Source organism: Gossypium hirsutum, chromosome A09, assembly GCF_007990345.1.
Source record: "Gossypium hirsutum isolate 1008001.06 chromosome A09, Gossypium_hirsutum_v2.1, whole genome shotgun sequence".
NCBI classification, from domain to species: Eukaryota; Viridiplantae; Streptophyta; class Magnoliopsida; order Malvales; family Malvaceae; genus Gossypium; species Gossypium hirsutum.
The window spans coordinates 3,663,483-3,735,571 of NC_053432.1; the positions used below are offsets into that span (position 1 = coordinate 3,663,483).

A 72,089-nucleotide genomic window follows, 5' to 3' on the forward strand; every position below is an offset into this window, starting at 1 on the left:
CCGATTATGTCATTTTAGTCGTTTTTACGTAAAATCACTTAGCAAAAGTTGTTTAACACAATCTCAAGCTTCATATTCTACCATAAAACATCAAAATTCATGCATATCATTCATGGGTAAATTTTTAAATATAAACCCTAGCTCAAAATATTGGTAGGAATAGGTAAACCGAGCTACGAGGATTTCAAAAATGTAAAGAACATTAAAAACGGGCATAGACTTACAATCAATGCTTAAAAGTGTTGAAACCCTAGCTATGGTGGAGAGAAAAATTCAGCAGCAACTTATGGAGAAGATGATCATTTTTGTGTTATTTTTCTCATTTTATTTCATTTAATATCCAAATGACCAAAATGCCCTTCCTTACTAAACTTTCAAAAATTCCATCCATGTCCAATTTTTGTCCATAAACTTAGAAATTGGTAAAATTGCTGTTTAAGACCTCCTAATTGATATTTCAAAGCAATTTCATACTAGAAACTTCTAGAATGCAAGTTTTGTAACTTATTCAATTTAGTCCCTAACTTAAAATTAAGCACTTTATGCATAGAATTTCTTCACGAAATTTTCACACAATCATGCAATCATATCATAGACCTCTAAATAATCATAAAATAATATTTCTATCTCGGATTTGTGGTCTCAAAACCACTATTCTGATTAGGCCCTAATTCGGGATATCACATTCAGACCCTAAAATCATCATTTAAGATGGACTAATTAGCAACAAAATATGAAATCAAATCACTAATTTGGCCACGAACGAATAAACATTTGACCTTAACACCAAGAAAAAACCCCTCGGGCACTTGATTATTTACCCAAACAATAACAGGAGTCTTAAAAAAACCTCCTATCTTGCCTAAAAAACAACGTGCGACACGTGAGCTTCTCCTAATAGTATACCAAAACCATCAATTAGATTAAAGCTCACAAACATACACACACTTCCACATGAACAAGAACAACAACACCTCCTAACAGTAAATAGAAACTACTTACGAAGAAAAAAATACCATACTAGGCAGAAACATATTAATCACAAGCGTTCAGAAACGAAAAAGATGAGGGAACAATGATACAACAAAGGCAAGGAAAGTAACAAAAGGAAAATAAAATAAGAGAAAAGAAAAACGTTAGAAAAGAAAAAAAGAAGAAGAAGAAGAAGAAAGAATAGGGAGTATGAGAGTTAAAGTTCTTAATTATCCCACATCCCTACTAACTCCCACTAAAATTGTTAATTATCTTTATCAGATTTCCCTAGAGTTAAGCAAAAATAATTTCAACTTTACACACACAAGATTCAAATACACGACCTTTAGGTAAACTAAAGCCTTACAGCTAAACCAATAAGCTCATTTTTGTTATTAAATCAACAAAAATAATTTATAAATCAGATGTTCAAATATAAGGGTTTAGGGAAAAATAACAAAAATTCAATGAAAAGAATTCGAACTCAAAACCTCTCATATACAAACACAACACACTGAATTGGATTAACTTTCTTAACATAATTTTCACAAATCTAACTCAAAAGCCAAACATAACCACTTGTGATTTCACCAACTCAATTTTTTCTAACCCGATTTTTGGGATGCGACCATGATTTTTTAAATCATAAAATTTTTTCGACATTTAAAAAATTATAAAGATTTAGTGATTATAAATTATATTAAAAAATTCTAAAAAAATATATTAAAAGATCATTATTGATGCGATGATCGAACAAGAGTTGTGGTATGATGATGATTGACAGTTCTTTGGTTGCAAGATGGAAAGTCGTTGGTGACAATTGGAAGATATTTTTGGGTTTAATTGGTATAAAAAAGGAAGGATGATGATGAAAGGGAGACTCCCTTTTTGAGATGGGGTGTTGGCCTATAAATTTAGATCCTAGAATGCCACATACATTCGACTATAGATGATTAAAGGTGGTAAAGTCAATTGATTTGATATGGTAGGTCTAAACAAGGTAACTAGGCTGACGATTAAACAGGTTGTGAATTATTTTAAATGAGGCTTAGGACTTGTTTAGTAGTGCTTAAAAAAAACACTTTTGGCTCAAAAAGTACTTTTGGAAGAAAAATTGTGCTAATAAAGTTATTTTTTGCTGAAATTTTTTGCTTTTTAGAAGCACTTCTAAAGTGGAGAAGCTAAAATTTTTAGCTTTTCCTCTTTCAAAAGTACTTTTGGTGCTTAATTACTTTTTCACCCCTCCAATAACATAATACTTTTCCTTCTCTTTTTCTCTTGGTGCTTAATTACAAATGTGTTAAAATCATTAATTCAAAATAAAAAATATTTTTTTAAATAATACAAATATGTTAATATCTAATTACAAATATTTAATGGTTATATTTAAATATTTAAAATATAGTTTACATATTCTAATTAAATTTTATAAATAATTAATATTTAAAATTTATATTTCATATATTAAAATATTAACAACAAGTTATAATAATTTCTTTTATATTTTTACTAAAATATAATAATATTAACTAATTTGAACATTATTTAAATGCATATTTGTTACTTGATAATAACATGTCTAAAATGGACATTTTATTTCTCAAAAGCACTTTCTCATAGCAATACTTGTTAAGTCATATAGTTAGCAGTTGTTAGTTAGTTAATTAAGTCAGTAAGCAGTTTTAGATTTGTTGTACGAGGCTTATATAACTCGTTCCAAAGAATAAGAATGGCATTCATGTACTAATCAATGAGAAGTTAATCAGTTCTATCTTCTTTTCAGTTGTTTCTACTAAGTATGTGTTCATTGTTCTTACCTAGTTTCTTTCATGGTATCATTCGCTGGATGATCTTGGGATCTATGGCCACTACTAATTTCACTGATTCCGCTGCGGTTGAGCCGAATCTTGCGTCGTTCTCTGGTGATTGTGTGATCACTTCCTTTCCTTGTCATGAGGTGGTTAAGCTCATTGAGAAGACCTACATGCAATGGCAGCAGCAAGTCAAGTTGATACTTGACGGTTATGATCTTCTTGGTTTGTTAAATAGTACCTTACCTCCACCAGTTAGATTTGTCAATTCTACAGATGGTTCGCTAGTTCCAAATCCATCGACTCAAGTTTTCAAACAACAGGACCGGTTCTTGACCTCGTGACTTCTTTCCACGATCAGTGCCTCACTGCTTCTGTCGTTCACTGATGCTAAGTCCGCGTGTGATGTTTGGACCACGGTGATGAATCTCTTTGCGGTTGATATGGGGGCCAAACAATCGCATCTTCGTCATGAGCTTCATTCCCTCAACAAAAGGTAACATGTCTGTTCACTCTTATGTTACTCGGATTAAAAACCTTTGTGCTTTGTTAGAGACTTCAGGCTCACGGATCTCAGAAGAGAAGAAGGTTGAAATTATGCTAGCCGGACTAACGCTGGAGTTTGAGCTAGTCGTTTCCTCGGCCTCTTTATCGACTGGTCTTCTTCCGTTTCAACGCCTCATCAACGCCCTTGTGGAGTGTGAAAGTCGGCAATCTCGTGCGGTCCAGGAGCTCTCTTTTCATGCAAATCTTGTTAAGCCTACGTCGTCTCCGGTCATGGAAAGTGCCGTTCGTGGTGGTCATTCGTCATCTCGTAGTCATGGGTGGTCGTTTCGGCCTAGGATTCAATGCCAAATCTATAGTCGATTTGGGCATCTCGCACAACGGTGCTACTACAGTTATCACAGGGATTCTGACCCTCCATAGTTGCTTCCGATGGTGCACCATGATGATCAGGATACTTCGCGTGTTTTCCATGCTCCAACGCCTCTGTTCTCTGGGGATGACCGAGTACCGTCGTTCGGAAGGAGCACTGACGAATGGGTTTATCCTCACATGAAAATGCCTAGGGTTAGTTACTATCCTAGTTCTGGTCAAAATCAATTTTTTGTTGGTCAAAATTCACATTGCCTTGGTCAAAATTTGATGTATGAATTGGCTGATTATGGCTATGGTCAGCCTGCACGTGGGCCACCTAGGTTGTTGAATAATGTGCCTAGGCTTATTACTAATGCTCCATCTACTGTTCGGAATGAGTTTGGGCAAGTGAGGCGTGATTTTGGGCAGCCACTTGCAGTGCCTTATAGACATAGGCCGCCTACTCCCCAACCCACTACTAATAATGTTCAAGTTGATCCTTCATGGGGCTTAGGGCCGAATGCTAGGCTGCTCAGTGGTGTCTCGGTTTCGTAGCACACGAAACCACGTGCTCGAGTGTACTCAAGTTCTGATCTGTGTATTGGGCTACCTCGTGTTGGTGATCTCCATGCCTTCGATTTTTCTAACACTTCTGCTTCTGGATCTCATGTTAACACGACACAAGTTGGTTCCAATGATGATGTAAATGGTTCCTATATGCCTATGCTTGTTGGTTCTGTGTCCTGGTATCCTGACTCGGGTGCCAGTCATCATGTCTGCCGGGATGCAACGGCATTACGTGACACCACGCCATACTCAGGTATGTTTTCTTTATTAATGGGTGATGGAACTCCTACTCAGATATTGTTGATCGGTAATGGTGTTTTACCCACTCCATCTAAATTACTACATTTGTCCAGTGTTTTATGTGTGCCCAGTATACGGAAGAATCTTTTGTCGGTATCTCAGTTTGCTAATGATAATGATGTGTTTTTTGAGTTTCATCCTATGTATTGTGTTGTTAAGGACATCAAGACCCGAGAAATCCTACTGAAGGGCCATATTCGTGATGGGTTATATCATTTTCCTGTGCCTGTTGAAGCTCCGTTTGCTGCATATACGAAGGTTACTGATAATACTGTAGATTGTTCTATGTTTGATTTGTGGCATAACCGTCTTGGTCACCCGTTTGCTTCTATTGTTCACATTGTTTTAGACAAATGTAATATCAAGTTTAATAAAGGTTGTAATGGACATATCTGTATTGCATGTCAAAAAGGTAGATCTCATAAATTGCCATTTCCTGTGTCTACTACTGCATATCAACCTTTTGAATTGGTTGTATTTGATCTTTGGGGACCCGGTGCTGTTGCTTGTGATAATAAATGCTATTACATGACGTTTATTGATGTCTGCACTTAATTTACATGGATCTATCTTCTAACTCAAAAATCTCAAGCGTTAGAGTGTTTTGTTCGATTCCAGCAAATAGTCAAGACGCAGTTTAGCAAGCCCATCAAGCAGTTTCAAAGTGACTGGGGTGGAGAATACCGGGCCTTCATGTCTGTTCTGGCCTCTCAAGAGATTGTTCATCGTTTAACTTACCCGTATACTTCTGAACAAAATAGAGTTACTGAATGAAAACATCGACAAGTTGTGGAAATGGGCCTCACACTGTTGGCCCAAGTGAATCTATCCATGGAATAATTGGGTTACGCGTTTTGCTGTGCAGTACATCTTATCAATCGCCTTCCTACTGCAGTTCTACATGGGCAGTCTCCCTTTCAGGCTTTGTATGGATGTGTTCCTTCGTATGATCATTTACGAGTTTTTGGTTGTTGTTGTTATCCTTACTTACGTCCGTATGCACCACATAAGCTGGAGTTTCGGTTACAACCTTCTATTGTTTTGGGTTACAGTTCTCAACACAAGGGGTATCAATGTCGTCTTCCAAATGGTAAAATTGTTATTTCCAGACATACTGTTTTTGATGAGAGTAAATTTTTTTTCCAACTAACGTCAACTGTTCAGATCGGGAGTTTGGTGTTTCCGTCTCCACCACTTTACCTCTTGTTTAGAAAGTATCTGATCCTCTTGTAGACCCCTCATCACAGTTCCCAAGTATTTCCAATCTATCTCCCGTTGGAAGTGGGTTGTCTCCATCTGACTTACCTCCGACTGGCTTGAGTTCTAATCTAGAGTCTTATCCTCAAAATATTGATCCTGACTGTTTTACCTGGTCTGCAGAATGTGTTCCTTCGTTGTCTCCTGATTCCTCTATCGTGTTGGCCCCTGTCAATACTCATTCGATGGTAACTCGAGCTAAAGCAGGCATTTTCAAACCCAAAGCCATGGTTGCTGAAGCTATAGAACCATCCACAATCGTGGAGGTGTTTCTACTGATGAGTGGCGCGCTGCTGCTCAGGCAGAGTATGATGCTTTTATTCGTAACTTTACCTGGGAGCTTGTTCTTTTACCTTCAAATTGCAAAATTATTGCATGCAAGTGGTTGTTCAAGCTTAAGAGAAATCCTGATGGTACTATTGCCCGACATAAGGCCAGATTGGTTGCTAAGGGTTGTTCTCAAGTACCTGGGTGCGACTTCAAAGAAACCTTCAACCCAATTGTCAAACCTACAACTATTCGCGTTATTCTATCAATTTTCGTGTCTAGAGGGTGGTCTCTTCGACAAGTAGATGTAAACAATGCTTTCTTAAATGGTGAGTTAGAGACAGAGGTGTTTATGCAGCAACCCCCAGGATATGTTCAATATGATTCGACTGGTCAACCACTTGTGTGTCGTCTAAAGAAGGTGTTGTACGTTATTCGTCAGGCACCTCGCGCTTGGTTTGAAAAGCTGAAGCAGTTTCTTGTGTCAATTGGGTTCGTGGTTTCCAAATCTGATGCGTCCTTATTTATTCGTATTCAGTCTGACTTCACGCTTTATGTCCTGGTGTATGTAGATGATATCATTATCACAGGCAACATGTCTATTACTATTGATTGGTTTGTTAAATTGCTCAATGATGAATTCTCTTTCAAGGATATGGGTGATCTTCACTATTTCCTTGGGATTGAAATCATTCGGTCTTCCTCCGGGTGTCTCCATTTATGTCAGGCAAAGTATGTACGGGATATATTTGATCGAGCATCGATCGAGCATCCAATGGTGAGCTCGTCTACGATCACTAAAGATAATGGTGAATGTTTAGCGGATCCTACTGAATACAGAAGTCTGGCTGGTGCTCTTCATTACGACGTTCTTATTCGCCCTGATATTTCTTACGCAGTGAATCGGATATGTCAATTTATGCATAACCCTACCAATGTTCATATGGCTGCACTAAAGCGCATTTTGTAATACTCTTGATTTCGGAGTTATTGTCTAACCATTTGCTCGGTTGTCTCTGAGCGCTTATGCCGACGCCAACTAGGGGCTCGATTTTGATGATCGCCGGTCCACTTCAGGGTTCTGTGTTTATTTTGGCTCTACTCCCGTGGCATGGGGATCTAAGAAACAACCGATCGTTGCTTACTTTACGGCGGAGGCCGAGTATAGGAGTCTTGCTGCTGCTACTACTAAAGTTGTTTGGTTGCTTTCGTTACTTCAAGAGCTGCACGTCACGTCTGCTGATACTCCTACTGTTTGGTGTGACAGTTCAGGTGCTGTAGCTGTTGCAGCTAATCCCGTTCTACACTCTAAGTTCAAACATGTTGAGTTGGATCTGTTCTTTGTCCGTGAGAAAGTTGCAGGTAAGTCTATTATAGTGGGAGAGGTTCCAACTTATGATCAAGTAGCCGATATACTTACCAAACCACTTTCGGTGGTATCTTTTGCTCAGTTTCGGACTCTTCTTCGGGTTTTACCCGCGGGAAAGCTGGGTGAATGTTAAGTTATATAGTTAGCAGTTGTTAGTTAGTTACGTAAGTCAGTAAGCAGTTTCAGATTTGTTGTACGAGGCAAAGAATGAGAATGACATTTATGTACTCATTAATGAGAAGTTAATCAGTTCTATCTTCTTTTCAGATGTTTCTATTAAGTTTGTGTTCAACATTCTTACCTAGTTTCCTTCAATACTAAACACTTAAATTTTAAACTAAACTTTTTTAAAAATAATTCTCAAAAGTAATTTTATACAACATTCCTTAAAAGCACTTTTCAAAAATATTATTAAACTAGCCGTTAATAGTTGATGCTATAAAGGAGGTTGGTTTGTGCCACTTAGCTACGAGGAGTCCTCGGACTTTCCACGAGGAGAGATTCTTAAAAGTTCTCAAAAAGTATTCTCGAGGTGCAAAAGTATAGCAGTTTCCTCGAGTGATTTAATTAAAAGGCTATCCATGAAAAATTCCCCAGAAGTATCCTCAAGGTGTAAGGTATTACAATCATAGGACTCATAAAATAATTTTAACAAGAATGACTAGTGGATCATACTTGTCTGCTTTCTTCTACTTGTTTCATTTCAATCCACTATGATTTAAATATTATTTTTTATTATTATATACATTTTTTAATTTTCTAATTTATATCCCACATATTAACAAGTCGTATATCATAACTGAATTGGGTCACATGAATGTTAACCAATACCAATATAAATCAAATAGCAGCTTGATCTAAACAAATTTAATTACGAATTATGTATTTTTATACAAATTGAAAAAAGCAAACTTAATAAATTAATGAATCAACTTATTTTTTTTACTTATTTACAATTTAGTTGGTCAAAAACAAATAATATTTCTTTAGTTACAATTCAGAAAAAAAAAATTTGTGTCAATTGCAATCTGAGTTTTGATTGGAAGGCGTATCATCATCAACTCGACCCGAATCAGGTTGACGGAAAGCCCGACCCGAACCCATCATACCCATCATGCTAGCCAAGCTAGCAAATGCAAAAACCGATTGTAAAAATTCCAAACCATTGATCTCTCCACCCTCCATTCTTCGCCGGCCACCATCACTCTCACCACCTTCTATTTCAGCTGTCTCAGGCGGCATCATGAAGCGACAAACCGGGCATAGCCCATGGATCAACAACCACTTCTCAATACAACCCGAATGAAACACATGCTTACATGGCATCTCCCTTGCCTCTTCTTCAACTTCAAACTCTTCCAAACAAATACAACAATCTTTGCCACTCTCTTCCACTTTTGTCCTTGGCATTGCTTCTATGGAAGCTTTAGAAGCCGGCGCCGGACCAGGCTTATTATCTGCGACGGCTCCAAAGCCGCCGATCTGGAAAACTACGTAGACTACAGGACGAGGTTGTTGGGTCTGGGTAGGAGCTTCCGCCATATTAACTAGGAAAAACGAAGTTTTCTTGTTCTCTTTTCCCCTCTTTTTTGACCAGGAAAACCCAGAGAAACTTAAAGAATCTAAAGAAGAAGAATAGGAAGAGAGAAAATTTTGAATTGAATGAAAATGAGGGGGAAAGAGAATATTTTTATATAGGGAATCGAGAAGGCAGATCTGGAACATTCGGGAACAATGTAAATTCCAGGATGTTTGATGATTTCGTATGAAATTAAGTAAAACAGATTCTAGAAGTTTCTATTTTATTAATATATTTGATCTGAAATTTCTTTTGACAGAATGTATTTTATATCTTAATTGGTAAAACGGAAAAGGTTTATAAAGTTTACCTATACTCTTTTAAAATTCAAAATTTATACATTAACATTTAATTTTATATTTTTTTATTTAAAAACTTTGGTACTTTCATCTAATTTTGTCATTAAAATTAACTGTGTCAAATGTAAAATAATTTTTTTAGTTTTTAATATTTACAGTTTTTTTGTCAATTTGATCCTTACCATTTAGAAGTAGATCAAAAGTTTTTAATTTTTTTTGTTTTAACTAGAAAAACATAAAAAAATTAAAAATATATTTGAAAACATTTAAGAAAAAACTCTTTAAAATTCAAAATAAAAAAATTTAAAAATATAAAAAAATACTAAAATTAAATGTTATCTAAATTAGATTAGACTAACCAGTGGGATCAAGACCAAGAACCGGTTGGAGTATCAGTCTGGCAAGAGGTAACAAAACCAGTTGACTCATAAACCACTACAGACTAGTTGAACTAAGCTAAAAAATCAGTTGAACTGATTTTGAATTAGTCTGTCCAATCGGTTCCCAGAACAATTAGTTCAAAACAAATAAATTATGAAAAATAAAATATTAAAAATTACAAAATCAATTCAGTTGCTAATTCAACTTGATTTTTAGCTCGATTTAATCATTTTGTACTAATTCGCAAATCAACAGTGTTTTACCTCTTATCGAACCGATACCCTAGTTGATTCTTGATCTAATTGGTTCGATTAGGTTTAAATAACATTGAATTTTAAAATTTTTATAATTTTAAAATATTTTTAAAAAATATTTTTATTTTTCAATTTTTTATTTTATTTAAAAAATTATAAATTATTTTGTTTAAAATGTTAAAAAATAAATTTTAATTTTTCAATTTTATGTACTTTTAAAGGGTTTGGACGAAATTGATAAAAAATTGCAAATGTTGAGGGCTAAAAAAATTTAAAAGCTTTAAAAACCAATTGACTCGCAATTCGATATTAACTAGTTGAATTAGGCTAAAAATTAGTTGAACTAGCACCTGAACTGATTTTTTAAATTTTTATTTTTTAATAATTTATTTTCTTTTGAATTGATTGGACTTGTGGTTTTGAGAACCAATTGGTTAGACTAGTTCGAAATTGGTTCAACCAATATTTAACTCGGTTCAATTAGTGTGTACAAGTTCACAGGTCAATCGATTTTTTAACTATCACCAAACCGATACCTCAATCGGTTCCTGATCGGATTGTCCGGTCCGGTTTAGGTAACATTTAATTTTTGAAATTTTTGTTTATATTTTTGAAGTGATTTTAATTTTTTATAATTTTGAATTTTAAGGAGTTATTTTTATAATTTTTATTTAAAAAAAATGTACTTTTAAAAGGTTAGTACTTACAAAAAAATAGAAATATTGAGGGTTTAAAAAGTTATTTTACCTTTGGCACAGTCAACTTTAACAATAAAATTAAATTGAGGGATCAAGATTTTTAAATAAAAAAAATATTGGAACTCAATGTCTCAAATTTATAAGGACTAATTTTTAAAATTTAAAAATTGAAGGACCTTTGAAATATTTAAACGAATAAGAAAAATATATTTTAGCATCTAATACCTGTGTAAATATATAGATTGCCTTTCCTTTAATGGAAATTTTCTTATTTCAGATTTTCTAATTTATTCAAAAATAGTATGGGTTAGTAATAAAAACATCTTTATCGTTGTCTTATTTTAAAATACTACTATATTAATAATTTACAAAAAAAATAAGAATATCATCATATTAATATTTTTATTTTATAAATATATACTTTTTTAATAATTTCCTAATTAAATTAACATATTAATTTAACAATAAATTTTTTTAATAATTTTATAATACTTGCCTAATTAAATTTTTTAATAAATTTTATTTTTAAATTTTTATAAATATTAATTTTTTTAATAATAACATCATCATATTAATATAATCATTCAATTTAACAATAAAAAAGATCAATAATCTAATTATAACATGATTTACAAACAAAACTAAGTCTCAAACGAACTTATGAAAGCTCTCAAACCAACCCGGAATCAAATAGGGACTTAATTGAAAACTTAACAAAAAGTATAGAAATTTCAACAAATAAAGGTCATACGGCTATGTGTCTAGGCCGTATGATAGACTGTAACTGTGTGTGCTTGAGTCACACGACTATTTCGCCAAGTTGTGTAACTAATTGAAACTGAGTAGAAGGGAGTCACACAGCCGCGTGGACCAAGATGCAAAATTTCTAACTTAAAGTCACACGGCCGTGTTCTTGGACTGTGTAACAAATTGAGATCGTGTGCTAAATTAAAGACCAAATGAACAATATCACATAGGTGTGTGGCCAACCCGTGTAACTTTTTGGAATCGTGTGATGCAAAAATCAATTTCTTTAAGAGGTCACATGGCCAGGTCACCAGCCCGTGTGGAGACACACAACCGTGTACCAGACTGTGTGAAATAAAAAGTACCTTTTTATGCAAGATACCTATTTCAAACCAAACAAAACGCATACCAATGCTCATACTCATAATATACCTATTCAAACATGTCAAGATACACTATAAACATGTCTTAATCGTTTAACCAATATGTCACAATTGGCACCAAAATACTATAAAATTAAAATCAACCATTTATTTACAAACATACCTTGCTATCCATACATCCACATTCATCATTTCATCATCATTTTTAAAAGCCAAAGCTCATGAAGTAAACTACACCATATTGACCAAAACATATATGCTATTCCATGCAACATACCAACCAAAAATGACTTTTATACTTTCGTTCATCGTACCTATGTCTGCATTCAAATAGTACCAATACATAAGTTTATAAAGTTGGAGGGTGGGTCAAATTAGTCAATTTTGTATACAAAACCTATATTAGGGGACAAAAGAAGACATTAGATGTAAAATGGCACAATGACATCTAAACAAAATCTAATCTATATTGATGAATGAGTAAAGAAATGAAAGTCATTATCATTAGACCTATAGCTTATTTGAATTTTTTTTTTGCATGGTGTAATAATTATAGTTTTTGAGAAATTAAATATGAAACTAATTGCCTTTTAGTATTATGATTTAAACTGGCCTGTAGACATCCACTTGGTTTCACCTCTTGCATGAATATCACAACATCACTTTAATAAAATATCTCAAGGAACCATTAGTTAAGAAAAGGAAGAAAAATCCTAAATCTAACACAAGGGAACGACCTAGTAAATTGGCATCATTTTAGTAAAATAATTTAAATGCATCGCGACTTCGTAAGAACAGGGGAAGTCCAGAGAACTCATGAAATCTGGTCAGATCTACACCTCAAATATTGTTACGCCTCAAGTAATTTCTTCTTGTACGTAATGACTAGTGCTATCAATACGACGCCTAGCACCAAAACTCCAAAACATCTAACCACCAATTTGGATATGAAATTATGATAACACGTAAAATTATGTCAATGTTCCAAAAACATAGACAACTTGTAACCTTAAACATATCAGGTATGAGCTACGGCTAACACATTCAATTACCAAAAGCTTTATTTGTGATTAGCAAAAGCTTCTAGTAAACTCCTCAAGGTAAGATTCAGACGTACACAAGTGTTTGGTTTTTAAAAGATAATATTACTATTATATATTATATATGAACTTCAAAACAACACAAATGTAACAATCACAAGGAAAAAGAAAGAAACTAATTAAAAAGGAAAAAGCAGATTCATCCAAAAGTTCTATACCCATAGGCATCATATTGCTATTTCAGAACTGATGAAAGTAGAATCTTGAGTAACTACATGATGAAGATGATATGGACGTTTTAATTGCAATAGGAGTTTTTAGTTTTATTTATTTATTATATCAGGTTTTACTAATAGTTTTAGTTTTACCTATTTTATCTATTATATTAGGTTTTTATTTCCTTCATAAACTCTAAGTTAGGAATTCTATTTTATGTTAATTAGGACTCTTTCCTTTGTCATTAACAGTCTATAAAAGGCTGCCAATATGAAATAAAGAGGTAAGCAATTATTCTATCAAAAGAAACGTTATTTTGAGAGGGGGGTCAGTCAAGGACGAATCTGCCTTTTGAGTAACCATAGGTCGAAGCAAGAATTCTTTCTTGTCTAGACCTGTGACTAGATCCTACGCCAAGGCGCATAACAGAAGATTTCATCTTAGCCTTTCTTGACTAGAACGAATAGCATATTTATCTTCAATGTGTCGCGTGAGGATTGAAATTCCAGAATGCAATGCACTAGAGGCAGCATAATAGGAAGTCACGATGAGTTGAGCAAACTTTGGAAGTGCATAACCTATTGTTATATGTTAATAACCCGAGACTCGAGTCCTAGAAAGGATCCGAACCTCCAACCTACAACACAACCATGAATAGAAAACAAGGCATTCCAGTTCATAAGGTAAGGATATAGACCCAGCTCGTGAGAATCTTAAGCGAGCCTACAGGGCAAGGTCGCAGGACCAACCCGCGGATCTAGCTTGCAAGGAAAAGTTATAGACCCAGCTCTCAAGAACCTAAGTACGATCACTATCTCACTTCGCATAGGCTTAAAGGACTCACTGAAAGGGCCACGTACTCCGCAGGCCATCTAAACACGTGTCTAATAAGTATAAAGCCAGCCCAGAGCTCCAATCCCAAAACCAAGAAGGGCCGCGTGCTCTATAGAGACGTGCCCAACAAACTTGGAGTTAGCAGAGAATGTTAATATTGAAGGCAATAGAATCAAGACAAAGTAGTGGGGCTGTGTTATGAGTTGTAATACCATGACATTCCTATCAATAAGATACGAGAAAAATATTACTCAACAGATAAATAGGGTGGAACTTTCAAGCTTTTAAAGACCTTAAAGGTCAATATAAGATAAGGCCAGAAAGGTTTGAGGAGATGGAGTTAAGACACAAGTAACAACTGCAACAAACCACCTGCTAAATGCTTTGATAGACGATATTAGCCAACAACTTATTTAGCTTCTTTTTACTAAATAAGTAATCCAATGACCTATGGAATTCATAGACACAACTAAATTACTTGCTAAACATTGCACACTCTACTTAAGGCCATAATGTACAAGGGAAGTTGCAGCTTAAAAGGGGATGTGAATAGTAGAGTAATTCAAAAAAGAGAATGTAATTTACATGCTACCAGAGCACCAGTACACTTAAAATGGTTTCTAGTTATTTTTAGATAAAGGATTTAATTATCTTTTTATTAATAATAATTATGATAAAGACTTATTGTAATATTTTCTAAACTATATTAATGGGTTTATCTGTAGTATATCTTTGATAAGTCAAGAAACTTTTGATAAATTAAAAATATTTTCTAACCCATATTATAACATACGGTTGGCTTTGGTCAATCAATGAAATCTCCAATATCTACTTCACTTGCTCGTCGTCAAATAGCATTCTAAGTGTTTCTTTTTTCCAGGTAAATATTTCCATCTCTATTATATCCATAACCCTTGAGTAGTTAATATTGATATTTTGGTTGTGTATTTTTCCATCACTAGGCATTGACAACCAAGCATCATTCCAGATATTTATTGACGCACCTTTCCTTACTTTTTGTCCCAAAACCCGTTTTAGTAGAGTATGGGCATTCCAGATAATTCGCCAAGTGTACGAAGGGTAAGAGCCCAACTTTGCCCTTAATAATTCACCTCTTAGGTAATATTTAGCTTCCATAACATGTGCAAGTAAATTGTTGAGATTCGTAAACAACTTCCACGCTTGTTTAGTTAACAAGGCCATATTAAACTTGGATAAGTCCTTAAACCACATACCCTATTGCAATTTTGCTATACACATAGCTTACCAATTGTAGCAATGTATGTCCTTATTTGTAGTTCTATTACGCCACCAAATCTATTTAAACTATTTTCTAACTCACAAAAAAAAGAAACTGGTAACATAAAGCATTGCATTCTGTAAATCAGAATAGTTTGTAGCATAGATTTTATCAACACTTTCTTTCCTCCTACTGACAAAAATCTCACACTCTAATTTTCTAGTTTCCTCATCATTCTCTCTTTAATTTCAACAAACGCATGTCTCTTTCGTCGTCCCACCCTTGTTAGAAAATTAAGGTATTTCTCAGGGTTGTTTACTATTCTCACCCCAAAAATTCTCCCCACCTATTCTCCACTATCAACTCTTACATTGCTACTAATTTAAATTAGTGATTTGTTAAAATTTATAAATTTTTTAGATACTTTTTCATAAATCGGACACCATTGCTTTTATAGCATTTGCCCTCTACTCTGTTGTCTCGCCAAACAAGATATTGTCTTCGGCAAAAAATAGGTGTGTTACTGCTAGCCCACTCCTTCCCACCTTTGCACCCTTTATTAGATCATTGGTTTTTACCTTTTTAATCAATTTGGAGAACCCCTCAACACAAATGATGAACAAATAATGGCTTAGAGGATCATCTTGTCTCAATCCCCTAGTAGGCCTAAATTCTCCTCCTTGAACCCTATTTAGCACCACCCATTAAGTCACTGTAATTACTCATTTCATAACTAAATTAACCCAATATTTACAAAAACCCATCCTTCACAATATTTGCTCAATAAAACTCCATTCTACCCTATCATACGCCTTACTCATGTAGAGTTTTAAAGCAAAAGATCCTACCGAGCCTTCCTTCTTATTTTTAAATGAATAGAATATCTCATAGGCTATTAGGATGTTGTCAGTGATTTATCTCCCTAGCAATGAAAGCACATTGATTATCATCAATACATAGATTTAGCACCCTTCTAAACCGATTTACCAACACCTTGAAGACTATTTTGTAGATAACATTGTAAAGGCTAATCGGCCTAAATTGACTCATATTGTTTGGCGAATTTATTTTGGGAATCAACACAATATTTGTGCTATTAATCTCTTTTATATCTCTCCTCACCTTTAGCACATTCAAACAATATCTAATTACATTGTCCCCTATAACGTGCCAATATTTTTGGTAGAAAAATGCTTGAAAACCATCCATTCTTGATGCTTTTAATAGAGCCATTGATTTCACTACTTCAATGACCTCCACTTTTTGGAACTCAACCATTAGCACCTTTATCCTATTCACTTACTATATTTTACGCAAACAATTCTGGAAAAAATTGAGATGCAATTTCAATTAGCTCATTACCCTCTTTCACCCACTTTCCACTCCCATCTTTTAACCCACGGATCATGTTACTCTTTCTATGACCATTCGCAACCTTATGGAAAAATGAAGTGTTTCGATCCCCCAATTTAAGCCAGTTTACCCTTGCCTTTTGTTCTTAGAAAATCTCCTCTTTATCTGCTTCTACATTTAGTGCTAGCTTAATATCTATTTTTTTATAAGATTTCATCAGTGGGATCCTCCTCATTTAAATCTCTCAATTTAGCTTGTAGCCCTTTCTTCCTTTCTTCTTTGACTGCCTTGGTCATGTTGGCCCATCTACTTAGTTTGGAACCAAAAGAAATAAACCTTTCTAGAACATTCCCCCACTCGATTCCCATTCTTCTACTACTTGTTCCTCAAAATTATCCTCCATTGCCCAATCTGTATTAAATCAAAAACAAAAAAGCCTGGCTAAAGCTCTTTGTAACACCCATTACCCATATTCGATGCCGGAATAGGGTACGAGGCATTACCGGACTTAAACTCAAACAAACATTCAAAATCGATACATGAATTTCTACTAAAATTTAAAACTTTTTATAAGTATTCATATAGTCCCCGAAACAAGCCTACGAAGCCCAAAACATGCATTAGGAATAGTTCAGGACTTAAACAAGAACTTTAGAAATTTTTAAGGCACTTAGAAAGTTTTTCTTCATAACAGGGGTTACATGCTCATGTGGGTAGGCTGCGTGGTCACATACGCCCGTGTCCCTAACCTGTGTAACTTTCTATTTATGATGTCGTCAAAAAATTAAAGTCACACGGCCAAGTCACACGCCCGTGTGCTTAGGCCGTGTGGGCGATTTAATTTTCATAATTTTTCATAAAATAGGTGTAGACTTCACACGCCTTGGGCACACGCCCATATCCTTGGGCCGTGTCTTTTACACGGCTGAGACACACAGCCGTGTCTCTGCTCGTGTGGACAAAAATAAGGCTATTGACCAAGCCATTTTGTCACCCTTACTTGCACCACCATCTTACACAACAATAAGCAACGCCAATCCAAGCATATACATACAACTAATTCAACCACGACCAAGTCATCCACACATCAATTACATGCTATTTTCTATCATATGCAACATCTCACACTTATCATCTCAAACCATACAAAAGCCACATCCATGAAAGACATCTTCATATTTATATATACTTAACAAATATTAGCTAATTTCAATGGCCATTTACAAAATGAATTATCAACCATTATAAGCTATCACCTTTCCTTATTGCATCAACACCTAGTCTATTCAGTGATGTGTCGCTATAAATCACAAACTCTTTTCCTGATTTAGGTTGCACTAAAATTGGTGCCTCGATCAATAATGCCTTCAACTTTTCAAAACTTTGCTGACATTTTTCAGACCATTCAAACTTGACATCTTTTTTCAACAATCTCGTCATAGGAGTAGCAATCATCGAAAATCCTTTGACAAACTATTGGTAATATCTGGCTAAGCCCAGAAAGCTTCTAATTTCAGACGCATTTCTCGGCGGTTTCCAATCAACAATTGCTAAAATTTTACTTGGATCAACCCGAATACCATCACCTGAGACAATATGGCCCAAAAATCCAACTTCTCTGAGCCAAAACTCACTTTTACTGAACTTAACATACAACTGTTTGTCTCTCAAAGTTTGTAAAACAGTTCTCAAATGCTCGGCCTGCTCGGTCTCATCACGAGAATAAATCAGTATGCCATCAATAAAAACAACTACAAACTTATCCAAATATGGTCAAAAAATTTGGTTCATCAAGTTCATGAAAATAGCAGGGGCATTAGTTAATCCAAATGGCATAACAAGGAATTCATAGTGCCCGTACCTTGTTCTAAAAGTAATTTTTGGCACATCTGACTCTTTAACTCTCAACTGGTAATACTCAAATCTCAAATCAATCTTGGAAAACACTGTTGCTCCTTTCAACTGATCAAAAAAGTCATCTATCCTCGGTAACAAATACTTGTTCTTTATGGTTACCTTATTTAGCTATCGGTAATCTATACAAAGTCTCATAGATCCGTCTTTCTTCTAAACAATACCGGAGCACCTCAAGGAGAATAACTCGATCTCACGAAACCCTTATCTATCAATTCTTGCAACTGAGCTTTTAATTCTTTAAATTCAATCGGAGCTATTCTATACGGGGCAATAGATATCGGTGAAGTACCAGGGACTAACTCAATGCCAAAATCAACTTCTTTAACTAGAGGTAACCCAGACAACTCTTCTGGGAACACATCCAGATATTCATAAACTATCGGCACTGATTCAATTTTCAATTCAGACTCTTTCGTGTTTAACACATAAGCTAGGTAAACTTCACATCCTTTTCTTATACATTTCTGAGCTGACATTAAAAAAATAACCACAGGCAATCTATTTGACTCATCTGATTCAACCCGAAGAATTTTACTATTTTCACATTTCAATTCAATAACTTTCTGTCTACAATTTACTATAGTATCATGCAACGTCAGCCAATTCATACCAAAAATAACATCAAACTCATCAAATGGCAGCAACATCAAGTCAGCGGGAAAACAGTAACCTCTAATCATCAAAGGACATTTCTTACATACTTTGTCAACTAAAACATGCTTGCCTAAAGGGTTTGACACCTTAATCACAAATTTGATAAACTCGACAGACAATTTCTTATTATTTAACAAATTCATACAAACTTACGAATGAGCAGATCCAGGGTCAATTAGTGCAATAACGTCAATATCATAAAGAGAAAAAGTACTAGTAATAACATCGAGAGACGTCGCTTCTTCGCGAGCACGAATGGCATAGGCTCTCGTCGACGCTCAAGTTTCGGAGCTCATGGCGGTTTTTTTAGTCACACCTTTACTATTGGTCCATTTCCAGTGTTCCTCGGAGCCTTCCTCTAGAAACAGTATTACTAGGCTTTGCATCTTGAAATTTCTCTTTCTCTACCATATCCGGGCAATCTCTGATAAAGTGCTCTTGTGAACTACACTTGAAACAAGCCCAGTCATTCATTTTACATTCGTCGAGATGTCTTCTTCTACACTGTTGACATTTGGGCCTATTAGACTTTACATTGCCTACACTTGACATAGAAGTAGCTTGAGATTTAAAACTCGAATGTTGTTCCCATGATCTTTGTGTGAATATCCCGCTAAAAAATCGAATGGGAATACATTTCTTTCGACTTCTTAGACTGAGATTGGGATGACTTACTCATCGGTCTCTTCCTCGAATATCTAGCTTCAAGATTAGATTTCCTCTTCTCTTTATTCAATTCTTCTTACAAGCCTGTTCAACCAATACTACAAACTCTTTTAGATCTAAGATCCCAACTAATACACGAATGTCTTCATTCAATCCATCTTCAAATCTCTTGTACACGATGGCTTCAGTGGAAACACACTCCTATTTCAGCTCAAGAAATTCTTTACGTTTTTGATCGATGAATTGTTGGCTAATATATTTCTTACGAAACTCCTCCTGAAAGAAGTCCCATGTGACCCCTTCTCTCGGAACTACAGATACAAGTGTATTCTAGCAATGGTATGCAGAATCTTTCAAAAGTAAGATAACACACCTTAAACACTCATTCGGTGTGCAGGACAACTCATCAAATACCCTAATAGAGTTTTCGAGCCAAAACTCAGCTCTCTTAGGATCATCATCCATATTAGCTCGGAAATCTTCAACCCCATGCTTTTAGATCTTACCAACCGGAGGCTTATTTAATCTCATGAAATCCATACCTTGTAGGGCTACGAGAAACGGTCGAGGAATAGGTGGGGGTGGAGGAGGTTGAGCATTCAGATTTGTTTGAACAAATTTCATATACAACTCATTCATCATATGGAGAAAGGCTTCCCTGCCTCCTTCTCCTTGACTAATCGTAGGGGGTCTACTATCAGACGGCACTGCCCCTTGAGCCGGATCATTACTTTCGACTTCATTAGCCTCAGCTCGATTAGGATCCATTTCTATATGAAAACACAATTTAAAGTTGTCAAGAGTCATCACACTATCGCCGTTTATTTATGGCATGTATAGCTAGACTCTTACACATGCTACGTTAGTCTAAGAATCGACTAAACCATAGCTCTAGTACCATTAAATGCAACACCCCTTACCCGTATTCAACGTCGAAATAGGGTACGAGGCATTACCAGACTTAAACTAAAATAAACATTCAAAATTGAGACATGAATTTCCACTCAAATTTAAAATGTTTCATAAGCATGCATATAATCCCTAAAACGAGCCTACTATGCCCAAAACATGCATTAGGAACGGTTCAGGACTAACCCGAGAATTTTAAAAATTTTTAAAACATTTAGAAAGTTTTTCTTCAAAATAAGGGTTACACGCCCGTGTGGGTAGGCCGTGTGGTCACACACGCCCGTGTCCCTAACCCGTGTAACTCTCTGTTTATGACATCATCAACAAATTGAAGTCACATGGCCAAGTCACACACCTGTGTGCTTAGACTGTATAGGTGATTTAATTTTCATAACTTTTTATAAATTAGGTGCAGACTTCACACGTCTTAGGCACATGCCTATGCCTCTGGGCTGTGTCCTTCACACGGCTGAAACGATGAGACACACGGCCGTGTCTCTGCCCATGTGGACAAAAATAAGGCTATTTACTAAGCCATTTTGTCGCCCTTACTTGCACCATCCTACACAACAACAAGTAATACCAATCTAAGCATATACATACAATCAAGTCATCCACACATCAATTACATGATATTTTCTATAACATGCAACATTTCGCACTTATCATCTCAAACCATAAAAAATCTACATCCATGAAAGACATCTTCATATTCATATATACTTAACCAATATTAGCCAATTTCAATGGCCATTTACAAAATGAATTATCAACCATTATAAGCCAACACATTTGGCCAAATCGAATATGACACATAACAAAATGACCAAGTCCTTATACATGCCATAACACAAAATATTAAAGTCATTGGTACCCAAAATGTTAAGTTGATACTGAGAATGGGTCTCTGACAGTCTTCGATCCCCGAGCTGGCTTGGTGGCACTATAAGACAAGGGAAAAAGAAAGGGGGTAAGCTTTAAAGCTTAGTAAGTTCCTATGCAAATAATAAGCATCATAAGCATATTTTAACATATTTTAACATGAAGTAAATTAACATAGGTATCATTGTAAATCTCATAACCAAACTTGGCACAGACGATATTAAAACCTTAACATCGTAACTTACTCAATCGAACCTTACTGTGGGTTCATCACATATCGAGCTCATTAAGCATGAGATTTGTGTACATACCTGTACCTCTTTATTCATTCCTTAAACTCAATAGTTCTTTCCTCCACCTCCTGTACAACCTCCTTACCCTTGATAAAACCCTTCTTATTAACTAACATATTGAAGAACCTCGTCCTTGTTTAAACATTAACCAAACTAGTCTTACCTTGATATCCCCCATTTTTTCTCCATTTACCCTATTAGGTTTTACAGTTTGGTTTCCTTCAATTTTTTTCCCTCTCGCTCTTTATCCGAACCCTCCCCTATTCTAATCATTTCTCTCAGTTCTTTCGAATGTTATTAACTAGTGTGATGCTGCCCTTGGGGAACTATCTCATCCAAACTCCACCTCTTGTTCACCCAATGTTAATCAAATTGGGCAGAATCCTTCCCTATGTCTTAGCCTTCCACATAAGAAACAAAACATTGTGATTTTCTCATATTGAAACTGAGTGTATGTAGATTTGTTTTGATCAAGAATAATTTTCTTTTTTCTTTTCAATGGAACTCGAACATCCAATTTTACCTTAATACACATGAATTTCTTCACCCCCTTATAACCAGCATCATTGTACTCCAAAAATTGACAAATAAAGTTTCCAACATAAACCCCGTCGATAGATAATGTATTTGTACCTAGAATAATGCATGAACGAAAGGGACTTGCAATGGGTCTTCCCTATTTTCCATCTTGTGAAAAATAATTAGATGTATATTAAAAAACCAGGGCATACAATCCATCACCCTCTTCAGATCTATCATGTTATAAAATCGAAACAATGCTTTCTTTTCCCCAATATTTGTGATAGAGATTCCTCCCGCTAATACCATAAATTTTCCAATGTGTTCCTCATTGATGGAAAGTGAACCACACTCTCTGTTAGAACTTGCTCCACCATATACAGACTGTAATATTTTTCAATTTCCACGTCCTCTTTTACGGCTTGCACTAATGTCTCCTCATCCTCATCAACATTGAGATTAACTAACTCTTCTTCTATTGAGATTCCATTGAAAAACCCACTAATTTCTTTCCAGCAATAGTTATTGTTGCCAAACAGTACACGAAAACCCCAAAAAACAAGATTATAATTGTGCTAGGGTTAGTAGACTAAGAAATAATAATTATCCTTTTAGACAAAAGGATTATAATTATCTTTTTATTAATAATAATTATGATAAAGACTTAATGTAATATTTTTTAAACTATATTAATGAGTTCATCCGTAGTATACCTTTGAGAAGTCAAGAAACTTTTGATAAATTAAAAATAGATTAGATATTATCTAACCCATTAGCAATTGTTCTTTACTATTTGGAGCAAATGGAAAAAACCTTAAACTCCAAACCTTAACTCTAACGCTAACTCTAATAATCAACCCTAAACATTAAAACTAATCCTTAACCCCTAAACCTTAAGCATAAACCCTCAATCCTAAATTTTGAGCCTTAAATCGTAAACCTTAAGCCCTAAGTCCTAAACTTTAAACCTTAAACCTAAACCATACATCTTACACCCTCAACCTTCAACCTTAACTCTAAACCCTCAGTCTTGAGCCCTAAATCTTAAACCTTGAATCATATCCCTAAGTCGTGAGCCCTAAATCTTAAAACCTTAATTTTTTAATTAGGCAAAGGACTTGAAAGACTAAAAATCCTTTCCTACCAAGCTGTCACTAAATTTGTCTATATATATAATTTTTATATTAAATTTTTTAAAAATTTTACGCTAAAATAATGTTTCAGAGAAAAAAGAAATAAGCTTAATTTACAAGCTTCAATGTTTGACAAGTGACGCAATAGATATATAGCATATGAACATTTAACAAGTACATTTTTTTATTAGTCTCATTAAATGTAATGTTTTAATGTAAAAATGAAAAAAAAAGGTTCTATATGTCAAAATCATATATATATCATAAAAAATATACAGAAACAAAAATAATAAGTCTCAGTTCTACATCAGTTGACTATGCAACACGTGTCAACACATCATCAATTAATTATTTAATCTAAAACCAACTATTTTATATAATGTGAAATTAGTTTTGTTAATTGGAAGCTCATTTTCACATTTTGTATGGAAAATTTTGAAAAATATTCTCTATAACGGAAAATTAGGTCCAGTATTATGACTTAAATGAAAAACCCATATTCACATTTTATATTTTATGGAAAGTTTAAAAATCATATGTAAAATATAGTTTTACCCTAAAATAATGAAATTTTTATTTAATTATTTTAAAAATATGAAGATATAAACTAAAATAATTATAAAATTGCACTTGAGCTCTTACAAAAATGTGTAAATCTAGATGGCAAAAAAATTTCTAGTTTCACTCCTAGGATCAAGAAATGTGTCCGTTGTAGGTATTTTCAATCATTTTCAAGTTTAGAAATTACCTATTTATTGCCAAAAGAATTGTCACAATCCTTATAATGGCGTTTATCAGAGCATCCAACTTTAGCCTAAAAATAAATGAAGAATATTTGTGCAGTTGGATTAATTAGAGGTAATTAACTTCCTATCCTATATCATCTTAACAAAGTTGACTTTTCATCAGAAAAGGAAATAAGATGAAAACTATTTATTAAACACAAACTCGAGTGTTGTTAGTTTATTTCTAACATCGACTTCCTTAACATTTTAAAGAAAATTTTTTTTATAAGAGAGCCATATAACATATCTATGTCCAGGTGTATATTACATATAGATCTCAAATATAAGTACTTAAAAAGTAAATTGGGAGCAACATAAGTGTCATGGAGCTACAAAGTTAAAACATACCCTATAGTTTTAGGCATTTTGACCTCTTGCATTTGTATCCCCTTTTGTGTTTGGCTGATGGAGTGTTCATCAAGTTTCCATCACCCTAGAGCATAATTTTTTCATGTGAAACACTTATGAAATTACATAAATTTTGTTAGAAATCGACCCGATTAAGCAACGAACAAGAAAAATAGCAGAAGAGATTGAGAAATTGAACACACAAATTTAACGTGAAAAAAAACCCTCCAAAAAGGATAAAAACCATGGGCAAAGATAATTTTACTATAATGACAAAAGAACGAAGAGTACAAAAAGTTGGAGATAAAAAATTATACCCCGAAAACCCGAAAATAAAGAACCTTCAAAACATAAACACAAAATTTTCTAAATGTGTTATGAGTTCTAATATCTAATGGGTGTATTTTCTAAGGTTGTAAAACAGCCTATTTATAGGCTAAATTAGCAAGTCAAATAAACTATGCTAAAAAATGTTTAATATATTATACTAGTAAATACTAAATCTTCTAGAAAGAAAATATATATTTTTTAACTTGACTTGCAAGCAATCTCTTAGAATTTGGGTCACACAACTCTAACAATAACTACATTGACACGAATTCTTTCAACGCCATCTTTGTCAAAGCCTGCCACGGGCCTATCTTGAACTATGCAGGGAATTAATTGAGTCTAATCTGTACTTAGAAGCTGGAAGACTTCTAGCCTTCGACTTGTGCACTGCCAAATCAAAACTAACCCAGGTCTGATTTTCACGAACACGGTGCCCTAACTTTTCGAAATCTGCATCCAAAAGAGAACCTCTCTTTAACGAAACGTTCATACCTTTTTCCTTCCTATGACCAAGTTGCCTCCACTCCAAATGAGTTGACTTCGACTCCGTAACGGACGAGAGACGTCCGGTTTCACCGGTCACTGTAGATCCTTCCAGAATATAAAGACTATCGGTTCTTTTACCTTTTAACAAAATGAGAGCTCAGCGAGATACTTTAATACCGCTCGACTCGATGTTGATTCTGCATCCTTTCAAGTTTAAAATACTCAAGGAGATGAGATTCTTTTGTAAATCAGGTACATACCTGACATTTGAGAGTGTCCTAATCGTCCCATCGTGTATCCTAATTTTAATAGTAACAATACAAATTACCTTACTAGATGAATCGTTTCCCATGCGCACAACTCCACCTTCAACCGACCTGTATATGGAGAACCATTCTCTATTGGAACACATGTGGAAAGAACATTCCGAATCTAGGATCCACTCGGATGTGAGCTTGGAGTTATCACTCATTGACACTAACAAGAAATCATCACCACCTTCATCGGCCAAATTAGCACCAGCTACATCTTCCTCGTTACTCTCAGTAGCTCTTTTACTTCACAATTTATAGCAATCTGCTTTGACGTGACCTAACTTTTTTAATAGCGACACCTTTTGTCTCGTTTCTTTGATGCTACCAAAACAGAAGCTTGCCTATCTACCTTGCTATCCACACCAAACTCATTTTCAAGTTTGTCTCTACACAACAAATGACCCTTCACATCTTTGAACGAGAGTTTGTCTCTGCCTTAAATCAGGGTCTCCCTGAAAGACTTGTATGAAGGGGGTAAAAAGCACAATAATAGCATAGCCTAATCTTCATCGTCAATATGAACCTCAACATTCTTTAAATCATTTAAAAGAGTAATGAATTGACTGATGTGATCTCTAAGAAGCTCACCTTCGTTCATGCAAAACGTAAATAGACGTTGTTTCAACACTAATCGGTTAGCCAGAGGCTTAGTTGCATAAAGAGTTTCTAACCTTTTCCACAATGCGGATGAGGTCTTCTCCATCAATACCTCCCGCAATACCGTATTCACGAGGCACAACTGGATTGCAGATAAGGCCTTTTCATCAAGCTCTTCCCATTTTGTTTGATTTAGATTCTCAGGCTTTTTCCTGGTAACAATTTTTTTCAAGCCTGTTTGAACTAGAATTGCCATCTTCTGAACTTGCCATAGATTGAAATTTATCTCACCATCGAACTTCTCAATTTCAAACCTTATTGCTGCCATCTCTGAATGGGCTGATATATAAAAAATTGAAGTAGCTCTGATACCACTTGTTAGGAATCGACCCTATTAAGCAACGGACAAGAAAAATAGCAGAAGAAATTGAGAAATTGAACACACAAATTTAACGTGAAAAAAATCCTCCAAAGAGGATAAAAATCACGGGCAAAGATAATTTTACTATAATGGCAAAAGAACGAATAATACAATAAGACGGAGATAAAAAACTAAACCCCGAAAACCTGAAAATAAAGAACCCTCAAAACGTAAACACAAAATTCTCTAAATGTGTTATGAGTTCTAATATCTAATGGGTGTATTTTCTAATGTTGTAAAAGAGCCTATTTATAGGCTAAATTAGCAAGTCAAATAAACTATGCTAAATATATTGTACTAATAAATACTAAATCTTCTAGAAAGAAAATATATTTTGTTTTACTTGACTTGCAAGTAATCTCTTAGAATTTGAGTTACACAACTCTAACAAATTTAAAGGGAAAAAATGTGTAAGATTATAGAAGTTATAATTATAGTAACAATAGGAGAATCATTGGATGGGTTAACAATAGGTGGAGCAAATGCAAAAGGATTACGCAATTCAATTTGATGTCAAATATCAAGAACAATACCTCATAATTTGGCTTGTTCAAACTGTCCTCACATGCACAACAATCCTCGCAGTAAATCTCTCCTGCAAAGCACTCACAATAACTACCAGTCGCAACAAATAACAAAACTCAACCGATGTACACGAAACTCTTCACTTTTTTAGCACCCTTTGGACATTGAGGGTATGATATTCCAAACATATTCTATATTCATGAAGAAAACTTAAAAAGAGAAATAAACTAATCTTGGATATATGCTTAAACTGAGTCTGAGTAACATGGTACTCAAGTGAAATGTTCTGTCTAGCATATGAACTTACAGTTTCAAATATCTAGATCTTCTGCAGGCTTTGGTCTCATTTGGGAATGTTTTTCTATTCCTAAATTCAACAAATCCCATAGCTAAAAAGCAATGTGAAAATCATTTAAGTAAAAAAGATTATGTAAACTTCCCTCTTCCCCTTTGAGCTATCTTGGGATTTGGATAGTTGGTCAACCCTGTCACCAAATTGTTGACAAGAAATTTTGAGCTGGTACACAAACTCCATGGTCATCACTATCAACATGATCCTGACTCTCCCAGCTGGTGAGATCAAGGGATCATGGTTCAATGGTAGAACATGAGATGGTACATAAACTCCATAGTGATCGCTATCAACATGATCACCAACTCTCCCAGCTGATAAAGATCAGGGGATCATGTTTTAATGGTAGAATATGATATGAGAGCTGAATCAATATGGCCTGGTTTCCAAAGAAATTGAGCTTATACTCCAAACTTTGATACACATCTTCCATAAATTCATCTGATTCAACATGTTCCCAGACGTTTTAAGATGAAATATCCAACATCTTATCCAACCATTCATCATCGAAAATCTCAACCACACCATAAAATTTAAAATTTTAACTATTTAAAGATTAAGGATAAATAATATTTTAAATATTTTGACTGTTTTAATTTTAAGGATAACATATTATTTATCCTTCAATAAAATTTTAAAATTTTAACTATTTAAATATTAAGGATAAATAATATTTTAAATATTTTGATTGTTTTAATTTTAAGGTCAAAATATTATTTATCCTTTCAAAAAATTCAAAAAATATTATTTATCCTTTCATAAAATTTTAACGGTTAAAACGTTAAGGATAAATAATATTTTGACTATTTTAATTTGAAGGATAAAATATTATTTATCCTTTCATCAAATTTTAAAAACTATTATTTCTCTTTTCATAAAATTTTCAAATTTTAACTGTTTAAATATTGTAAATATTTTGATTGTTTTAACTTTAACTGTTTATGAAGTTAATCCTTAATATTTGAATAGTTAAAATTTTAAAAATTTATTAAAGGATAAATAATATTTTACACTTGAAATTAAAATAGTTAAAAAATTAAAAAAAATTATACCCTACATCATAGGTGTTAACCTTAAACCCTAAGCTCTAAACCATAAATCTTTACCTTAAACCTTAAATCTCAACCTCTAAACCCTAACCTTGAGCCCTAAACTATAAATCATAAAGCATGAGCCCTAAACCTTAAGACTTGAACCCGAAACACTAAACTTTTGAGCCCTAAATCTTAAGCCCTAAGTCTTAAGTCTTAAACCTTAAACCTTAAATCTTAAATCTTAAATCTTAAATCTTAAATCTTAAATCTTAAATCTAAATCCTAAGCCCTAAGCCCTAAACCCCATATCCTAATCGTTAAGCCATGAACCCTCAATCTTAAGCTCTAAACTTAAACCCTACACCTTACGCCCTCAACCTTTACCCGAACCCCCTAATCCTTAAACATTAAACCTTAAGCCCTAAATCTGAATCCTATACCTTCATCCATCAAGTTTAACCCTACACCCTAGATTTTAAGTCATAAACCCTAAACCATGATCTCTAAGCCTTGAACCCTAAAAACTAAAACCTGATTTTTTTTCAAATTAGGCTGTGGAGTTAAAAGACTCAAAATCCTTTCCTACTAACTGCCACTAAATTTACATGTATATATTATTTTTATATTAAATTTTTGTTTAAGAAATTATTTATAATTTATCAACAACCCAAAATCAAATTTTCAATAAAATTACACTGCCCAAAATCCATCCTACAGTTGTGAAATTTCACTTAGCAATGTTTCTCGCTCTCCTTACAAAAAAATTGAAATTTGGCATTAAAATATGTAAAGTGAGTCATAAGAATCAAGAGAGGGCACGAAATGACAATAAAAGGTTTACATTTACAGTTGTTTGATATGTCTAATATTTTCTAAAACAAAACATGTCAATTCTAGATTTATGTTTGTCTTCGCCCAAACCAATTGAATTTCTGCCTTCAAAGCTTGATTTTCCTCCTAGAAATACTCCCCAATTGATACTAAACCAGTTTTCATAATTATAAGGGTAAATTACACCAATAGTCACTCAAGTTTAAGGTAGCTAACAAAATAGTCACCTAGGTTTCATTTCAGTCACCTAATTTTTGAAAAATAATAAAATAGTCACTAACGTTATAAAAAAGTGACAAAACAGTCACTGACTAACAGTTTCCGTTACTGTCTTAACACAACCATCAATATGGCAAGTTAACTACCTGATGTGGCCAGTTAACTTGCCACGTTGGATGAAGAAATTAAAAAAAAAACCTCTAAAAAAAACCCCTTTAACAGAAAAGAAGAAGAAGAAGAAGAGCAGTCACTGAATCTGAGAAGCTGATGACCATAGTTGCTTCTCGGAAAGGGTTTTACCCAGCTGGAAAGCCGATGACCATAGTTGCTTTTTAATGAAATGGAGATGAAATAAACATTGACCTATTAACATTTAAAGCATTTGCCCCTCCTTCAGGTTGGTCCTCCATGTCAATTTCTTAAGGAATGGGATTCCCCTCCCAATGTACTTCAGCTGAAACTTTTACTACAGATGTATAGCTACAATGTCTTACAACCACAACACCTAAAGCAGAAGTATCCTACAAGACCAAAACAAAAAGAAAAAGTAAATTTAGCAACGCATAGCCTCTTTCTCTGGTCCATCGTAATCATCCAGCAAAAATTGTTCACTCACATGAACAATTGCAATCTCATCAGTAGTTATGCCTTTAAGTAAATTTCTCCAAACCAGCTCCTCTTATGGCATTCCTAGAACCAGGCTCCCCTCATTTTTATAATCTAATTTCACACTTACATCAGGAACATCTCTTGTCACCTTAATAATCAAATCTCCCACTTTTTCTTAATGCAAAATTGATGCAGAAGGGCCATTTAAAGCATTTTGATTGATTTCAATAATATTCTTTATTACGGCAATTGCTTTAAAAACTGAAGTGTCAACAAATAAACTATGAAGTAGAAAATTTTTCCTATCTCGTATTTACCTCTCTTCTGCTGTTTTGCAAGGCATAGCTGCCAAAATTGCAAACTCTTTTGCCCATTGCCTATTGTCATGTTTACCATCTCTTCTTTGTCCACCTCCATTTCCTCTCCAATTTTCATCTTCCACCGGAAGTGGGGGAAAAACTGACGGATTATACACTACTATGGGAGGAAAAACCAATGTATTTGCTCAAAAACCATAAGGAAAGTTGCCAAACTGCAATTCTAAATACAAAAACGATACGAAAATAAAACAAACGTGAGTTCCCAACCATATTCTTGTAATCCATATAAAAGATGCAGCAACTCAATAGAAGACTTTACATACTTTATTATGCTCAGTGAAAGCTTTCATAAGAGCCTTGTATGCCTGCAAGGTAAATCAGTCATCCTTGCCATAAATAAATTATATACACAAAAAAAATCAAAGAAAAATAAAACATATTCAAGGAGATGCAATAGAGCTTACAGCATCAAAAAACCCTACTAATCTGCTGCAGAAGAGTGACAGAGAAGCGATCGCTTTCCGGCTGGGCAAAACTCTTTCCAATAAGTAACTATGGTCATCGACTTCCTAGATTCAATGACTGTTCTTCTTCTTTTTCTTTTTTTCTTCTTCTTCTTCTTCTCTGTTAAAAGGGGTTTTTTAAGGGTTTTTTTTTTCAATTTCTTTATCCAACGTGGTAAGTTAACTGGCACATCAGCTAGTTAACTTGCCACACATCAGTTCTGTTAAGACAGTAATGGAAACTATTAGCCAGTGATTGTTTTGTCATTTTTTTATAACGTTAGTGACTATTTTTGTTATTTTTCAAAAGTTGGGTGACTAAAATGAAACTTAGGTGACTATTTTGTTAGCTATCCTAAAGTTGAGTGACTGTTAGTGTAATTTACCCTAATTATAATTTTTATGAATTTTTAATTTTTTAAAATAATTGTACAGTTGTATGTTAATTTATAGCTAGTTTCCTTCTATTTAATATTTTAATTATAGTTAAAACATTCTGAAAGTTTATAAATTATTTTTTGAAATTATAAAAATGTTTTTTAAAATTTTAATTATGTAAAACAATTTAAAATTCATAAAAAATTTAAAAATTATACAATAGCTTTGTTTATTATCAATTGAATACAAAGAAAAGTTTCAATCTGTTATCAATAATGACCAAGCGTACCACAAGTAAAAATAATCAACCTCCAGCAACATAGAACATAAAGACACCAATTGTTCCCATGTGAACAAAATGAAAAGAAAGCAAACAAAGCAGAATACCATAGGTAAAAATCATCTTCAAGCATCATTAAAAGTAGAAGTCACTAACTATGATAAGATTTAAGTTTTAATATAATCAGAATGTAGGAGAAAGGTAAGCATGAACACAGCTGAGAAAAGTGTAGTCCAAGCATTCCTAAATAATAAGCTTAAATCCCTCCCTTAAAATAAATTAAACTAAACCGTACTAAATGCCCCTATAGAAAAATGAGCTCAAATAAAAATTAAATTGAAAAAGTGAGACACATAAAAGCAAAATAATTAAAAGAAAGTGGATGGAAGTAGCAACATCAAAGTACATGCAAACACAAAGGTCATATGCATTAGAGCCTCTGGTAGTATAAATAGAACCATAAATTCATTAAAGTTCAGGAAAAATATGGAGATGCATTCACCAATTTTATTAGGCACAAGACGCAAAATTTTATTACAAAAGAGAAAAAAAATCAAAGTCATTCACCATTATAGAGCCCCAAACTCGAGCCAGAGTTCACTGTGTTGATGGGGTTGGAAGTTTCCATGAGGTAGTCAGGAAAACCATCTGCCATGATCTCATAGATATCATCAATCTCCTTACTCTGACATGGTTGCTTAGGACTCAAGGCAGAGGAGTAGCAATGAAAGCTAGTACCCTTTTCTGATTCAACCTGTGAGACATTTTGACAATCCCTCATATCTCTTGAATAAGGATGTGTTGATATAGTGAGATGGTTATTATCGGCAAGGTTTTCCCATATTGACGAAACCGGATTCGTAATCCCGACCAAAGTGCTGTCAGACATAACTTGTGTTGTATTCAACATCTCATGAGATTGATTTTGTTGTTTTTCCACTCTCTGGATCATTGATTCTGTAGCTCCAATATGGTGAATTTAGTTTGTCACTAAAAATAGGGTATTTAATACTTGTATGCAAGCATCACAACAAGGGTTTCAACATTCATCATTCTAATCAGGAAAAATAAGTACTTGGTCCATGTTACTAATGATCAGGTGTAAGCATTAGATTCAACACAAGAGAAGGAGGGTGAGGAGGCAGAGGCATTGCTCCCCCCACCACCAAAATGAGATCATTATTATTTAGATACTAAAATCTATAAAATTATAAGTTAATGCATGGTAAAGTTATAGTTTGACTCCCACAATAATGGAATTTTGATTTAATCATTCTAAAAAATATGAAGATATAAACTAATATAATTATGAAATTGAATTTTATCTCTTACAAAAAATGTGTAACTTAATCTCAATAGCAAAAAAAAAAAAATCTGGTTTCACCCTAGGATCTAAAAATGTGTCCGCTATATATATGTTTAATCATTTTCAAGTTTAAATATTACCTGACTTCTTGCCAAAAGAATTGTCACAATTCTCACAGTGGCATCCGTCAGAGCATCCAACTTTAGCCTAAAAATAAATGAAGAATATTTGTGCAATTAGATTGATTAAAGGTAATTAATCCTATATCATATTTAAAAAGTTGACTTTTCATCAAAAAAGGAAATAATATGAAAACCATTTATTAAATATAAACTGTGAGCGTTGTCAGCTTAGCTTATGTCTAACACTGATTTGTTCAATATTTTAAAGAGTTCTATTTTCATGAGCGAATCATATAACATATCTATGTCAAGGTGTATATTACATATAGATCTCGAATATAAGTATTTAAAAAGAGTAAATTAGTAGCAACATAAGTAACATAGAGATACAAAGTTAAAACATACCCGATAGCACTCACAGTACTTTTTTAGGCATTTTGACCTCTTGCATTTGCATCCCCTTTTGTGCCTAGCTGATGGAGTGTTCATCAAGTTTTCATCACCCTGGCGCATAATTTCTCATATCAAACACTTATGAAATTACACAAATTTAAAATTTCTCATGTCAAACACTTAAGGAATTACACAAATTTAAAGGGGAAAATGTGTAAGATTAAAGAAGTTATAATTACAGTAACATTAGGAGAATCATTGGATGGGTTAACAATAGGTGGAGCAAATGCAAGAGGGTTACGCAATTCAATTTGATGTCGAATATCAAGAACAATATCCTCATAATCTGGCTTGTTCACACAATTCTCACATGCACAACAATCCTCGCAGTAAATTCCTGCTGCAAAGCACTCACAATAACTGCCAATCACAACAAACAACAAAACTCAACAGATGTACTCCGAACTCTTCATTTTTTTTAGCACCCTCTGGACATTGGGGGTATGATGTTCCAAACATCTTCTAAATAAATGAAGAAAACTTGAAAGAAAACTAAACATACCGATCTTGGATATATGCTTAAACCGAGTCCGAGTAACATGGTACTCAAGTGAAATGTTCTGTCTAGCATGTGAACTTACAGTTTCAAACATCTGGATCTTCTGCAGTTGCAGTGTTTACAGGCTTCAGTCTCGTCTGGGGATGTTTTTCTATCCCTGAATTCAACAAATCCCACAGATAAAAAGCAATGTGAAAATCATTCAAGTAAAAAAACATTACGTAGACTTACCTCTTCCTTTTTGAGCTATCTTTGGATTTGGATAGTTGGTCAACCTTGTCACCAAATTGTTGACAAGGGATTCCGATTTGATGAAAACATGACACTATCTGAGAATCTTCCATATTTTTTGGTACACAAACTCCATGGTGATCACTATCAACATGATCACCGACTCTCCCTGCTAGTGGGATCAACGTATCATGGCTTAATGGTAGAATATGAGATGGTACACAAGCTCCATGGTGATCACTACCAACACAATCAGCAACTCCCACAATTGGTGAGATCAAGGGATAATGGTTTAATGGTAGAATATTATATGGAAGCTGCATCGACATGGCTTGATTTCCACCAAGGAAAGTGAGCTTAGAATCCAAACCTTGACCCACATGTTCCATAAATTCATCAGATGCAACATGTTCCCGAATGTTTTTAGATGAAATATCCAACATCTTATCCAACCTTTCATCATCGGAAATCTCAACCACGCCATCATTCGCATTATCACTAGTTTTTCCAATGGTCACTTCTGAGGCATTGAAACAAGCACCATATTGTTCATCATGTTGAGTATGATATTCACTATGTTTGATCATAAAATCATCTTGGTAGCAACCATTTGAACTTGACGCACCAATTTCATCACTATTAGCATACACAAAACAATCTTTAGTTATAAACAAAGTGATTAGTTGACTTCTAAAAATATTCTCGGTGAAAAAACACCACCTTTGAAGGAAGTTTAAGTTTATTGGTCGTTGGTGTATATTTAAATGTGGTGAGTTAAATAGTGAAGAATTCGATGTAAAACTGGTCTCATAAAGCCTTTGTTTATACAATGATGCTCTCGCTCTTGATGGCATTATAGGAGAGAGATCATTGAGAAATTCAGAAACAGGAGATTTCTGCAATAAAAACAAAGCTTTTACCAAGAAAAATATTATGTGTTTATTTATTTCTACTTTTAGGTATAGATGTTTGGCAAAAAAAAAAAAACAAAGGAAAATATACAAGCCAAATTGTCCTTACTTTTTCACAAGGAGTCAACACTTGTTCAGAAGGAGAGGTAGTAGGGGATGCCTCAATGTCATTTCTGTAAGACTCCATAGATATTTCAAAAAACTAGAGAGTGAGAGGAAGATAAAATGCTTACTTACTAGCTAATGATTGAAGAATTGATGATTTGCGAATGAGAAAGATGAGAAAATTCTAGATACAAATGGATTTACATAGGCAACTAATTTTAAATTATTGCTAAGAGTTTTAACCAATCAAGTTAACTAAAAAGTATTTTAGGTTTAATTTTAAATTGAATATTTTGACTATTTTAATTTTAAAGATAAAATATCTTTTATCCTTTCATAAAATTTTAAAACATATTACTTATCCTTTCATAAAATTTTAAAACTTTAACTATTTAAATATTAAAGATAAATAATATCTTAAATATTTTGATTGTTTTAATTTTAAGAATAAAATATTATTTATCCTTTAATAAAATTTTAAAAAATATTATTTATCTATTCATAAAATTTTTTAACAGTTAAAATATTGAGGATAAATAATATTTTAAAATATTTTGACTGTTTTAATTTGAAGGATAAAATATTATTATTTATCATTTCATCAAATTTTAGAAACTATTATTTCTCTTTTCTTAAAATTTTCAAAATTTAACTGTTTAAATATTTTAAATATTTTGATAGTTTTAATTTTAACTGTTTATGAAATGATAAATTAAATTTTAAAATTTGATCGTTCTTCAATTAATCTTTAATATTTAAACTGTTAACATTTTAAAAATTTATTAAAGGATAAATAATATTCTACCCTTGAAATTAAAATAGTTAAATATTATACATCTAAAAAGTCCCAAATAGAGTCCTAAAGAGAGCAGTAACTGCTGCAGCTTGGGATGGAGGATAGCGGTGGTGACGATCGAGAGGGGAGGGATGAGATCTCTCTTCTAGTAGAAGAACTTATCTAGTTATCAGTCAAGGGTTCGATGGTGGTACCAAGTGAAAAACCTACTCTAATATGTACAATTTGGACAAAGAAACTCTACAACCCAGAAAGGTTTAGGGCACAGATAAAAAGTATATGGAAGACAAAGAAAAAGTTTGATATTTAGATGGTGGGGCAGAATCTATTTTTGATAGTGTTTGAACTAGAAGAAGATCTGGAGACGATAATGGAGGGGAGACCATGGTTTTTTCAAAAAAGTGTTATTTTATTTGATAGATTAATGCAGCCGGTGGAAAGAGGTCAATTCAGCTCACTTCATCGCCATTCTGGATAAAAATAGGTTCGTGTTTACCAAAGTTTGATAAGAAAGATCTCTTGCATGCAATAGGTGTCACGTTTTGTGGGGTTATCAAATCTAAAATTAGTTCAGATTCGTGCCAACTTAGGATCAATTTGGATGTGCAGAAACCACTTCGCCGAGGTATTTTTGTCTCTATTGATAATATTAATAAATCGTGGGTTCCTTTTAAGTATGAGAAGTTACCAATGTTTTACTTTGGATATGGAAGAATGGGGCATGGGTTTCAAGACTGTCTTCAAATTATTCCTGTAAAAAAAAGCAAAATAAGAGAGGATCCACCTTATACGTTGGCTTTAAAAGCAGAATCAAATTTAATTGGAAGAGAATGTAAAAAATTTAATGTTTTTACGAAGAAGGTGGGGGCTCAAAGCTCTTATACGGGAGGTACAGATTTGTTGACAAATAGTACTAAAATACCAACAGGGGAAAAACTAGATTTGGGGATTACAGTCGAATATGGAATTAATGGGAGAGGAGGAGGTGTTTAAGGAGCAAGAGGTTATACCAATACTAAAGGAAGATGAAAAGTTGAATGATAGCACTAAAAAGCAGGGTAGTAATTCAGATCTTGCTAAACAATCACGATGGTAAAGAATTATTCCCGTGACCACGATGATTCAAGAAAGGGCTGATAGTAACACGAGGAAGAGAAAGTCTTCGGAAGTACAAATCGATGTTTGTGGTATGGTAATTGAAAATGAAGAGGGAAAGAAAAAATTAAAACAGGAAGGAATAACTGTTAGTGAAGAAGGCTTATCAGAAGCAATGATTGAAAATTCTGAGCAACTTCATAATCTAAAACTTTTGAGATCGGCGGCTGCCAAAAGGTAAGCCGACCGGACGCAATGAAAAGTATAAGTTGGAATATTCGTGGTTTGAGGAGTCCACGGGCAGTAAGAAGGTTACGATATTCTCTAAAACAACATAATCTCCATATGGTCTTCTTAATGGAGACTAAACTTGATAAGCAACGTATAGAGAAAGTTAGAAAGAGTTGTGGTTTTGTGAATGGAATTGATGTTGAAATGGGAGGGTACGCGAGGTGGGCTGTGTTTAGCATGGAAAAGAGATATTGTAGTTAGTTTAAAAAGTTTCTCAATGAATCACATTGATGTCATGGTTAAAGAAGAAGAGGATGAAGAAGAATAGAGATTCATGAGGTTTTATGGTTCGCCCTATGTTAATAATAAGAATGATTCCTGGAATTTGCTTAAGAAATTTGGGCAAGAGCAGAATCTTCCATGGTTAGTAAGTGGTGATTTTAATGAGATCATTTATTCTTTTGAATAAAGCGGAGGTATACCAAGGGTAGATAGAAGAATGGAGGCCTTCTGAGAGGCTTTAAAAGAATGCCAATTAGAAGATTTAGGCTATTCGAGGGTTTGGTTTAATTGGGAAAGGGGGAATTTGCCAGAAACAAATATTAGGGAAAGACTAGATAAGGGAGTTGCAAATGATAAATGGAGGCATCTTTTTCCAACAGGGAACATCAAACATCTACCTTATTCAATGTCTGATCATTGACCACTTCTTCTAAATACAAAGAGTGGAAATAATTATGTGAGAAAGCCAAAAATTCAAATTTGAAGCGTGGTGGATCATGAAGGAATCGTTGGAAAAATAAATTAAAGCATCATAGGAATCAATAAGAGGAACGGTAATAGAGAAACTCAAGAGGTTACAAGCAGATTTAAAGGTATGGGAGAGATCAATTAAAAAATAGCGAGACAGATTAAAGCAAAAGCTCACAAAGGAACTTGAAATGCTAATGGCGGAGGATAGGACTAATGAAACAATGGCAAAAATTGTTGATACTAAGTTTTGTAATAGCCCAAATTTACTCGGGCCCGTAAAAATAAATAAATATAATAAAAATAAAAAAATAAAAATTTATTAAAATAAAGTCCATTTACAGTCCATTAACAAAACCCAAAACCCAATAGCCCAACTGATGACCCAATACCCAATCAGCCTACACTACCCAATACCCGGTTACACTCAAGCCCAAGTGCCCAAGTGCTGCCCAAAATACATAGGGCCCAAGTGGCCTAATTCGTTAACGGGAGACAGAAAGGCCTAGGGTTTCAGAAACCCTATGCGCTGCAAGCACCCCAGCAGACGCGTCCGTTCGTCTCGCAGTGACGTGATTCAAGGCTCCGTATCACGCCATAATCGACACTTGAATCAACGTCGGTGTGCCGTCCTCAGTGCCCGTTTATTACTAGCCTCCTCGCTGGTACTTGCAAAAGGAGAAGAAACCACAGCAACCAAAGAAACAAACAGGGAAATAAATCAAAGGATTTTTTCCTAAAATGTAACATAGGGTTATAAAAACCCCTTTTTTTGATCTTTTGTAATACTAAGGTTTTTTTTTTGAATATACACACAGTTTCAATAAAAAGAACACAAATTTTACAGATATAAACAGATATACACATATACACAAGGGAGATGAACAGTTTCATTGTGGAAAAGGTGATTCAGTTACATTTTTTATTTACTTCCTGTTGTTCTACATGTATGAATTGTTTCTTTTTTTAAAAACATCAGTATTTAAAAGAGGGAAGAGGTTACATGTGTTTCGCCTGGAAAGACGAAGGTTTTTAACATTCTGACCACCGCATACGGTGGCGCGTGTGGCGCGTGTGGCGCGTGCGCCGCGTGCGGCGCGTGTGGCGCGTGCTGCCCAGCAATTTGAGACCGGAGCTCGGACTGCCCTTTCCTCTCTCATTTAAGAGAGTTTCAAAGTTTTTTTTTTAAAAACAGTTTCTAAAATGAATTTTGGCCCAAAAAACTGACTTAAATAGCATAATAGAAACGGTGTCGTTTTTGATTAATCTGATAAGTACCAAAACGGCACCGTTTAAACCCAGGATCCGCGTGTTGACCCGAGAACCAGATGAGATCCGCGTGTTTTTCGTTTAAATGGGTAATTTCCCAATTAGTCCTTCTGCATTTTTAACCTTTACAATTTTATTTTGTTTTTATTTTAAATTGACCCCAATCTTCTACGATTAATTCAATCTAGTCCTAATGGCTATTAAAGCCTATTCTGGGAACGACGTCGTTTTATGGGATTAGGGCAAATTGCCCAGTGAGTCCCTTGTAGTTTTGAATACGTTCCAATTAGGCCTAAATTTTTTTTATTTTAAAATTAGCCCTAGAACCCTAGTTTTATTTAATTTTAATCCTTTTAAATATTTTTGCATAATTTATTTATTAAATACCTTATATATTATTTATTTTTATAAATATTAGTTATATAAAATAATATATATTATTTTTTTATTTATATACTATTCATTATATTATTTTTATTATTATACATTTTATTTATAAATCTTATTATACATTATATGTTTTACTATATATATTATTCCTTGCATTTTTTATTTTTATTTTATTATAAATTATGTATTATTTTATTATTCATTAATTGTGTAAAATTTTAATTTTTTTAATTATTATTAAATAATAGTATATATATTATCCTTATTTATATGATAGTTATCATATTATTATATTTCATTATATTTTATTTATATTTTTTATTACATATCATATATTATTATATATTATTCCCTATTTATCTTCCTTTTATTATATATTATTTCATTATTTATTATTTATTAGTATAAAAAATTTAAATTTGTAACTTATTATAAACTAATACATATATTGTTATTATATATATTTAATGTCTATATTTAAAATTTACTACAAAATTTTGTTCTAATTTAACATCCTTTTTTTATAAATATATCAAGCTACTATATTAAATAATATATATTTTTAAAATTTTTTATTACTTATATATTGCTTAATATTTTTTTATTATTTTCATTTTGTTTTTTATCCTTCTTTTATTAGGTATTGTTTTAACACGCTAATTTCATCTTATAAATTATTTGTTATTTATCATGTTATTTATTTATTGTTATGTATTCACGTGTAAATTGATCATTTTATGTTATTATTTTAAGAATATATTCGCATGAAATATTATTATATATGTTTAATATTCATTATTCTTGCTGCTTTGTACTTTTGTATGAAATGATAATGTGTATATTCATGTCATTTATGATTATGTATGCATGAAATGTTAAAGCATATTGTGATTTATGTCGTATTTACCATTTTCCACATTATATTTGTATGAAATGTTAAACTATGTAGTTTAATTAATCCAATATTGATCTTTTGTAATAGGTTAAATGCATCAACATTTTTTTAAAAAAATTTATATTTCATCTAATCCAAAGGAATCTTAAAAACAAGGCAATGTCTTTTGTATTTAAGAATTTGGGAAATAGTGCCCTAACATGCTGAGTTGCAATTTCCCATTTGTCTAAATATCTAAAATATCCTTTTTAATAAACTTTGCAAATTACAAGATGATTTTTAGTTACAAAAGTTTAAGAACATCGTGTCCAATCATGCTGGATGTAATGTTCGCATTCTTTTGGGACGAAAGAATTTTGATTTTCAACTCAAATTGTTACGATTTTAAAAGTGATATTATTGCTAAATTCTTTCAAGCTTTTGACATTAAGACAAAACTATTCGATTTGGTACCAATTTTGGGCGTTACGACGGTGCTAACCCTTCCTCGTACGTAACCGACTCCCGAGCCCGTTTTCTCATAATTTCGTAAACCAAAATGTTTTATAAGGTGATCCAATCACACTTTAAAAGGTTGGTGACGACTCCCATTTTCAAAATTCCCTACCCATTTAAAAGGAGGTTTCGACAGCTTGGCGACTCCACTGGGGACCAATAAGAGAGTCAAGCCAAGAAATTGATTATTTTCTGTCTTAATGTCGGAAGTTTGGAAAATTTCACATATATTGATCTTTTTACATATGTTTGCTGCATATGTTTGTTATCTTATTTCTAGATATTGCATTTGCATGACCGCTATGGTCGCACCCCTAAGTGGGAGTGAGAAGCTACGCTTTCGTGAGGTTTTCACCTCCGTATAAGCTAGTGGATTACTTCCGGGATACTGTACCTATGTCTTCATGAGATTTTCATCTCCGCATGGCCATAGGGAAATGTGTCCCCCTGAACTGAACTTGATCTATATGAGTCTATAATGGGTGAGGACCGAGGAATCTGCTAGTTCAAGTACCCTTGCTTTAGAACTGAAACGCATATAGTGAGCTTTAAGTGCTTACCCAAGGGAGTAGAGTGATAACCTTTAGTAAGCTATCCTTATAAGTGCTTGTTTATTAATACTGACTTACTTTATTTTGCTATCATCGCATGTCACTCAACATTTAAAGGTGTCAATTCACGGTTCGATTTCTAGATTCGAAAGTTTTGTAATGAGGAACGAATATCTTGATAAAGTGTAGGACAATGCCTCTGTTTGTACCTGGTCAGAGAAAACCCAGATAGAGAAAGGAGATAGTATTACAGAGGGGTATACCTCAGAGTTATGGGACTTCACTCGTATTAATTCGACACAGAATGAGTTTCAGGAGTTGAGAGACATTTGGGCCCAATGGGATGACGCGGCTAAACAGCTTTTCTATCAGATTATGGAGATCTTCCCTATTTGCTAGACATCAAGGTAGATAAACATATGTTCCGGGCTATGGTACAGTTTTGGAACACTGCCTATAGTTGTTTCACATTTGGAAAGGTAGACTTAGTCCCTACTTTAAAGGAGTATACGACCTTGCTTCGCTGCCCAAAAATTCAAGGTAACAAATCTTATGTTAGGGCTGCTAATCCCCCGACTTTCGTGAAGAAATTAATGATGATTACAGGGGTGAGTGAACAGTGGGCCGCAACTCGAATCCAACAAAAGGGTGATAGCAAATTCATTCCTTGGGCAGGTTTGAGGGATTTGATATTGGCACACCCAGATGTGAAGAAGAGGGTTGATGTCTTGGCCTTAAGTATGTATAGATTGATGATTTTCCAAAAAACTATGGGGCACATAGATGAGGCAGTTGCAGATTTATTCGATCGAAGTAGTAAACAGAACACACCTGTGCCTGCAATCCTAGCCGAGACGTTTAGATCCTTGAGTGCGTGTCAGGGAGCTGGGGAAGGTAGATTCATTGGATGTGCACAGTTGTTGTTAGTTTGGTTCCATTGTCATTTTTGGAGGGTTGATAAGGTTCCTTGTCGAGTGTTCTTTAAGGATTATTCTCCACTAAAGGAAGCAGCAGCTACACCGAGAAGGGATGACATTACAGAGGAAAGGTGGATAGAAATACTTCAGAACCTCCGAGAAGAAGATGTTATGTGGAAAGCCCCTTGGATGACTCCTAGCGAAATCCTTTATCGTTGCAGGAACTTTGACTGGGTACCTCTTCCTGGAATTTAGGGGGTTGTTGGTTATGCACCATTACTTGTCCTAAGGCAATACAAGATAGAACAGTTTATATTAGCAACATAAGGGCTAGTTCAGAGTGACTTCTCATATAAAGGGGATCATTATAAGAAGAAGATGCGAGAAATCTCTGAAGCTTAGAAGAAGGTTTGTTGTGTGAAGATTCTGACTAAAAGACCGATGACAACTTTTGAATAAAAAGAGTGGTTTAGTAAGAGAGTCAATGATAACATCCCTAGACCGAGTTTGGAGGCTGTTCGATCAATGGATGAGAATTTACGAGTGATTCCATTAGAGTTAGAGGTCATAAAGCAAGAGTTCGAAAGGAAGAGTTTGGAGCTTGGAAGAAAGATAGAGAGGCTCGAGGAGGAGAAGATGTACCTAAGTTTAGACGTCGAAGTTCAAAAAATCGAGGTCGAAAAAGTAAGGAAAGAAAAGAGGAAGATTGAGGAAGACCGAGATGATTTGAAGACACAGTATAAGAAGGCACAGCTATCATTGAAGAGAGATGGATTGGGGAAGTCTTCGAAGCAGTGGCAACAAGAGGTTCAAGAAGAAAGAGCCAAAGCCGAGTATTGGGAGAAGAAGTTCCAAGAGATGCAGTTGCGTAATCAGGCCCTAGAGAAGGAGAATCAAGGATTAAAAACTAAGGTAACTGAGCTGGGATGATCCCTTCATCATCACCGAAGTCGTAACTCTGCGGTCGAGTTAAAGGCATGCCTGGATAAGATCAAGGAAATGAAGCACAATATTGGAGGGTTGGAAGCAGCACTATAGGACTGTGAGCTACGGATTGAGTAGCTCGAGGCAAGAGAAGAACATTGGAAGGGAGAGCTTCACCATTTTCAGGATCAAGTCAAAGATAGTGACGACCTCATGGGAGAAGCTATAGTACAGATTCGAGAGGTTGCTGATCATTTGCAAGACCTGGCGGCGCAAGCTAATGTGTTAAGTACAAAGTATGAGTTAGTGTCAGATAGAGGTCTAGAGTTAGCTTCGTTATTGAATAGGGTTAAAACTTTGGGCCTGAGGGCAAAGGCGTACTTGTAATCTATTTTGTGTAAAGATTTTTGTTTCTTAAATAACGTTTTCTAAAAGAAATTGAATCAGAATCGATATCTTTTTACATTCATGCATTGCAAATCTGGAAGCAACACATCCTTAGGGTACACGCACTAAGTCAAAGAATATGGATCAAAGACTTGAGCAAATTCAGAAAGAAATGCAGGAGCAATTGCAGGAGTAGTTAGCAAAAATCAAACAGGAAATGAAGGATCAAATGTTGGAAGCTCAAAGGAATATGATGGCTGAGATGGCTCAGCTGTTGAGGGGGACAACGGATAAAGGAAAGGCCCCTATGACTACAATTGAGGAGGATAACGAGGGTTATCCTCCTGGTTTTACTCCGCCTCATATGCAGACTCAACCTGAGGCATATCCCCGAGGGCCGTCTGTCACAATAAGGCCTCAACAGGAACAAGTCGATGCTGGAATACCCATGAACTTTCAAACTAGTTCGGGATTCAACCTTGGAGACAACCCTGCCAATCCAGTTATACCTGATCTAGATGTAGCTGAGAGGGAAGACATGAGACTCTAATCATCAAGGTAATTAGAGAAATGTTGTAGATGGTTAGAGGAGAAATTTAAGACACTAGAAAATGCTGATAATCGTCAGGGAATTGATGCTAAGGACTTGAGTTTGTTCCTAGATTTGGTGCTTCCCCAAAAGTTCAAAATGCCGGAATTCGAGAAGTACAATAGGACTACTTGCCCAGAAGCCCATATCACTATGTTCTGCAGACGAATGACTGGTTATGTAAACAATGATCAATTATTGATCCATTATTTTCAGGATAGTTTGGTTGGGGCAGCAGTTAGGTGGTATAATCAATTGAGTCGTACAAGGATCGGTTCTTTGAGAGACTTAGCGCAAGCCTTTATGCGGTAATATAATAATGTGACTGACATGACTCCTGATAGAATCACTTTACAAAATATAGAAAAGAAGCCTAATGAGAGCTTTAGGCAATATGCACAGAGGTGGGAGGAGGTTGCCATGCAAGTTCAACCACCGCTCTTAGAGAAAGAAACTACCATGTTGTTCATCAACACTTTAAAGGCCCCATTCATTACCCACATGATTGGAAGTACCACCAAGAGTTTGCCGATATAGTTATGGCGGGAGAAATGATTGAGAATGCCATAAGAGGTGGCAAGATAGAGGGCGAAGCTACTAAAAGATCGGTCTCAAGAAGGAAGGATAATGAGGTGAATAATACGAGTAGCTATAATTCAAAAGCGGTTGCGGTTAGTTAGCCTAGAATAACTACGGTTAGGCAATAAGATTCTCAAAATCAGGGATCTGGTTCGAGACAGAATTCTGAAAAGGTCTCATTTACGCCTATCCCAGTGACGTAACGGTAGCTTTATCAAAGTTTATTCAATGCGCATGCAATAGCCCCTTTTCATTTGAAACCGTTACAACCCCTATATCCCAAATGATATGATACAAACACCAAATGTGAGTACCATGCGGGGATATCGGGGCATTCAATTAAAAATTTCACTAGTTTTAAGAAGGCAGTGGAAAGACTAATTAAGATGGGGGTCGTAAAATTTGACGACACCCCTAGTACAGAGAACCTGTTGCCAAATCATGGTGATCAAATGGTAAATGCAGTTGAGGATACGGGTATGAGAAGGATTAAAGAGGGCGTGTCCAAGGTGAGAATGCCAATGAAAATGATTTGGGAAGAAATGGTGAAAAGAGATATGATAATCTCTAAAGAGAGGAATAAAGAAGTAAGGGACTACTGTGAGTTCCATGCTAAAAAGGGGCACGAGATCCAGGAATGCGACGAGTTTAAGGCCGTGGTATAAAGCCTTATGGACAACAAAGAGCTAGAATTTTATGAAGCTAGTTCAAATGAGGGACATATATGCACATTAGAAGGTGCACCAAAGAATCAAAACCGGCCGAGGATTATTATTTCTTTACCAGGAAGTAATGAAGTTGAAACACCAACGGTACCGAAAGTCATCATTCATAAACCTGTTTCCTTTCCTTATAAGGATAACAAGAGGGTACCCTGGAATTATAACTACCATGTGTCAATGCTGGAGAAGGAGGATATAGCTAGTGCTTCTAAGGAAGCTCAAGGTGAGGGTTCTTACACACGTAGTGGGAAGCGCTACGATGCAAAAGGCATCAAAGTTGAACCTGCAAAAGCAAAAGTTTTAGACAAAGGAAAAGGGACCGAGACACTAGTTAATGAGCCAGTGAAGGAAGAAGAAGCCAGAGAATTTTTAAAATTCTTAAAACACAGTGAGTACAGCATGGTTGAACAATTGCGCAAACAACCAGCTCGTATATCAGTGTTGGCTTTGCTTCTAAGTTCAGAGGCATATTGGGAAGCATTAATGAAGGTGCTCAATGAGACTTATGTTACTAAAGATAGATCCATCAACAAGTTGGATCAATTGGTTAGTAACATAAGTGCTGAGAATTTCATCTATTTCAATGATGATGAAATCCCACCGGTGGCATGGGATCAGCTAAAGCTTTACACATCACCACTCGTTGTAAGGGGTATACACTGCCAAGTGTGCTTATTGATAATGGATCAGCTTTAAATGTCTTGCCATTATCGACATTGAACAGATTGCCTGTAGATAGTTTTCACATGAAAACATACCATAATGTAGTGAGAGCATTTGATGGCACGAAAAGAAGGTCATGGGAAGAATTGACATTCCTTTAATGATTGGGACAAACACGTATGAGGTGGAATTTTTAGTGATGGACATTAAGCCCTCTTACAATTGCCTGTTGGTGAGGCCTTGGATACATTCGGCAGGAGCGGTGCCCTCATCTCTACACCAAAAATTAAAGTTAGTAGCTGATGGACGGTTGGTCACTATAAATGTGGAGGAGGACATTATAGCGATAGTTACCAGTAGTGCACCCTATGTAGAAGCAAACGAGGAGGCAATTGCATGCTCTTTCCGTTCATTAGAATTTGTCAATGCAACATTCATTTTAGAGGGGAATGAGGTGCCGGTGCCCAAGATATCTAGAACTACAAGGATGGGTTTGCAAATGACAACAGGAAGAGGAGCCTTGCCAGGAAAAGGATTGGAAAGATATCTTCAAGGAGGGATTCAAATTCCAGAGTTAAAGGAGAAGAAAGACCATTTTGGTTTGGGTTTCAGGCCAGATCGAAAGAAAATGAGGAGGGAAATGGAGAAGCGTCAAGAAAGGAGAAGGGCGCGTTTAAGTGGAAAAGAAATAGAATGGGAATCGATGACATTCCTCCATATATCCTAAACCTTTGTGTTAGGAGGGATAATTAACCCTAAAGGAAGTTTGCTTGAAGAAGGAGGTTGTTACATCAATGTTGTGTATAATGAAGAATCTGAACGAGGAAACCTTGAGGGCATTCGCCCTTACGAACCGGGAAGCTCTTTGAATAATTGGGTTGCAGAGGAACTTCCTGTAGTTTTTAAAGATTCTTCAGAGTAATTTCCAGAACACTCTTATTGCTCTAAAGCCTAGGAGAAGTAAGATTTCATTTGTAAAATAGGCTCATGTTCAGATATTTACATTTCAATAAACGTAACTTTTATTATCAATTCAAGTGAATATTCTATACCATTCAATATTCTTTTAACCTTTACATTCTTTCATTTCATTCATAACATAAAAAAAACGTTTTGAAAATTCATTTATTCTTTGTACATTCTTTCGTACCTCGTAGGTCCCTAGATATCAATGACATGAGCACTGATATTACAAATCCTAGATTCTCTTTTGAGTAAGACATGTGTTTAGAAGGACTTCAGGATTTTGAAGATAACAAGGATTGCGATATGTCTCCAGATCTATTGAGAATGGTGAAACAAGAGGAGAAACAAATCCTACCCCGTGAGAAAGAGGCAATAGAGAATATAGCCTTGAGGGAAGGGAAGAAGGTGAAAATAGGCACACATATTTCTAAGGAAACGAGACAAGGCCTTGTTGAGCTACTACGGGAATTCAAAGATATCTTTGCATGGTCATATGAGGATATGCCGGGTTTGAATACTGATATCGTAATACATCGCCTCCCCATAAGACAAGATTGCAAGCCAGTCCAACAAAAATTGTGAAGGATGAGGCCTGATATTGTGCTGAAAATAAAAGATGAAGTCAAAAAGCAGTTTGATGCTAGATTCCTAAAAGAGGTTAAGTATTCAGAATAGGTGGCCAACATCGTGCCTGTCCCTAAGAAGGATAGGAATGTACGAATGTGTGTTGACTACAGAGATCTGAATAAAGCTAGCCCAAAGGACAACTTTCCCTTACCGCATATCGACACTTTGGTGGACAATACAGCGGGATATTCATTGTTCTCCTTTATGGATGACTTCTCAGGGTACAATCATATAAAGATGCATCCTAGGGACATGGATAAAACCACCTTTATAACACTATGGGGCAACTTTTGTTACAAGGTAATGCCCTTCAGACTAAAGAATGCAGGGGCAACACATCAAAGGGCTATGGTGACCTTATTTCACGATATGATGCATAAGGAGATTGAGGTGTATGTTGATGACATGATTGCTAAATCTCGAACAGAAATGGAGCATATTGAAGTCTTGAAGAAGTTGTTCCTGAGATTAAGGAAATTTCAGTTGAAGCTTAATCCGGCAAAGTGCATCTTTGGAGCTAGGTCGGGGAAGTTACTGGGCTTTGTGGTCATTGAAAAGGAAATAGAAGTTGACTCAGACAAGGTTAGAGCCATACGAGAATTGCCTCCACCACGTACTCAGAAGGAAGTTCGGGGTTTTCTTGGAAGATTGAATTATATTACTCGGTTTATTTAGCAATTAACCGAGAAATGTGATCCTATATTTTGCCTCCTTAAAAAACACAACCAAGGTACTTGGGATGAGGAATGCCAGAATGCTTTTGATAAGGTTAAGCAATACTTGTTAAATGCTCCAGTGTTATCTCCGCCTAGTCCAGATAGACCATTAATTCTGTACTTATCAGTGTTTAGTAATTCTATGGAATGTGTGCTTGGCCAACATGACGAGTCGGGAAGAAAAGAGAAGGCGCTATACTACCTCAGCAAGAAATTCACAGAGTGTAAGATGAGATATTCGCCAATTGAGAAATTGTGTTGTGCTTCAATCTAGACGACTCGAAGGTTGAGGCAATATATGTTATATCATACGACTTGGCTAATTTTAAAACTTGATCCATTAAAGTACATGATGGAGTCAACAGCACTAAATGGAAGAATGGCAAGGTGACAAATATTACTTTCAGAATTTGACATAGTCTATGTAAGTCAAAAGGCTATAAAAGGAAGCGCGATAGCAGAATTTCTGGCTAGCAGAGCTTTAGAAGATTATGAGCCATTAAGCTTTGATTTCCCTAATGAGGAATTGATGTATGTGGCAACTATTGAAGAACGTCCATGGAAGATGAACTTTGACGGCGCATACAATGCGGTAGGAAATGAAATTAGGGCAGTCTTGGTATCCCCAAATGGTGATAATTATCCATTCACATGTAAATTGGATTTTGACTGTATGAACAATATGGCTGAGTATGAAGCATGCATCATGGGGATTCAAGCGGCCAGAGAGCGAAAAATTAGAACTCTGGAAGTATATGGAGACTATGCGTTGGTAATATACCAGCTTAGGGGTGAATGGGAGACAAGGGACCCCAAATTGATTAATTATCGAAAGGTAGTTGTGGAGTTACTTGAAGAGTTTGATAACCTCACTTTCAGTTATCTCCCACGGGACGAAAATCAGATGGCGGACGCTTCGGCGACATTGGCTTCCATGATTAAAGCAAATAAACAAGAGGATATGAAACCAATTTAGATGAGCATTTCGAAGGTTCCAGCTCATTGCTGTAACATCGAAGAAGAGGAAAATGATGACCATCCGTGGTATCAAGATATATTACGGTATGTGAAAAATCGTGAATATCCTGAGAAGGCAACTGAAAACGATAAAAGAACTTTAAGGAGGTTAGCCTGCGAATATGTGCTAGAGGGGGATATCCTTTATAAAAGAAGGAAAGATCAGATACTTTTGAGATGCGTTGATGTTATAGAAGCTAAACAAATCCTGGAAGAAGTACATGAAGGAGTTTGTGGTACATATGCTAATGGCTTTATGATGGCAAGACAAATCATGAGGTTTGGATACCATTGGTCTACTATAGAAGGAGATTGTATCAGTTATGCTAAGAAATGTCTTAAATGCCAGATATATGGAGACAAGATCCATGTACCACCTTCACCCTTACATGTTATGACTTTTCCATAGCCCTTTTCCATGTGGGGCATGGATGTCATTGGGCCAATATCACCAAAAGCTTCAAATGGGCATCGTTTCATTTTTGTGGTCATCGACTACTTCACAAAATGGGTAGAGGCAGCTTCTTATGCTAGCGTCACTAAGTCAGCAGTAGGGCGATTCTTGAAAAAGGAGATCGTTTGTCGGTGTGGAATGCCTGAGAGGATCATATCAGACAATGCATTGAACTTGAACAACAGCACGATTATGGAAGTCTGCAGCCAATTCAAGATTAAACATCATAATTCATCTCCATATCGCCCAAAGATGAATGGGGCAGTGGAATCTGCTAACAAAAACATCAAGAAGATAGTGGGGAAAATGACTGAAACCTACAGAGATTGGAATGAGAAGTTACCATTTGCACTCTTACCTTACCGAACGTCCATCAGAACCTCTACTGGGGCAACTCCTTTCTCGTTGGTTTATGGGATGGAGGCAGTGTTACCCATGGAAGTTGAAATACCTTCTCTTCAAATTTTGTCGAAAATAAAGCTAAATGAAGCAGAATGGATTCAATCGCGGTATGACCAATTGAACTTGATTGAATAAAAGAGGCTAAGGGCTATTCGTCATGGTCAGATGTATCAGAAGCGAATGATGCGAGCTTATGATAAGAAGGTTCGTCCAAGAAAACTTCACGAAGGGGACTTGGTGCTGAAAAAGATCATTCCCATACAAAAAAACTTTAAAGGAAAATGGATGCCGAATTGGAAAGAGCCGTATGCTGTAAAAAAGGCTTTCTCTGGAGGTGCTCTAATTTTAACAGAAATGGATGGGAAAAGTTTACCCAATCCAATGAATTCAGACTCAGTCAAGAAGTATTTTGTCTAAAGAGAAGGGAAAACAAGGTGAAAACCCACAAAGGGCACTTTGAGATTTCTAAAAAAGAAATGGAGAGGCCAGGGTGAAAACCCGCAAAGGGCGCCTTGAGACCAAAGGGATTTTGAGTTGAAAACCCGAAAGGGCTGCTCAAATATTCGAGAAACATGCGGTGACTTTGCTACACCGGATTTGACAAGAAATGGAGTGTGTTACATACCGGAGCATCAACGAAGTACTTTGAATCTTCTAAACACATGTTAAACTCAAAATAGTCTTTATGGAATTTGTGTACAGAAGCTCAAGCTGTGATATGTTGAACATCAAATTTTTGTTCTGATTACTATCTTTAGATTCTTTTTCTTCTCAAAGATATGTTTTCAGATTAATTTCTTGTTGTACTCTGATGATTTATCTAATTATTCTCAAGATCAGATTATTTGTCTTCTAAAGTATGTTGTATTGAAATAATGATTGATGAACAAATATTTTTACAAATGAAGTTTTGCATATTACTCTGGGAATTGCTAGAAAATATGAGAAACTAAAACAGAACAATTGTTTGAAGAATTCCCATGAGTAAAGGTCGGAGGCACTCAAGGAAAATTCTTTTTCAGTCCAAAGGATGATTGGACAATTCAAACGATTCAATCGTAGGAGAAGATCGCCTAAAATGGGTCGTAACGTTCGGAGAATGGTATAATAGGACCAATTTGATTCAAAACACATGAACGGAGTATGATTGATACTTGGAGTGGAACTTTGATAGATGAACGAGTAAAGACATCCGAAATAGGAATCATTTTCATAACATTTTGCATAATTAGGAGCATTTGGTTCATTTCAAGCATGGCATTGTAATCATCAGGCATGAGTGTATATGCATTCTACAGGTTATGTCCTTTAAGAGACAATGTAGATCGAAGATAGCAGATTTGGCGTCTCTGTATTGTCAGAGAGCAAATCGAAGAGAACAGATTTGGTGTCTCTATATTGTTAGAGAGCAGATCGAACATAGCAGATTTGACGTCTCTGTATTGTCAGAGAGCAAATCGAAGAGAACATATTTGGTGTCTCTATATTGTCAAACAATAGATCGAACATAGCAGATTTGACGTCTCTGTATTGTCAGAGAGCAAATCGAAGATAGCAGATTTGGCATCTCTATATTGTCAGAGAGCAGATCGAAGAGAACAGATTTGGCGTCTCTATATTGTCAGAGAGCAGATCGAAGATAGCAGATTTGGCACCTCTGTATTGTCAGAGAGCAGATCGAAAATAGAAGATTTGGCGTCTCTGTATTGTCAGAGAGCAGATCGAAGATAGCAGATTTGGCACCTCTGTATTGTCAGAGAGCATATCGAAGATAGCGAATTTGGCGTCTCTGTATTGTCAGAAAGCAGATCGAAGATAACAGATTTGGTATCTCTGTATTGTCAGAGAGCAGATCAAAGATAACAGATTCAGCGTCTCTGTATTGTCAAAAAGCAGGTCGGAGATAACAGATTTGGCATTCTTAAGTTTGCAAGAAGCAGGTTGAAGATAGCCAATTTGACATTCCTGAAGCTATCAAAATACCTTTGAGGAATATGAAGATAAAGATTTCGAGATTTGGCCAGGTCGGGCAAATTTGGTCCTTTTGTAATCTTTGCTCTATTCCTGTTACACAGTAACAAGCAAAGAGTGACAGCTGTAATAGCCCAAATTTACCCGAGCCCGTAAAAATAAATAAATATAATAAAAATAAAAAAAACAAAAATTTATTAAAATAAAGTCCATTTACAGTCCATTAACAAAACCCAAAACCCAATAGCCCAACTGATGACCCAATACCCAATCAGCCTACACTACCCAGTACCCGATTACACTCAAACCCAAGTGCCCAAGTGCTGCCCAAAATACATAGGGCCCAAGTGGCCCACTTTGTTAACAGGAGACAGAAAGGCCTAGGGTTTCAGAAACCCTAGGCGCCGTAAGCACCCCAACAGACACGTCCGTTCGTCTCGCAGTGACCCACCATTACTGTCGTGATTCCAGGCTCCGTACCACGCCATGATCGACGCCTGAATCAACGCCAGTGTGCCATCGTCAGTGCCCGTTTATTACTAGCCTCCTCGCTGGTACCAGCAAAAAGAGAAGAAACCACAGCAACCAAAGAAACAAACAGGGAAAGAAATCAAAGGATTCTTTCCTAAAATGTAACAGAGGGTTATAAAAACCCTTTTTTTGATCTTTTGTAATACTACAGTTTTTTTTGAATATACACACAGATTCAATAAAAAAACACAGATTTTACAGATATAAACAGATATACACATATACACAAGGGAGACGAACAGTTTCATTGTGGAAAAGGTGATTCAGTTACATTTTTTATTTACTTCTTGTTGTTCTACACGTATGAATTGTTTCTTTTTTTAAAAACATCAGTATTTAAAAGAGGGAAGAGGTTACCTGTGTTTCGCCTGGAAAGACGAAGGTTTTTAACCTTCTGACCACCGCATACGGTGGCGCGTGTGGCGCGTGGGTGTGCTGCCCAGCAATTGGAGACCGGAGCTCAGACTGCCCTTTCCTCTCTCATTTAAGAGAGTTTCAAAGTTTTTTTTTAAAAAACAGTTTCTAAAATGAATTTTGGCCCAAAAAACTAACTTAAATAGCATAATAGAAACGGTGTCGTTTTTTATTAATCTGATAAGTACCAAAACGGCACCGTTTAAACCCAGGATTCGCGTGTTGACCCGAGAACCGTATGAGATCCACGTGTTTTTGTTTAAATGGGTAATTGCTCAATTAGTCCTTCCGCATTTTTAATCTTTATAATTTTATTTTGTTTTTATTTTAAATTGACCCCAATCTTCTACGATTAATTCAATCTAGTCCTAATGGCTATTAAAGCCTATTCTGGGAACGACGTTGTTTTATGGGATTAGGGCAAATTGCCCAGTGAGTCCCTTGTAGTTTTGAATGCGTTCCAATTAGGCCTAAATTTTTTTTATTTTAAAATTAGCCCTAGAACCCTAGTTTTATTTAATTTTAATCCTTTTAAATATTTTTGCATAATTTATTTATTAAATACCTTTTATATTATTTATTTTTATAAATATTAGTTATATAAAATAATATATATTATTTTTTATTTATATATTATTCATTATATTATTTTTATTATTATACATTTTATTTATAAATCTTATTATACATTATATGTTTTACTATATATATTATTCCTTGCATTTTTTATTTTTATTTTATTATAAATTATGTATTATTTTATTATAAATTAATTGTGTAAAATTTTAATTTTTTTAATTATTATTAAATAATAGTATATATATTATCCTTATTTATATGATAGTTATCATATTATTATATTTCATTATATTTTATTTATATTTTTTATTACATATCATATATTATTATATATTATTCCCTATTTATCTTCCTTTTATTATATATTATTTCATTATTTATTATTTATTAGTATAAAAAATTTAAATTTGTAACTTATTATAAACTAATACATATATTGTTGTTATATATATTTAATGTCTATATTTAAAATTTACTACAAAATTTTGTTCTAATTTAACATCCTTTTTTATAAATATATCAAGCTACTATATTAAATAATATATATTTTTAAAATTTTTTATTACTTATATATTGCTTAATATTTTTTTTATTATTTTCATTTTGTTTTTTATCCTTCTTTTATTAGGTATTGTTTTAACACGCTAATTTCATCTTATAAATTATTTGTTATTTATCATGTTATTTATTTATTGTTATGTATTCACGTGTAAATTGATCATTTTATGTTATTATTTTAAGAATATATTCGCATGAAATATTATTATATATGTTTAATATTCATTATTCTTGCTGCTTTGTACTTTTGTATGAAATGATAATGTGTATATTCATGTCATTTATGATTATGTATGCATGAAATGTTAAAGCATATTGTGATTTATGTCGTATTTACCATTTTCCACATTATATTTGTATGAAATGTTAAACTATGTAGTTTAATTAATCCAATATTGATCTTTTGTAATAGGTTAAATGCATCAACATTTTTTTTAAAAAATTTATATTTCATCTAATCCAAAGGAATCTTAAAAACAAGGCAATGTCTTTTGTATTTAAGAATTTGGGAAATAGTGCCCTAACATGCTGAGTTGCAATTTCCCATTTGTCTAAATATCTAAAATATCCTTTTTAATAAACTTTGCAAATTACAAGATGATTTTTAGTTACAAAAGTTTAAGAACATCGTGTCCAATCATGCTGGATGTAATGTTCGCATTCTTTTGGGACGAAAGAATTTTGATTTTCAACTCAAATTGTTACGATTTTAAAAGTGATATTATTGCTAAATTCTTTCAAGCTTTTGACATTAAGACAAAACTATTCGATTTGGTACTAATTTTGGGCGTTACGACAGTGCTAACCCTTCCTCGTACGTAACCGACTCCCGAGCCCGTTTTCTCATAATTTCGTAAACCAAAATGTTTTATAAGGTGATCCAATCACACTTTAAAAGGTTGGTGACGACTCCCATTTTCAAAATTCCCTACCCATTTAAAAAGAGGTTTCGACAAGTTTTATCTAAATATGGAAATTGATAAAGACGAAATTTACTGGGAACAAAGGGCAAGGGCAAATTAGCTTAAAGCAAGGGACAAGAATTCAGCCTTTTTTTCACAGGTTTGCCTATTTTCGAAGACGTAATAATACCATAACTAGCATGGAACTTGATAGAGGAGGAGAGGCTACTGAAGCAAGAGAGATCAATGAAGCTGCTACGTTATATTTCCAGAAGTTGTTTATGTCAAATAGAGTTGGGGACCTTTCTTATCTCCTAACGGGTATTAAAAAAAAATATTTCGCCAAATATAAATATTGCTTTATTATCAACTTTTACACCAGAAGAAGAGTATGAGGCCTTGAAAAGAATGGGACCGACAAAAGCACTAGGACCTATGGTTTTCCAGCACTTTTCTTTCAGAGGTATTGGCATATTGTTGGTGAATATTGTAGGTGAAGAAGTAAGTAACTTCTGTTTGGAAATTAAAATAATGATCTTCGTTTTGGCCCTGTCAACCAAATGGATATTGTGCTGATCCCAAAAACCTAAAGCCTCACAAATCTAGTTAAGTTTAGACCGATTAGTTTGTGTTCGGTCCTATATCAAGTGGTGGCAAAGACAATTGCAAATCGACTTCAAGTAGCAATTGGGAGATGCATTGATGAGGCCCAAAGCACTTTTGTCCCAAAAAAGTTAATTTTTGATAATGTTAATTTTTGATAATGTGCTACTAGCTTATAAGGTCTTGCATACGTTACGACAAAAGTGTACAGGGAAGAAATGATATATGGCAATTAAGTTGGACATGAGCAAAGCCTATGATAGGGTTGAATGCGGTTTTCTTAAAGAAGTCATGTTAAGAATGAGTTTTTCAAAAGAATGGGCAGAGCTAATTATGAAATGCATTACCCCTACATCGTATACAGTCAATACAAATGGAGTAAGAGGAAGAAAATTTCAAGCAACTAGGGGCTTATGTCAAAGAGACCTTCTAAGTCCTTTCCTTTTTCTATTTTGTAGTGAGGGACTATCATCTTTGATGAGATTAGCAATGAAGGAGGGCTTGCTAAAAGATGCAAAGACTTGGAGAAAAGGTCCAAAAATTTCACACTTACTCTTTGCAAATGATTGTATTTTATTTGGGGAAGCATCGGGCAGGGGAGCAATGGTGTTAAAAGGAAATCTGAAGGAGTACGAAAAATGTTCAGACCAATGTGTAAATTTTAATAAATCTACAATCTTTTTTAGCTCGAACAATTCAGAAGAAAAGAAGAAAGAAGTTGTGCCTATCTTGGAGGTAAGAAGTTTAACAAATTTGGAAAAGTATTTGGGTCTTCCTAACATGGTTGGTAGGCGAAAGAATGAGTCTTTTCAATATCTCAAAAAGAAGGCTTATACTCGAATAGAAGGGTGGAGTACCAGAGTATTATCACAAAGAGGTAAGGAAGTATTTATAAAGTCAGTGCTACAAGCTATTCCAACCCATGCTATGTCTTGTTTTCTTCTGCCAAATTCTCTATGTGGAGAACTAGAAAGTATTTTTGCTAAATTCTAATGGCAAAAAGCCCACGAAAAAAGAGGGATTCATTGGTGTTATTGGAAGTACATGTGTCGACCTAAAAAAGAGGGTGGCTTGGGTTTTAGAAACATGGGACAATTTAATGTCTCACTTCTAGCTAAGCAAGGGTGGCGAATTTTGAACAACCCAAATTCCTTAATTGCAAAAGTTTTAAAAGCAAAATATTTTCTGGATGTTAACTCTTTAAACTTGTGGTTGGGAAATAACAGCTCGTATACATGGAAAACATCTAGGCTGCTAGTGGCACTTTAGAAGAGGGATTGTGCTGGAAGGTGGGAAAGGGTACGACTATTTCAGTTATTAATGACTTATGGATTCCAGATGAAAAAAAAGTCAAATTAGCATCTTCATTTATTAATTTGAACGACTTTAAAGTTGCTGAGTTAATTGATTCAAGTAGCAAAACATGGAAAAATGAGTTGATAGAGTCTACCTTTCCAGAGGAAGTAGCCGAGAAGATTCTTCGTATTCCGTTGGCAGAGGAACCTCATGAAGATTTTTGAGCTTGGAATGGTGAGCCATCGAGAGAGTACACAGTGGGTAGTGCCTATAAACTATTACAAAGTAACGAAGATGATCTTAGAGCTTACGCTTTACAAACCGACTATAAGGAATTTTATAAAAAACTATGGCTTCTCAATCTACCTCCAAAAATAAAAATTACAGTCTGGAAAATATCGTGGAACTATCTACCTAGACGAGTTAACATGTTAAAAAGGAAGTTATTGAATACTACAATATACCCCCGGTGTGAAAGTGGAACATAGAATCTAGACCATCTATTCCGTGAATGTCCTGTTTCAATTTTAGTATGAAAAGAGTTATCATGCTAGATTTTTTTACAAGAAACTCACTAGGGGTTTTTACAGTGGCTAACCTGGTTATTTTTGCAGAGCTCTCCATTCTAGTGTAGGATTCTTTGCTGTGCATTATGGGCAATCTGGGGAGACAGAAACGCTAAAGTGCATAAGAAGGCTAGTAAATCTGGAAAAGAAATAGCGAGTTTCGTTAAAAGTTACATATCAGAGCTGAATGAGATTGATAAAAGAAAACCACAAATCCCTATTGCTGTTAGAAAGTGAAGGCACCCACCTGACCAGATTGTGAAGATTAATTTTGATGCAGCATATGACGGGAGAATGCGTCAATCGACAGCGGGGATAGTGGCTAGAAACAGTGAAGGAAATGTTCTGTTATCGTGTTTAGAGATCCATCAAAGAGTTGCATAACTTTCGCTGTTGAAGCACTCGCGTGCCTGAAAGCGACTCAGATCGGTATTGAAATGCAATGGGAAAAAACCATCATTAAAGTAGATTCGTTATCAATAATAAAAAAGTGTAAAGGGAAAAGCTCAGATAAATCTTTGGTAGGTGCTTATATCCATGATATTCATCAGTTACTATTAAAAACTCGACAATGCCGATTTGAATATATCCCAAGAACAGAAAACAACTTAGCGTATATTTTAACAAATGAAACGTTGAGGAACAAGAAGGAATCCTACCTGATAGGAAGCGTTCCAGAATCTGCAGCGGAGCAAGAGGAAAGGGATAAGGTGAGAGAACCAAATTGAAGTTTCGAAGAAGAAAATAAAATAGGGGAGTTTGAAAAGGGATATGAATGGATTTGATGGAAAACACCCCATTGGGAATATGGAAGCGTCTTAATGAAGAAATCTCAGATGAAGAGACAAGACGGCAACAGAGCAGTTTTTAGATTGGCAAGAGAAATGATGTGGTCAATGCAATTCTAGTGACTTCTGATTTTATTTTTTGTTGTGTTTTATTCGGGCCATAATTTAACTTTGGGCCTTTTTTTTCTGGTTATTATGCTTTTAGCTTGGTTAGTTTTCCCTTTATTTTATCGGTTTTTTTTGGTCCATGTCTTATATATGAGCTCCTTTATGTTTTGTTTTTCCAAATTTATTTTTTGTATTATCAAATTTATTTTAATAAAACCCAACCTGATTATTAGTTTAAAAAATAGTTAAAATATTAAAAAAGTTATACCCTAAATCATAAGTCTTAAGTTTTAACCCTAAATCCTAAATCTTAAATCTTAACACTAAACTTTAAATCTTAACCTTTAAGCCTTAACGTTGAACCCTAAACTCTAAACCATAAGGCATGAGCCCTAATGTAATAGCCCAAAAATAGGTCTAGTTGGACCAGAGGTTTCGGGACCACAAAAATCTGAGATAGAAATAATTATTTTATGATTATTTTGAGGTCCATGATATGATTGCATGATTGTGTGAAAATTTCGTGAAGAAATTCTATGCATAAAGTGCTCAATTTGAAGTTAGGGACTAAATTGAATAAGTTGCAAAACCTGCATTCTAGAAGTTTCTAGTATGAAATTGCTTTGAAATATTAATTAGGAGGTCTTAAATAGCAATTTGACCAATTTCTAAGTTATGGACAAAAATTGGACATGGATGGCATTTTTTGAAAGTTTAGTAAGGAAGGGCATTTTGGTCATTTGGTAATTAAAACAAATAAAAAGGGAAAATAAAGCCAAAATTGACTCATCTTTTTCATGAAGGCCAAAATTAGCATGGGGGAAGCCATGACTAGGGTTTTCAAGCTTTCCAAGCTCAATAGTAAGTCCGTTCTAACCCCGTTTTTCAAGTTCTTTACGTTTTTGGAATCTCGGTAATTTGATTAAGCTTATTCTAGCAATAATTTAAGCTAGGGTTCATATTTGGAAAAATACCCATAGGTGAAATGTGTTTATTTTTCTGTTTTATGATATAATATGAGGTTTTAAATTATGTTAGACAACTTGTGCTACTCGGTTTTGAGTGAAAACGAGTAAAAGGGCTTAATCGGTAAAAATACCTAATAGTCATAAGTATATGTTAGAGTGAGAATTTGATGTTGCCATAGAAGGGAAAAGTGATCAGCATGTCATAAAACATAATAATAAGGGATGAAGTTTAATTCCCGAGCCTAGGGGCAAAAGTGTAAATATGCAAAAGTTTAGGGGCAAAATTGTAATTTTTCTAAAGTTTGAGTTAAGGACTGTTTTCAATAGTAAATTAATTAAATAAGTAAAATATGATGTTTTAGATCCCGAAAAATGAGATTTGAACCTAGAATGAGAGAAAAGTCGAAAGTTGGGAAAGTTGGTAAAATGGTCGTTTTAGTATCGAGGTAAGTTCATATGTATAATAAGCATTAATTTATGCATGTTTCAAAGTAAAATTGATATATTTATTATAATTTCCGAGGTGTTGAAAGTATGTAAGTTGGTATGATAATAATACAACAATAATGCTGTATTTTATATTTGAGAGTTAAATTTAGTGAATTAATTGAATTATGTTAAATTAAATGATTATGGTGCCAAGTTTATGAATTGATTTAAAAATATGTCTATGGTACATGAAGTGCATTGAATTATCATACATAAATGTGATTTCTATGATTATGGATATTATGGGAAATTGTAAGTTCATATGATTTTTAATAAGGCAATGTGTAATTTAATGTTATTGCCTTGATATTAAATGAGATGTAAGTTTATATGTAAGTAATACATCAATATTACTTGTATTATGATATTTTATAATAATATTGGAAATATGTTTGTGGATAATTACTTGATTAGTGAAATTGTTGGAAAAGAGAGAGAAATCCCGGTTGAACCTTCGGAAAGATTGGATGATACAGATAGTATGTAGCTAGGTCACATGTATGGTGCTGGGTGCACATCATGTGTACAAGAGAGCTACAAGACATTATTATGTAGCTAGGTCGCATGGGTGATACTATGTGTACACCATGTAGACAAGAGAGCTACGGGATATATGTAGCTAGGTCGCATGCGTGGTTCCAGGTGAAGGACACCATGTAGACAAGAGAGCTACGAGATAAATTGGCTAGGTCACATGGGTGGTACTAAGTGTTCACCATGTATACAAGAGAGCCGAACTATATGATGGATGGAGCTATGTGCTGAAACCACCAAGTATCGAGGATTGATCCGAAGTGTTCAACGGGAGACTCTCTATGTATTGCTTTGTGAGTTTTGTGATGAATAAGTGCAGGAACTTGGTTATGTGAATGATGTGTTCATTAAGTGACCAGGATGTGGTAAGGTTATAAACAAGTAAGTTATACATGAGGATGATTTTATGGTGACCTTGTGATCATGGGCCTATACTTGTGATGTATGAAATGTGGTGAAAATGATTTGTGTGATATGTATGTTAAAATGAGGTTAATACAAAGAAAGTGTGAAAGAATGAATTAGCAATAAAACTGTTTTGGACAGTAGCAGTGACGTGATTTTGAAAAATCACCAAAAATATTAGAAATTGAATCAGAGACTGAATGAGATATCAAATTAAATCTTAATGAGTCTATTTTCATATAAAAGAAACAGAGAAAGAAAAGGAGTTCTATATTTTGAGATATTTATGTTTTTGTGAGACTGGTTCAGAATGATTAAGTGATCCCCTGTTCTGACTTTGGAAAATCACAACAATTTGGATAAAAATAATTATAGGATTAAACTTATATTTTTAAAATCCCTAATGCGTCTATTTTCAAGATAAATCAACAAGAACATTATCCGAGTTCTGTACTGTGAGATAATAAATTTTTAGTGAAGAGAGGTCAGAACTGTCAAAAAGTGAAATAGGGGAAATTTTAATGAATAAACTGTACTAATTGGCTGAACCAAAAATTATGAAAATTTTATGGTGGAAAGATATATGAGTCTAGTTTTAGGGGAAATTTATGGATCTTAATTTGAAGCTCTGTAACTCGAATTATAAATAAGTAAGTGACTATGACTCGTGTGGACAGTTTGATGTGAGCATTTATTAGTAAATTGTGAAATCGTACTTACAAGAATGCTATATACATTAAGGATGTGGAATGGAGAGGAGGAGGAGGAAAATAAATATATGTGGAATACATGGAAACTATGGTATATAAAATATTGATATAATGAAATAAATGATATGTGTTTATAAGAAAACAGAAAGAGAATGATATGTATCATGACATGTATATATATATGACTAGTCTTAATGTAATGCTTGTTGGGTATGGAGTTGAATTGAAATGTTTCAGGCAAACATGTTATTTTGCGCATCTGAATTGTGGTATTTTATAAAGATATGATCTAGTTTTAAATATGAATGCTTGATGATTAAGCTGAAGATATTTGGTAAGATGATAATCTTGGTATAAATGTATAAGTGGTACTATAATAAACAAGGTAAAATGAGTATGAGAGACACATGTATGATGACATACAAATGCTATGTTTGTCGTTTAATTGAGAATATTTAATCATTAAATGAATACCATGTTATATGCTTTTGATTTTGTATAAGTGTGTAAGAGATTAAGGTTGACCAAAGCTTGGAAAATAGCCTAGGTATATTCCACACAGGCAGAAACACGACTATGTGTCTCAGCCGTGTATGGAACACGACTTTGGGACACGGGCTTGTAGAGCCTTAAAGCATGAAATTTCTAAGATTTTCGTAAGTTCTCGGTTTAGTCCCAAACCCTTTCTAAAGTATGTTTTGGGCTTCGTAGATTCAAATAAGGGACTATGTGTAAGTGAATGAACGTTTTGAAATATGAATGGAATTTTATGGCCCGTATTTTAGTTTGATGTTTGTATGTTTGTCCGGTAACGCCTCGTACCCTATCCCGACCTCGGGTACGGGTAAGGGGTGTTACACCTAAACTCTAATATTTGAACCTAAAACACTAAACATTGAGCCCTAAACCTTAAACCATAAATCTTAAATCTTAAACTTAAACCCTAAGCCATAAACCTAAAATTCTAAACCTTAAATCATAGACCCTAAATCTTAAGCTCTAAACCTAAACCCTACACCTTACACCCTCAACCTTAACTCGAACCCTCTAAACCTTAAGCACTAAACTTACACCTTAAGCCATCAAGCTTAACCCTAAACCTTAAACCATATTCTCTAAGCCTTGAGCTCTAAACACTAAAACCCAAATTTTTTTCAATTAGGCAAATTAGTCCAACCACTCAAAATCCTTTCCTACAAGGCTGCCACTAAATTTGCATGTATATATTATATTTATATTAAAATTTTGTTTAAGCAATTATTTATAATCTATAAAAATTTTACACTAAAGTAATGTTTTAGAGAAAAAAATAAATAAACTTAAGTGACAGGCTTCAATGTTTGACATGTGACTGCAACATTTATATGACATATGAACATTTAATGTGTGAAATTTTTTAAGAGTCTCATTAAATGTAATGTTTTAATGTAAAAATAAAAGAAAATGATATGAAAACAAAATGTCATGTCAAAATCATATATATTATAAAAAATACAAAATCAAAAATTTTGAAAAGTCTATTAGTGGAAAACTCATTTTCTGGAAATTTTTGAAAATTATTCTCTATAAGGGAAAGTTAGGTCCAGTATTATGATCCATATTCACTATTATATTTTATGGAAAGTTTAAAAATCATATGTAATATTAGAAATATAGTTTTAAATCACTAAATTAGTTAGTGGAAAACCCAAATTCACATAAATATCACTACGTTATTTTGACTAAAGAAATTTATGTGAATAAAAATATCACATAAATATTTTTATTATTATATATTAGTCCAATGTCCAAATATCTATGATTTTCCTTTACTTGTATAGATATTCATGAAAATAATAAAATAAGAGAAAGTTTCAAATATAGACATTGATCTAATTGCACCCGATGATTTTTTTAGCTCAATATTCAAACAAATACGTAATGATTCTAATTATATATCACATTTTAAGGTTAAAATTTAAAATTATATTATTATATTTCAATATTGCTTGTCGATTAAAAATATCCATGGGACTAACATGATTATTTGTACAAGGTTGCATAGGTGCAATTGATGGTGCTCATATTGTAGTTATTCTTCCACCAAATAAACAAATTCCCCATATTGGAAGAAAAGGTGTCTCAAACTCATCATGTTATGGCAGTATGTGATTTTCATATGTGTTTCACCTTTGTTATGGCTTGGATGGGAAGGATCAACGCATGATACTAGAATATTTATTGAAGTAATTCGAGATCCAAAATACAAATTTCCACACCCACCAAATGATAAGATGTTTCATTTATTTCTTTTTCTTAAAATAATAAAGTATAAGTTCTTTAATTGAGAATTTTAAAAAAATAAACAACTCTTGAATTAATTGTTTTCCGTATTATGACATGTAGGAAAATATTGTATTGTTGATTCTGGATATCTTCAAATGAAAGTTTATCTTGGACCATATAGAAGACCGCAATATCATTTACCTAACTTTCGTAGAGGTAAACCTCTATATCTAGTAAAAAAAGAGATATTCAATTATTCACATTCATCATTACATAGTGTAATTGAACGAACTTTTGGTGTTTTGAAAAAAAAATGGGTAATTTTAAAGGATATGCCAAGTTATAGTTTTGAAAGCAAACGATGATCGTTGTTGCTAAAATGGTGATACACAATTTTATCCGAAAACATGTCGGTTGAAATGATGCAGATTTTATGGAATACAAAAATATTAACAGGACAATGAGAATATTATTGATCTAGAAGATGTGCATGATGAAGAAAATGATAATGATGATGATGGTGGTGAATCAAACAATTGAAATGGTTTTGGAATGGGATTAACAATCCAAGTGGTTTTGGCTATAGCCCTCATCGCTTCTTCTGGAGAACTATTTGGAAGCTGAAAATGTTGCCCAAAATTTGCATCTTCTACTGGAGAGTGGGGCATGACATCCTTCCCACCTATGAGAAAATCTCTACTATTTGTCATGAGTTTAAGAAAGAGTGTCCTAAATGCAGTGCTTGAACTGAAACCCTTATCCATGCGTTGAAAGACTATCCTACTGCTCGTGAAATCCTTGCCTTGGGTGGCCTCAATAATAATCTTCTCGTTGGTGATTACGCACAATGCATTGACTGGGTTAAGGACGTCATGCGAGTGCTAGATCTGAAAGCTACCTTCGACTTCATTACTACTCTTTGGAATAGCTGGAATAATAGAAATAATTTTATTTTCAGAGGAAAAGGTGAAGAAGCAAGGGTGGTCTGGGAAAGAGCGGTTACCTTGTGCCATGATTTTCGCATTCATAATCTAGTAAACAAGCCTTTGCTGCTAGTGACTCCTGTTGAAAAGAAATGGACGAAACCCCCTTATGGCACTTTGAAAATTAATTTTGATGCCGTTGTGTCGAAGAAGAAGATTGGTTATGGGTTAATCGCCCATGACTCAGACATGCGGGCTAGCTGGGCAAAACTTAACACTTTTGAGGAAAGTCTTAAATTTGCTAGAGCCTTTAACTTCCTTAAAGTCCTATTTAAAACTAATTGTTCAGTTTGGTTAATAGAATTAATAAAAGAGGACAATACATCACTTTGTTGGGCCACCGCACCGACGAAATTTGCAAGCAGCTGAAGAATTTTAGTTAATCCAAAGTGAATTGGGCCAATAGAAATTACAATAGGACTGCGGATTATCTTTGTAAATAGGCCATTGATAAAAATTGTAATTTGACTTTTAAAATGGATTATCCTATGGATATCCATGACTTGGTCATGAAAGATTCAATAAATTGATGTTTGACCCTTCTTTTTATAAAAAAAAAATTTAAATACATGTAATATTTTAATTTGTTAGGTTTATGTTTTCTATGTTATGTTAATATTATATATTTCTAATTAAATTTTATAAATAATATTTGTTGCTTAAAAACATTTAAAATTTATATTTCATATATTAAAATATTAACAAGTTATAATAAATTATTTTTATATTGTTACTAAAATATCATAATATTAATTAATTTGAATATTATTTAAATGCATATTTGTTACTTTATAATACCATGTCTGAAATGGATTTTTTATTTCTCAAAAGTATTTTTTAACAGCAATAGTAAATACTTAAATATTAAACTAAACCTTTTAAAAGCATTTTTCCATATCATTTTTTAAAAGTACTTTTCAAAAATAGTACCTAACTAGCCTTGTGGAAACCAATTGTTGCAAACTTATATTAAAAAAATTCAAAATTAAAAGAACAATCCTTTCAATATCTATACAAGTAAAAAAATCCCCATTGAGGTTTTTTATGGACACTTGTTCACTTTATTGATCGACACTTGAATACATTTTGAATATAAGTGTAAGAAATACACTAAATTAATTTTTTTTTAAAAGCTAAGGGATAAGTGTGAGAACCTTACGAGTTAATTGAGTTACTTTAAAGGGAAAAGTTTAAAATCATAGTGATACGAATGAGAAAAGAAAAGGATTGTAAGTTTATCTAAGTTATGGATTTAATTTAGAACTCTAAACGATTAGGACTCTAAATGATTAGAATGGAACTTAAATTTTGACACAATCTAAAACGTAAACAAATTCAAACTAGATATAAGAATTTAAAAATTAATGGAAGCAATTAAAATAGTTAATTAGGATAGAAAACAGAACAATTAAATAAATCAAATATTTGAATAATTAAATAGGAACAAAATAGAATTTTAAGAAAATAAAGCAGATAATAAAAAAGATAGATGAAAAAAGATGGAACGTGATGTATAAAAGTCTTAGTGAGCCTTGAAAACAAGAAGAATCCACAACCCCATTCAAATGAATCTAATTTCCCTTCAAGACAAAAACTTGGCAAGAAAAATTTTGAAGATGATCCCTATAATATAATCTGAAAAAATTGTTAAAACTCTTATAAAAAAAACTCAATAAAAATTCTTGAAAAGAAAACTCAAAGAGAATCCATTATCTCAAAAGAGAAGTTAAATAATAATGAATTGATTGAATTGTGTACAATGCAAAGGCCTTTATATAGGCTAGCTAAACAAATCTAAATAAAACTCTTTAGTATATTAGAAATCTAATTAATCTAAACAATAAGTAGTTTTAAACTAAATTTTCTTGTTGACATAAAACTCTTAAATAACTTAAAATACTTAATAATTATAAAAATTTTGAAATAATAATAATAATAAAATAATAAGAGCTGATAAATATAATATTGGGCTCATATATAATAAAAAATAAGCCTAAAACACAAATCCAATATGATTTAAACTCGAATTAAAAGCTCAAAATTCATGATTTCCGTAATAATCTCTCCTAGAAATTCTACTCGTGTGGACCTCACTAAAATGGTCATAACTGAATTATCGAACTCGAAATCGAATGATTCAAAGTACGTTTCGAAGATAAGATATAGATCTTCGAATGCTATATAGACATCTTAATCTAAAAGTGCCAAGATCCCATCAAAAAATTTGTCACAAGTTGACTAATCTTTTCAACTTGAAAATTGACAGCTTGACTGAATTGACTTTAATATATTTCACACATTCTGTGCGTGTATCATTTTTCATTTCCTCGAAAAGATTCTTTCTCACATACTGGTGATCGAAACTTAGTTTGATTTACTTGACATTTGACCTTATTGTTGAGCCTTGAGGTAGTATAAACTCATCACATCCATAGACCTGAAATTAGGCCATAAGACTCATATCACATGGATACGCAGACATTGGACTACAAAATAAAAATAGAACTATTTAAGTGATATTTTTATTTACATAAATTTCTTTAGTCAAAATAACTTTCTAAAATTCCGAGAATGTAAAACGTCGTATGAATTTGGGATTTCCCATTAACAAATGTAGTGATTTAAAAGAATATTTCTAATATTACATATGATTTCTAAACTTTCCATAAAATATAAAATGTGAATTTAGGTTTACGATTAAAGTCATAAAACTGGATCTAATTTTCCCTTATGGAGAATAGTTTTCAAAATTTTGGATACAAAATGTGAAAACGAGCTTTCAAGACTTTTCAAAACTTTTCATGCAAAATGTGAAAATGAGCTTCCAATTAACAAACCTAATTTCACATTATAGAAAATAGTTAATGGTTTTAGATTAAATAATTAATTGGTGATATGTCAAACTTTTATTAGTGACACGTGTCGTATAACCAACTGATGTAGATCTGAAACTTACCATTTTTGTTTCCCTATCTTTTTCTATAATATATATGTATATGATTTTGACATATAGAACTTTTTTTTTCATTTTTACATTAAAACATTACATTTAATGAGACTCATAAAAATATTCACACGTTAAATGTTTATATACCATATAAATATTGCACCACTTGTCAAACATTGAAGCTTGCCACTTAAGCTTATTTCTTTTTTTTTTTCTAAAACATTACCTAAGCATAAAATTCTTATAAATTATAAATAATTGCTTAAAATTTTAATATAAAAATAATATATACAGACAAATTTAGTGGCAATTTGAGTCTTTTGACTCCTTTGCCTAATTGAAAAATTAAGATTTTAAGATTTAGGGTTTAAAGTTTAAAGATTATTGTTTAGAGTTCAGAGTTTGGGGCTCAAGACTTTAGGTTTAAGGTTAGAGTTCATGATTTAGGTTTGGAGGTTATGGTTTAGGGGTTATTGTTCAAGAGTTAGGGTTTATGATTTAGGGTTCATGTTTAAGGTTTGAGATTTAAGGTTAGAGGTTAGGGATTTGGGTTTAAGGTTTATGGTTTAGATGTTATGATTTAGGATTTAGGGGTCAAGGTTTGAAGTTTAAGGTTTAGGTGTCATATTTGGGGTTTGGGGTTTTAGGTTTTGGGTTTTGGGTTTATGGTTATGGTTTTGAGTTTTGAGTTTTAGGTTTTGAGTTTGAGGTTGGGTTTAATGTTTTAGGGTTTAAGGTTTTGTATTTCAAGTCTTGGGTTTTGGATTTTGAGTTTTGAGTTTAGGGTTTACAATTTAGAGTTTAGTGTTTAAGGTTTAGGATTTTGGGTTTCGAGTTTCGAGTTTTGTGTTTCAAGTTTCAAGCTTTGAGTTTTAGGTTTCGAGTTTATTTTTAGATGTTTAGTTTAATGTTTGGGGTTGGGGTTTATGGTTTAATGTTTTGAGTTTGTGGTTTCAGATTTAAAGTTTTGGGTTTAAGGTCTCATGTTTTATATTTTGGGTTTAAGGTTTATGGGCTTGGGTTTAAGGATTCATGTTTCTAGTTTTGATTTTTGAGTTTAGGGTTTAAGGTTGTTAGAATGATGTGACTCGAATCCCTTTTGGTCTGACCTGAAAAGTTCGAGGTGCAACTTGTTAAATAAATAAAATAGAAAAGCAAAATTGGGGATTTATGGGGGCGAAGGTTCGAGGGTCAAACCCTCGCAATACGAACCTTACAGCACAAGTTGAATTTGTATAGGACTATACTTCTATTGGACGGTTGTTTAACCTTTTAAAAACTACGCATAGTCGCAAACCTCTTATATTGTTGTTTTTTCAACATTACTGAATTTTTCCTCCTATTCCCATGATTTTTCTAGATATAAGTTTTTCACGTAAAATTTGTGTGTTTTTATTTTTTTTTCCTATTGTTTTGCTATCATTCCTACTGCCATTATCAACATATAGTATAACAAGGGTATAGGGCTTACATTTAAGGGTTTATGGTATAAGGTATATGATTTAAGAATTAGAGTTTAAGGTTCAAGGTTCAGGGTTCATGATTAAAAGTTTAGGGCTTAAGGTTAAGGGTTCAAGGTTTAAAGTTTAGTGGTTCAACAACCACTTCTCAATACAACCCGAATGAAACACATGCTTACATGGCATCTCCATTGCTTCTTCTTCAACTTCAAACTCTTGCAAACAAATACAACGATCTTTGCCACTCTCTTCCACTTTTATCCTTGGCATTGCTTCAATGGAAGCTTAGAAGCCAACGTCGGCTCGAGTTTATTATTGTTAGTGTTAGGATCGACCCGATTAAGCAACAAGTAAAAAAGAAGTGGAATAAATTGAGAAATTGAACACACAAATTTAATATGAAAAAACCCCTCAAAGGAGGATAAAAAATCACGGGCAAAGATAATTTTACTATAATGGCAAAAGAACGAAGAGTACAAAAGATGGAGATAAAAATAAACCTCAAAAACCCGAAAACAAAGAACCATCAAAATGTAAACACAAAATTCTCTAAATGTGTTATGAGTTTTAATATCTAATTGGTGTCTTTTCTAAGGTTGTAAAAGAGCCTATTTATAGGCTAAATTCATAGGTCAAGTAATAATAAAATAATCTAAACTAATCAGTGTTTAATTGAAATAAATAAACAGGGTTTAACTAGAAGATTATTTCTTAAATTTGACTGAAATAGGAATCATACTTAACAGTCAGCGGCTCCAATGCCATCGATCTAGAAAACTACATGAATTACAAGACGAAGATGTTGGATCTGGGTAGGAGCTTCCGCTAGTTTAACTAAGAAAAATGAAGTGCTTTTCTTTTCTTTTCTTTTCTTTTCTTTTTCCCTTTTTTAAACTAGGGAAAACTAGAGAAGCTTAAAGAATTTAAAGAAGTATAAGAAAATTTTGAAATGAATAAAAAAGAGGGGGAAAGAGAAGATTTTTATAGAGGGAATCGAAAGGCAGAAGTGGAAAGTTTGGGAACAATGTAGTAGATTCCAAGATGTTTGATGATTTCGTACAAAATTACGTTAAATAGCTTTTAGAAGTTTCTATTTTATTCATGTATTTTATCTTAATTTTTTTTCACAGAATGTATTTTATCTCAATTGGTAAAACAGAAAAGGTTTAATATCCAAAAGTTATTTTACTCTTTTAAATTTTAAAACTTAGTCCTTATATTTTAATTTTAAGACATTTAGTGCTGTGTTTTCTTTTTATTATTTAAAAACTTTATTCCCTCCTTCAATTTTTTCCATTAAAGTTAACGGTGTCAAATGTCAAATAACTTTTTTAGCTCTCAATATTTATATATTTTTTTCAATTTGGTCCTTACCTTTTAAAACTACATAAAATTTTTAAATATTATTTTTCATGTTTTAATTAAAAACATAAAAATTAAAAATATATTTTTTAAAAAAAATAAGAAATTATAATAAAATCTCTTTAAAATTCAAAAAATAAATAATAAAAATATAAAAAATTCAAAATTCAGTATTATCTAAACTAGAACAGACCAACTAGTGAGACCTAAAATCGATTGGGTATTGGCCAGTAAGTGGTAACAAAACCAGTTGACTCGCAAACCAATACGGACTAGTGGAACCAAGCTAAAAATTGGTTGAATAGATTTTGAACTAGTCTAGCCAATGGGTTCCAAGAATGATCGGTTCAAAACAAATAAATTATGAGAAATAAAAATATTAAAAATTATAAAAATCGATTTAGTTGCTAGTACAACTTTTTTTAACCTGGTTCAACCAATTTGTACTCAACGTGATCGTAGGCTAAGCCTGGTTTAAGCATAATATTAACACATTTTATATTTGTCCAAACTTAGTCTGGCTTGAAATATGGGTTTAAAATTTTTTCCAAGTCCACCTATATTTGTAAATAGCTAACCCAAGCCCATTTTAGCCCCACCTATATTTTTAAAATATATATTATTTTTAATTTAATTTTTAATAATTTTATTTATTTTTTATTTTTAAAAATTTTATATTTAGTTATCTTAATATTTTTTATTGTTTACACTATAGTAGTATTATATATTACTATAGATTTAATTTTTATGCATTATAAATTACATAACATATAAAAATAATATAATTTAATAAATTACAAACTTAAAAATGGGGCGGATTGGGCCGAGTCGGGCCTTGAATATTCAAACTCGAGCCCT

General features: G+C 33.8%; 2 protein-coding genes and 3 long non-coding RNA genes across 8 annotated transcripts; all 5 read right to left on the reverse strand.

Annotated features, from left to right (window-relative positions):
- Positions 1–8,418: 8,418 nt before the first annotated feature.
- Positions 8,419–8,943, reverse strand: LOC107889864 (RING-H2 finger protein ATL40). Its single transcript, XM_016814413.1, has one exon. The coding sequence runs from the start codon at positions 8,941–8,943 to the stop codon at positions 8,419–8,421; it is 525 nt and encodes a 174-aa protein (XP_016669902.1).
- A 20,387-nt stretch (positions 8,944–29,330) lies between these two features.
- On the reverse strand, positions 29,331–31,261 carry LOC107890196 (uncharacterized). The gene is made up of 4 exons (XR_001681873.2): positions 31,034–31,261; positions 30,893–30,934; positions 30,567–30,789; positions 29,331–30,161 (listed from the first exon to the last, which is right to left on the reverse strand). It is a non-coding gene; the product is annotated as an uncharacterized lncRNA (long non-coding RNA).
- Positions 31,262–32,173: 912 nt separating this feature from the next.
- On the reverse strand, positions 32,174–35,570 carry LOC121206622 (uncharacterized). Of its 2 annotated transcripts, XM_041077655.1 has the most exons (8): positions 35,362–35,570; positions 35,062–35,237; positions 34,342–34,977; positions 34,193–34,267; positions 33,791–33,971; positions 33,564–33,662; positions 33,177–33,243; positions 32,174–32,687 (listed from the first exon to the last, which is right to left on the reverse strand). In XM_041077655.1, exons 1-8 carry the CDS (start codon positions 35,437–35,439, stop codon positions 32,290–32,292), a joined length of 1,710 nt encoding a protein of 569 aa, XP_040933589.1. In that variant the 5' UTR covers positions 35,440–35,570; the 3' UTR covers positions 32,174–32,289. The 2 variants fall into 2 exon arrangements, with proteins under 2 accessions (XP_040933589.1, XP_040933590.1); XM_041077656.1 differs by lacking the exon at positions 35,062–35,237 and having other exon boundaries at positions 35,362–35,502.
- Positions 35,571–38,533: 2,963 nt separating this feature from the next.
- Positions 38,534–54,219, reverse strand: LOC121206623 (uncharacterized). 2 transcript variants are annotated; one of them, XR_005901688.1, is made up of 2 exons: positions 53,652–54,219; positions 38,534–38,891 (listed from the first exon to the last, which is right to left on the reverse strand). It is a non-coding gene; the product is annotated as an uncharacterized lncRNA (long non-coding RNA). The 2 variants fall into 2 exon arrangements; XR_005901689.1 differs by having other exon boundaries at positions 38,534–38,897.
- An 803-nt stretch (positions 54,220–55,022) lies between these two features.
- LOC107888585 (uncharacterized) lies at positions 55,023–59,113 on the reverse strand. Of its 2 annotated transcripts, none has more exons than XR_005901690.1 (4): positions 58,872–59,113; positions 58,460–58,622; positions 58,245–58,307; positions 55,023–58,162 (listed from the first exon to the last, which is right to left on the reverse strand). It is a non-coding gene; the product is annotated as an uncharacterized lncRNA (long non-coding RNA). The 2 variants fall into 2 exon arrangements; XR_001681411.2 differs by having other exon boundaries at positions 58,245–58,351; positions 58,872–59,102.
- Positions 59,114–72,089: the final 12,976 nt, after the last annotated feature.

Bases quoted from the DNA above. Each gene is read 5' to 3' on its own strand.
- LOC121206622 (XM_041077655.1), bottom strand. From the start codon at position 35,439: ATGGAGTCTTACAGAAATGACATTGAGGCATCCCCTACTACCTCTCCT. The intron at 33,972-34,192 runs GTAAGTTCACAT...TGTGATTGGCAG, and splicing joins AGATCCAGATGTTTGAAACT to TTATTGTGAGTGCTTTGCAG. The intron at 33,244-33,563 runs GTATGTTTTAAC...ATTTATTTTTAG, and splicing joins AGTACTGTGAGTGCTATCGG to GCTAAAGTTGGATGCTCTGA.
- LOC107889864 (XM_016814413.1), bottom strand. From the start codon at position 8,943: ATGGCGGAAGCTCCTACCCAGACCCAACAACCTCGTCCTGTAGTCTAC.